Source organism: Schistocerca cancellata, chromosome 12 (assembly GCF_023864275.1).
Source record: "Schistocerca cancellata isolate TAMUIC-IGC-003103 chromosome 12, iqSchCanc2.1, whole genome shotgun sequence".
Classification (NCBI taxonomy): Eukaryota; Metazoa; Arthropoda; class Insecta; order Orthoptera; family Acrididae; genus Schistocerca; species Schistocerca cancellata.
The window spans coordinates 149,104,923-149,177,011 of NC_064637.1; the positions used below are offsets into that span (position 1 = coordinate 149,104,923).

Here is a 72,089-nt window from a genome sequence, read left to right on the forward strand (position 1 = left end):
TTGTGTACATTGAGATTCAATTGTCATTCCATGCACCATGCGTCAATTCGTTGCTGATCTTCCTACATTTCAGTACAATTTTCCACTGTTACAAACTTTCGATATATTTCAGTATCATCCGCGAGAAGCCTCAGTGAACTTCCCATGTTATCCACAAGGTCATTTATATATATTATGAACAGAAACGGTTTTACGATACTACCTTGCGGCACACCTGAAATCACTCTTACTTCGGAAGACTTCTCTTCATTGAGAATGACATGCTGCGTTCTGTTATCTAGGAACTCTTCAATCCAATAACACAATTGGTCTGATAGTCCGTATGCTCTTACTTTGTTCGTTAAGCGACTGTGGAATACTGTATCGAACGCTTTGCGGAAGTCAAGAAACACGGCATCTACCTGGGAACCCGTGTCCATGGCCCTCTGAGTCTCGTGGACGAATAGCGCGGCGCTGGGTTTCACACGATCGTCTTTTTCGAAACCCATGCTGATTCCTACAGAGCAGATTCCTAGTCTCCAGAAAAGGCATTATACTCTAAAATAATACGTGTTCCAAAATTCTACAACTGATCGACGTTAGAGATATAGGTCTACAGTTCTGCACATCTGTTTGACGTCCCTTCTTGAAAATGGGGATGACCTGTGCTCTTTTCCAATCCTTTGGAACACTACGCTATTCTAGAGGCCTACGGTACACCGCTGCAAGAAGGGTGGCAAGTTACTTCATGTACTCTGTGTAAAATCGAACTGGTATCCCATCAGGTCCAGCGGCCTTTCCTCTTTTGAGCGGTTTTAATAGTTTTTCTATCCCTCTGTCATCTATTTCGATATCTAACATTTTGTCACCTGTGCGACAATCTAGAGAATAAAATGTGAAACAGATCCGTATCCACTGTCGTGACTTACCCCTGTGAATCGTAGCAGTCAACCGTGCCCCCGGCGGCGGGCTGAGCTACTAAACAGGCAGCAGTGACGACGACGACGTAGACTACCAGCGGTGACATGACGGCGACTGGAGAAGAAGCAGCGGTCTGCGGCGATTGTCTGCCCGTGACAATGGGACCAATCTCGGTATATTTTATAGAGCTCGAAAGCGTTACATAAGGCTGGTTGCGAGTGCTGTTGCGGATACCGCAGATAAACGTTTCTATCCGCAGAGCCCGCCTTTCCTGTCTGTGTTCGCTTCCGCAGGTCGCGGCGAAGGAGAGGAAGTTCCGCGTAGATTCGCTGGGTAATCAACCTTGGCGGTTTTGGAATGACATATTGGAATGGGTAGTCGATTCGGCGGAGGAGGTGCTAACGAGACACGGTGCGTCTTCCTTCTTGGAAGCACACCCTCAGAAATGAAAGTATCTTGGTGTACACTCTAAGACAGAAAAGAAAGGACTCACCACCAAGGAATTATCCGAATGGGGCAGAAAGTAACGTTCATGTACGGGACAAGCAATGCACATGTACGTGTACAGGACAAGCAGTGTACATGTACGGGACAAGCAGTGCACGTGTACGTGTACGTACAAGCATAGCACAATTACATGTACGGGACAAGCAGTGCACGTGTACGTGTACGGGACAAGCAGTGCACGTGTACGTGTACGGGACAAGCAGTGCACGTGTACGTGTACGGGACAAGCAGTGCACGTGCACGTGTACGGGACTAGCAGTGCACGTGTACGTGTACGGGACAAACAATGCACATGTACGTGTACAGGACAAGCAGTGTACATGTACGGGACAAGCAGTGCACGTGTACGTGTACGTACAAGCATAGCACGTGTACATGTACGGGACAAGCAGTGCACGTGTACGTGTACGGGACAAGCAGTGCACGTGCACGTGTACGGGACAAGCAGTGCACGTGTACGTGTACGGAACAAGCAATGCACATGTACATGTACAGGACAAGCAGTGTACATGTACGGGATAAGCAGTGCACATGTACGTGTACGTACAAGCATAGCACGTGTACATGTACGGGACAAGCAGTGCACGTGTACGTGTACGGGACAAGCAGTGCACGTGCACGTGTACGTACAAGCATAGCACGTGTACATGTACGGAACAAGCAGTGCACGTGTACGTGTACGGGACAAGCAGTGCGCGTGCACGTGTACGGGACAAGCAGTGCACGTGTACGTGTACGTACAAGCATAGCACGTGTACATGTACGGGACAAGCAGTGCACGTGTACGTGTACGGGACAAGCAGTGCACGTGCACGTGTACGGGACAAGCAGTGCACGTGTACGTGTACGGGACAAGCAATGCACATGTACGTGTACAGGACAAGCAGTGTACATGTACGGGACAAGCAGTGCACGTGCACGTGTACGGGACAAGCAGTGCACGTGTACGTGTACGGGACAAGCAGTGCACGTGTACGTGTACGTACAAGCATAGCATGTGTACATGTACGGGACAAGCAGTGCACATGTACGTGTACGGGACACGCAGTGCACGGGTACGTGTACGTACAAGCATAGCACGTGTACGTGTACGTGTACGTGTACGTGTACATCTACATCTACATCTATACCCCGCAAGCCACCAACGGTGTATGGCGGAGGGCACTTTACGTGCCACTGTCATTACCTCCCTTTTCTGTTCCAGTCGCGTACGGTTCGCGGTATGAACGACTGTCTGAAAGCCTCCGTGCGCGCTCGAATCTCTCTAATTTTACATTCGTGATCTCCTCGGGTGGTATAAGCAGGGGGGAAGCAATATATTCGATACCTCATCCAGAAACGCACCCTCTCGAAACCTGGCGAGCAAGCTACACCGCGATGCAGGGCGCTTCTCTTGCAGAGTCTGCCACTTGAGTTTGCTAAACATCTCCGTAACGCTATCACACTTACCAAATAACCTTGTGACGAAACGCGCAGCTCTTCTTTGGGTCTTCTCTATCTCTTCCGTCAACCCGATCTGGTACGGATCCCACACAGATGAGCAATACTCAAGTATAGGTCGAACGAGTGTTTTGTAAGCCACCTCCTTTGTTGATGGACTACATTTTCTAAGGACTCTCCCAATGAATCTCAACCTGGTACCCGCCTTACCAACAATTAATTTTATATGATCATTCCACTTCAAATCGTTCCGCAGGCATACTCCCAGATATTTTACAGAAGTAACTGCTACCAGCGTTTATTCCGCTATCGATTAATCATACAATAAAGGATCCTTCTTTCTATGTATTCGCAATACATTACATTTGTCTATGTTAAGGGTCAGTTGCCATTCCCTGCACCAAGTGCCTATCCGCTGCAGATCTTCCTGCATTTCGCTACAATTTTCTAATGCTGCAACTTCTCTGTATACTACAGCATCATCCGCGAAAAGCCGCATTGAACTTCCGACACTATCTACTAGGTCATTTATATATATTGTGAAAAGCAATGGTCCCATAACACTCCCCTGTGGCACGCCAGAGGTTACTTTAACGTCTGTAGACGTCTCTCCGTTGATAACAACATGCTGTGTTCTGTTTGCTAAAAACTCTTCAATCCAGCCACACAGCTGGTCTGATATTCCGTAGGCTCTTACTTTGTTTATCAGGCGACAGTGCGGAACTGTATCGAACGCCTTCCGGAAGTCAAGAAAAATAGCATCTACCTGGGAGCCTGTATCTAATATTTTCTGGCTCTCATGAACAAATAGAGCGAGTTGGGTCTCACACGATCGCTGTTTCCGGAATCCATGTTGATTCCTACATAGTAGATTCTGAGTTTCCAAAAACGACATGATACTCGAGCAAAAAACATGTTCTAAAATTCTACAACAGATCGACGTCAGAGATATAGGTCTATAGTTTTGCGCATCTGCTCGATGACGCTTCTTGAAGACTGGGATTACCTGTGCTCTTTTCCAATCATTTGGAACCTTCCGTTCCTCTAGAGACTTGCGGTACACGGCTGTTAGAAGGGGGGCAAGTTCTTTCGCGTACTCTGTGTAGAATCGAATTTGTATCCCGTCAGCTCCAGTGGACTTTCCTCTGTTGAGTGATTCAAGTTGCTTTTCTATTCCTTGGACACTTATTTCGATGTCAGCCATTTTTTCGTTTGTGCGAGGATTTAGAGATATGAGCTGTACAGCGTACAGCGCCATCTGTTAGCAGCTTTTGTAACTATTATTTCAAACTGCTGTATAAACTTCTTACAGCTTTCACAATTAACATACCGTTTACTGTATTCCTCTATCGATCTTTGTTTTCGAGATATTTAATTTTGAAATCAGGGAGCCCTTTTCTGGACACCCTGTAGCTACTGACTTAGCTGAAGGCGATGCTAACTAGAGTCTCTGCAAATGAGATCTCTGAAGCTATAACAAGTGAACCATTCCTACTAAGTCGACGGTAGAACTGGGCAGTGATCAAGCTTGTCTCTGAAGACCAGCCGAGTGGCGGCGCTCGGTCTGCTAGCATCGGCAGTGGCGACTCGCGGGTCCGATGTGTACTGACGGACCGCGGCCGATTTGAAGCCTACAACCTAAGAAGTGTGGTGCCTTGCTGTGACACCACACATTAACTCGTTCGTAAAGTAATTAGCAACAGCAATTGAGAGATTCGTACCTCATAAATTGGTAAGAGATGGAACTGATCACCCCTGGCACGAAAAGCAGGTCCGAACGCTGTTGCAGAGGCAACGGAAAAAGCATGCAAAGTTCAGAAGAACGCGAAATCCCGAAGATTGGCTAAAATTTACAGACGCGCGAAATTTGGCACAGACTTCAATGCGAGATGCCTTTAATAGGTTCCACAACAAAACATTGTCTCGAAATTTGGTAGAAAATCCGAAGAAATTCTGGTCGTATGTAAAGTACACAAGCGGCAAGACGCAGTCAATACCTTCGCTGCCCAGTGCCGATGGTACTGTTACCGACGACTGTGCCACTAAAGCGGAGTTATTGAACACTTAGCTTTAATTCAGCATCAGCGATGAACGTCGATCTTGACTTCGTACAATAATATTTACAAGTGCAATTATAGACTGAGCTGCGAATATTGCTTTACAATTCTGATTGCTTCACACATATAGATCAGTTGTCAGTGCATAAACTGTATGTGGCGCCTGGCTAGGTGGTACAGGGTGTCCAGAAAAGGACTCCCTGATTTCAAAATTAAATATCTCGAAAACAAAGATCGATAGAGGAATGCAGTAAACGGTATGTTTACTGTGAAAGCTGTAAGAAGTTTATACAGCAGTTTGAAATAATAGTTACAAAAGCTGCTAACAGATGGCGCTGTAATCGCCATCCGTAATGCCTAGTATAAATAGTGATCCGAAGCCCAGAGCGATCAGTTCCACTATTGAAACGTGAAAGGAGGTTAGCGTACCGAAGGAAGAGATTAAAACCATGTACTCCATTGAACAACACGTTTTTCTGGTGCTAGAGTACCACAGGTTAGAAGAAAGTCCTACGGTAACAAGGTGAAGTTTACAAGCACGATTTAATGTTCCAAAAGGACCCGATGCGAAAACCATTCGTACCTCCCTTTTCTGTTCCAGTCGCGTACGGTTCGCGGTATGAACGACTGTCTGAAAGCCTCCGTGCGCGCTCTAATCTCTCTAATTTTACATTCGTGATCTCCTCGGGAGGTATAAGTATGGGGAAGCAATATATTTGATACCTCATCCAGAAACGCACCCTCTCGAAACCTGGCGAGCAAGCTACACCGCGATGCAGAGCGCCTCTCTTGCAGAGTCTGCCACTTGAGTTTGTTAAACATCTCCGTAACGCTATCACGGTTACCAAATAACCCTGTGACGAAACGCGCCGCTCTTCTTTGGATCTTCTCTATCTCCTCCGTCAACCCGATCTGGTACGGATCCCACACTGATGAGCAATACTCAAGTATAGGTCGAACGAGTGTTTTGTAAGCCACCTCCTTTGTCGATGGACTACATTTTCTAAGGACTCTCCCAATGAATCTCAACCTGGTACCCGCCTTACCAACAATTAATTTTATATGATCATTCCACTTCAAATCGTTCCGCACGCATACTCCCAGATATTTTACAGAAGTAACTGCTACCAGTGTTTCTTCCGCTATCATATAATCATACAATAAAGGATCCTTCTTTCTATGTATTCTCAATACATTACATTTGTCTATGTTAAGGGTCAGTTGCCACTCCCTGCACCAAGTGCCTATCCACTGCAGATCTTCCTGCATTTCGCTACAATTTTCTAATGCTGCAACTTCTCTGTATACTACAGCATCATCCGCGAAAAGCCGCATTGAACTTCCGACACTATCTACTAGGTCATTTATATATATATATTGTGAAAAGCAATGGTCCCATAACACTCCCCTGTGGCACGCCAGAGGTTACATTAACGTCTGTAAACGTCTCTCCATTGATAACAACATGCTGTGTTCTGTTTGCTAAAAACTCTTCAATCCAGGCACACAGCTGGTCTGATATTCCGTAGGCTCTTACTTTGTTTATCAGGCTACAGTGCGGAACTGTATCAAACGCCTTCCGGAAGTCAAGGAAAATAGCATCTACCTGGGAGCCTGTATCTAATATTTTCTGGGTCTCATGAACAAATAAAGCGAGTTGGGTCTCACACGATCGCTGTTTCCGGAATCCATGTTGATTCCTACAGAGTAGATTCTGGGTTTCCAAAAACGACATGATACGCCAGCAAAAAACATGTTCTAAAATTCTACAACAGATCGACGTCAGAGATATAGGTCTATAGTTTTGCGCATCTGCTTGACGACCCTTCTTGAAGACTGGGACTACCTGTGCTCTTTTCCAAGCATTTGGAATCTTCCGTTCCTCTAGAGACTTGTGGTACACGGCTGTTAGAAGGGACATGAGAGACAATAGTCAATGTAGTTAAGGAATGAAAAACTACCGGAAAGAAAGAAAACAGAAATAGAAGACATACATTATTCCATATGGTCGTCAACAGGGAAAACCAATAATATATACACTAAAGCGCGAAAGAAATTGGTACAAGCATGCGTATTGAAATAAAAAGATATTTAAACAGGCAGAATACGACGCTGCTGTCGGCAGCGCCTATATAAGACAACAAGTGTCTGGCGTAATTGGTAGGTCGGTTACTACTGGCAGGTTACCGCGATTTCAATGAGTTTGAACGTGGTGGTACAGTCTACGCACGAGCATTGGGACACACCATCTCCAAGTTGGCGATGAAGTGGGTATTTTCGGTACTACCGTGTCACGAGTGTACCGTAAATATCAGGATTCGGTATAACATCGAATCTCCGATATCGCCGCAGCTAGAAATGATCCGGAAAGAACGGGACCAACGACGACTGAAGAGAATAGTTCCACGTGACAGAAATGCAACCGTTCCGCAAACTGCTGCAGATTTCAAAGCTGATCCATCAACAATTGTAGTCTGCGAACCATTCAACGAAACATGATCGACATGGGCTTTCGGAATCGGAGGCCCACTCGTGTACCCTCGATGACTGAACGAAAAAGCTTTACGTCTCGCCTGCGCCCGTCAACATCGACATTGGGCTGTTGATGACTGGAAATATGTTGCCTGGTCGGACGTGTGTCTTTTCAAATTATATCGTGCGGATAGATGTTATGGGCATGGAGACAACCTTATGGATCCATGGACCCTGTATGTCAACAGGGAACTATTCAAGTTAATGGTGGCTCTTTAATGGTGTGGGAAGCGTGCAGTTGGAGTGCCATGAGAATCCTGATTTGTCTAGATACGACTCTTACAGGTGACACGTACGTAAGCATCCTGTCTGATCACCTGCATCCATTCTTGTCCATTGTATATTCCGATGGACTGGAGCAATTCCAGCAGGACAGTGCGACACCCGATAGGTCCAGAATTGGTACAGAGTGCCTCCAGGAACATAGCTCTGAGTTTAAATAATACCCCTGGCCGCGAAACTCCCAAGACATAAACATCATCGAGCATAACTGGGAAGCCTTGCAATGTGCTGTTCAGAAGAGCCGGCCTTGGTGGCCGAGCGGTTCTAGGCGCTACAGTCTTGAAACGTGCGACTGCTACGGTCGCAGGTTCGTATCCTGCCCCGGGCGTGGATGTGCGTGATGTCGTTAGGTTAGTTAGGTTTAAGTAGTTCTAAGTTCTAGGGGACTGATGACCTCAGATGTTAAGTCCCTTAGTGCTCAGAGCCATTTGCTGTTCAGAAGGGATCTCCTCATACTCTTACGGATTTATGGACCGCCCTGCAGGGTTCATGGTGTCTGTTCCCTCCAACAATACTTCGGACGTTAGTCGAGTCCATGCCATGTCGTGTTGCGGCTCTTCTGTGTGCTGGGAGGGGGGTGGGGTGTACCAGTTTCTTTGGGTCTTCGGTGTTTACATGTAGATATATACACATATCTGGATAGAAATAGGGTGTGGAAATGGCTGTGGTAACGCACAAAGTGTTCACTGTGCTGTTGGCCAGTGTGTTGTGCGGGTTGCATCGGGATGCATCCAAGGAGGTATACAATTGGCCGGACACAGCTGAAAAGTTTCCTCAGGACTCAGATGAAAGCACAGGGTGAGTTTCACTTCTGATACCACTGAAATGCGTGCGAAAAGCTGCGGGCATAAAGCTATTATATATATATATATATATATATATATATATATATATATATATATATAACTGTTTTGAATATTCAGAGAATTTCTACGTTTTGTACCTCTATAGCAGCACTACAAAGGTTTATTCATACATACACACATATTGATACCACTATATACACACATTTATAAATTCAGTTGGCATACTTTATGGCCATCACCCATGGTAACAAAACTACTGATATGGGGTTATATATATATGAGCCAGATCGCCTCCTTGATTTCTATCTCACCATCTATGGCCGTCCTATCGCCCTCACTCCCACCCTTAAGTACCTTGGCGTCACCCTCGACCGTCGCCTCTCCTGGACTCCCCACCTCCGGACACTCCAAGCCAAAGCACGCTCCCGACTCAGTCTCCTCAAGCTCCTCTCCGGCCGCACGTGGGGTCTGGACCCCTCCACCATCCTCCACACCTATAAGTCCCTCATCCGCCCTATCCTTTGTTATGCCCATCCAGCTTGGATCTCCGCCCCCCCCCTTCCTTTTATAAATCCCTCCAAATCCTTGAACGTCATGCTCTCCGCCTCGCCTATCGCATCCGTCTCCCCTCCCCCACGCGGATCCTGTATGATCTCATCCCCTTCCCCCACCTCCTCCTTTTCCTTGAAAGGATACGGATCCTGTACACCTCCCGCAAACTCGATCCTCCTCACCCGCTCGTCTCCCCGCTCCTCTCCCACCCCCGCCCGCTGCCGCGCCTGTATTCCCACGTCCCACCTGGTCTCCATCTCTCCACCCTCCTCACCCTCTCCCAAGGTGGCTTCCGCCAGCTTCCCCTCCCTGATGATGGCCTCCTCCCCTCCATCTATCCCTCCTACCAACTTCGATCCTCCCTCCCTCCCTCTTCCTGTATCTGTTCCTTTGGGCACCCTCCATCCCTCCCCCCCTCCTCCCCACTCCTCCCCCGGGCCTCCCCTCCCCTGTCCTCCTACTCCTCCTCCCCTCTCCTCAGCCATTGGCATCTCTGTTCTCCCCTCTTCACCCTCTCCACCCACCCTCACCCTGCTTCCCCTCTTGGCAGGTCCCCGGACTCGCACACGCTACGTGGACTTTCGCGCGCCGGAGATCTTCGCCATCTGTGTCTCGTGTGTGTGACGTCGCTTAGTGTTTTTAGTGTCCGCCGTCACGCTTCTCCGTTCACTTGTGCCATCGGATTCATCAGTGTTCTGTGCGCCGTGTCAACATGTTTTCAGTGTCTTTCTCGTCGAGTGTGAACGTCTCCGTGTTTTTTGTGCGACTGTGACTACTATTTTTTGCCCGTCACAATGTTCATTTTCATTCTCCATTTTTTGTACTGTGTTTGTCAACTCTCTGGCTGAAGAGCGGCGTAGCATGCCGCTGCCAGCCTGCCTGTTTGCTCAGATGCTAAAATAACAATAAAGTAAAAAAAAAAGCCATATCGCTGGTCGATCATCGGCGATCGGCTTGTTATCTTTGGCGCGTCCCCGGGCATGAGCATCTTTGAGTTTTCGGCTGGGGCGCGCGGGACGGCGAGAGGCAGTCGGTTTGGGGCGGCCGGTGAGACCGGCGGAGTTGTGGGTCGGGCGTAAGCACACGTGTGATGTCTGTTACGCTGGGGCTGTTTGCTAATCTTGAAACTCCTGCGGCGGTTACTGGTTGTCTGGAAGGCATTTCGTATAAACTGTGCCAAGCCTCGCAGTGAGAGGGGAGTCCGGAGATGGTGTTGGCCTAGATGTTTGTACAAATTGAGGTGCCTGTGTGAGAAGCACGGCGTGGGCCTGTCGGTTGCTTCGTCCTTCTGGCAGCCACCGCAAGCGGATGTTCGGCCGGAATGTCTACAGTTTGTGGTGAGCATAGTGTGAACAATTTCTCGTAGGATGTGTTCCCAGCTAGACTTTTAGCCTGTGTTATTGTGGGTGCTGACCCCTTGTTCGTTACTGCTTCCGGGTGTCCTGTAAGGTTTCACAGCAAAACTGTGTTTTTGTGGCATTCTGTGTTTCTGGCTCAGCCTCCGCCTAGAAAGGGGAAGGATTTGTGCCTCAAATGAAAAAGGGGGAGGGGGGTTTCGATTGGACATCTTTTGGAATTCCTTAATGCTGTAATTTAAACATATATAAAAAAAATGTTCTTTCAGAATGAGCGCCTGTTTCTTTGGGACGCTGCAGTTCAAACAGGAGCGGCGTAATGTTAATGAGTATTTGTTATTCGTCAAATGAAGTGTATTTAATGTCTTGCTGTTTTCTCGGGCACGAAGCTGTGTTATTGACTCATTTTGAAGTGTTCTGTCGGGTGAATGACTGCTCCCCACTTCAGTATATTCTTTTGAGTAGTATTGTAAGGTTTTTTGGATATTCGTCAGTGGGGTGTATTGATTCAATTTTGTTTTTCTATTTCTTTTGAATTACGGAGAATTGTTTAGTTTATCTGGTTATTGGCTTAACTCGCGCTTCAAGCACTAAATAAGCTGATATTGAAATTTTTTTTTTTTTAAATTCCTGTTTAATGTCAGATTCAAATGTAACTTCATTTCTGTTATTTGAAATAAATGTGTTGGATTGACCTTAATGAATTATGTGCAATCGAAGTAAGGGATCGAGTCCTTCATTAGTGCTTAACAGTGGCGTGTGGTTCAGATTGTGAGCCCCGTTCTCAGGGATTATGTATATATTGTTGTTGTGGTCTTCAAAGCAGAGACTGGTTTGATGCAGCTCTCCATGCTACTCTATCCTGTGCAAGCTTCCTCATCTCCCAGTACGTACTGCAGCCTTCTGAATCTGCTTAGTGTATTCATCTCTTGGTCTCCCTCTACGATTTTTACCCTCCACGCTGCCCTCCAATACTAAATTGCTGATCCCTTGATGCCTCAGAACATGTCCCACAGACGATCCCTTCTTCTGGTCAAGTTGTGCCACAAACTTCTCTTCTCCCCAATCCTATTCAATACTTCCTCATTAGTTATGTGATCTACCCAGCCCGCATCTCGTGGTCGTGCGGTAGCGTTCTCGCTTCCCATGCCCGGGTTCCCGGGTTCGATTCCCGGCGGGGTCAGGGATTTTCTCTGCCTCGTGATGGGTGGGTGTTGTGTGCTGTCCTTAGGTTAGTTAGGTTTAAGTAGTTCTAAGTTCTAGGGGACTTATGACCACAGCAGTTTAGTCCCATAGTGCTCAGAGCCATTCGAACCATTTTTTTTTTTTTGATCTACCCATCTAATCTTCAGAATTCTTCTGTATCACCACATTTCGAAAGCTTCTATTCTCTTCTTGTCCAAACTATTTACCATCCATGTTTCACTTCCATACATGGCTACACTCCATACAAATACTTTCAGAAATGACTTCCTGACACTTAAATCTATACTCGATGTTAACAAAATGGTTCAAATGGCTCTGAGCACTATGGGACTCAACATCTTAGGTCATAAGTCCCCTAGAACTTAGAACTACTTAAACCTAACTAACCTAAGGACATCACACACATCCATGCCCGAGGCGTGATTCGAACCTGCGACTGTAGCAGTCCCGCGGTTCCGGACTGCAGCGCCAGAACCGCTAGACCACCGCGGCCGGCCGATGTTAACAAATTTCTCTTCTTCAGAAACGCTTTCCTTGCCATTGCCAGTCTACATTTTATATCTTCTCTACTTCGATCATCATCAGTTATTTTGCTCCCCAAATAGCACACCTCCTTTACTACTTCAAGTGTCTCATTTCCTAATCTAATACCCTCAACATCACCCGACTTAATTCGACTACATTCCATTATCCTCGTTTTGCTTTTGTTTATGTTCATCTTATATCCTCCTTTCAAGACTCTGTCCATTCCCTTCAACTGCTCTTCCAAGTCCCTTGCTGTCTCTGAGGTTTGCCGATGACATTGTAATTCTGTCAAAGTTTTTATTTCTTCTCCATGGATTTTAATACCTACTCCGAACTTTTCTTTTGTTTCCTTTACTGCTTGCTCAATATACAGATTGAATAACATAGGGGAGATGCTACAACCCTGTCTTACTCCCTTTCCAACCACTGCTTCCCTTTCATATCCCTCGACTCTTATAACTGCCATCTGGTTTCTGTACAAATTGTAAATAGCCTTTCACTCCCTGTATTTTATCCCTGCCACCTTCAAAATTTGAAAGAGTATTCCAGTCAACATTGTCAAAAGCTTTCTCTAAGTCTACAAATGCTAGAAACGTAGGTTTTCCTTTCCTTAATCTTTCTTCTAAGATAAGTGGTAGGGTCAGTATTGCCTCACGTGTTCCAACATTTCTACGGAATCCAAACTGATCTTCCCCGAGGTCAGTTTTTCCATTCGCCTGAAAGAATTCGCGTTAGTATTTTGAAGCTGTGACTTATTAAACTGAAAGTTCGGTAATTTTCACATCTGTCAACACCTTCTTTCTTTGGGATTGGAATTATTATATTCTTCTTGAAGTCTGAGGGAATTTCGCCTGACTCATACATCTTGCTCACCAGGTGGTAGAGTTTTGTTAGGCCTGGCTCTCCCAAGGCTGTCAGTAGTTCTAATGGAATGTTGTCTACTCCCGGGGCCTTTTTTCGACTCAGGTCTTTCAGTGCTCTGTCAAACTCTTCACGCAGTACTCCCATTGCATCTTCATCTACATCCTCTTCCATTTCCATAATATTGTCCTCAAGAACATCGCCCTTGTATAGACCCTCTATATCAGGCTGTTCCAGCTGGTCGGCTCCGGTGTGAGCCGCGGAGCGCTCCCTGCTCCAGGGAGCCGCGTCGCTCGCTGTGGCCACTCGAGTGGGCCGGCACGCCGGCGCGTGGCACGGCTGCCTGAGGCAGGCGGCAAGGCAGGCGTTTTGATGTGCCAGCTGCGTCTTACAAGATCGACAACCTCATACTCTTAGCTGATAAGACGTGATGACATGCTACACCAGGAAATACGATGTTCGGGAAATAAATAAGAAACAACTGTTTTATAAGAAATTGCATACTAAATTTATTGGGCCTCTGTAGCTTGATACTTTCTTTTCATTACAAGATCGGAAATGTCAGGCGTCAAAGTGTTCGCAGCGTTAATGCGGAGGATGAGCTTCATTGTTACATCCTGAAGAAACGATCGTTCCTTACTATTTACTCTTTTCATTGCTGAGTAAAGCTGCTCACAACAATACGTGCCAACATGCACATGATTTGAGTGGCATTGTTGTGAAGCTTGGGAAATGTTTTTTGCTGTAATGAACGATACCATCGTGACAGATCCGACGTGTTGTAGTACCTCTCTTTCAACAAAGTTTGCAAATCAATAATCTCTAATTGAAGTGACAATGACAAGCATGGGGGGAAACTGAAAAACGAGTGCTGAACACCTTAAGTTCCATTTCCAAACTAGTGAGGTCTCGGAATCGTGTTTCAAACGACGTGATGAGCTGCTTTAACTTTGCTTGGTAATCGCCGAAAGTAGTACCTTCAGGTATTTTTAAAGAAGCAAGACGATTGAAGAACGTTAAATGTTCATTACTCATCTGCCTCTCAAATAAACGTAACTTTTCCATGAACGCTTCGATCTCGTCGTGCATGTCAACGATTAGCTGCCCTTTGCCCTGCAATGACATATTTAATTTATTCAGATGCGTAGTTATGTCAGATAGGAACGCCAGGTCAGATATCCATTTTATATCTTTCAGACAACGCATTTCTTCCCCTTTCATTTCGAGAAAATGGGATATTTCCTCACGAATGGCAAAGAAAACATCAAGAACTTTTCCCCGACTTAGCCAACGAACTGCACTGTGGTAAGGTATATCCTCATACTCCGCTTCCATATCTTTCAGGAATAATTTGAATTGGTGATGGTTCATACCGTGACGCCGCACAAAATTCACGCATTTCACGACATCTTTCATTACGCCACCTAGCTCTACTGTTGCAGCACACAGTGCCTCTTGGTGAATAAAACAATGAAGAGTCAAAATGTCTTTCCCGAATTCATCCCTGAGTTTATTTTTCAAACGAGAAGCAAATCCTTGGTGACGCCCAATCATTTGTGGTGCACCGTATGTCGCTACAGAATGGAGCTTATCCCACGGCAAATTCATATTGTCCAGTGATTCACAAACAGCTTCAAAAATGTCACGTCCTGTTGCGGTGTCATCGAGTGGTACCACATCCAAGAGTTCTTCAGTTACTTTCAGCTCCATGTCGACACCACGCACAAAGACTGCAAGCTGAGCACAGTTCGATATGTCGGTGCTTTCGTCAAGCGCTAGCGAAAATTCAACAAAGCTCTCCGACTTTTTCCTGATCTGTGTTTCATAATCCGCTGCCATGTCCAGGATCCGACGAGACATTGTCTGCTTCGACAGGCAAACCCCATCGATTGCCTGCACCTCCCTTGGAAACAAACATTCTGCAACTGCTACCATGCACGATTTTACGAGCTGTCCCACCGAAAACGGCTTGCCGCTCGTCGCAATGATGTGAGCGACCCTGCAGCTTGCTCGAACTACAGATTCAGTAGTGTTTTCTCCGCTCTCATTCACCTGAAAATTATACACGCATTACAGAACACGAACTATGTTGCATATTTTGATACTTTCCGTATTACGAAACCGTTTTTAAACTTACGTCTCCTGGTATGTCGTTATTAAGCCTGGCTACAAGTTCTCTGCGTGAAACGCCTTCTACCTGATCGTAGTGCGCTGCGTGAAGACGCGTATAATGTCGTTGTATATTGTACCTCTTCGCAGAATCAAATACTTTATGTCATAAAAGACACTGCCGACGACCATCCCTCTCAATGAATAGAAAGGTATCCTCCAATGGAAGTACAGGGCTCCCGCGGCTAGTCATAGCTGTCATTGAACACGGATTATTGCGTCAGTTGCGGCTGTATGCGGCCAGGGGGCAATGAGTTCGCTTTCCCCCTCCACGCGGGCTCCGAGCTGCCGCAGTGAGCGCTCCGGAGCGCTCCGGCTCCCTGGAGCTCGGTTGGAACAGCCTGCTCTATATACTCCTTCCACCTTTCTGCTTTCCCTTCTTTGCTTAGAGCTGGGTTTCCATCTGAGCTCTTGATATTCATACAAGTGGTCCTCTTTTCTCCAAAGGACTCTCTAAAATTTCCTGTAGGCAGTATCTATCTTACCACTAGTCAGATAAGCTCATAATCCTTACATTTGTCCTCTAGCCATCCCTGCTTAGATATTTTGCACTTCCTGTCGATCTCATTTTTGAGACGTTTGTATTCCTTTTTGCCTGCTTCATTTACTGCATTTTTGTATTTTCTCCTTTCATGAATTAAATTCAGTATCTCTTCTGTTACCCAAGGATTTCTACTAGCCCTCGTCTTTTTACCTACTTGATCCTCTGCTGCCTTCACTGTTTCATTCCTCAAAGCTACCCATTCTTGTTCTACTGTATTTCTTTCCCCCACTCCTGTCAATTGTTCTCTTATGCTCTCCCTGAAACTCTGTACAACCGCTGGTTCTTTCAGTTTATCCAGGTCCCATCTCCAAAAATTCCCACCTTTTTGCAGTTTCTTCAGTTTTAATCTACAGTTCATAACCAATAGATTGTGGTCAGAGTCTACATCTGCCCCTGGAAATGTCTTACAATTTAAAACCTGGTTCCTAAATCTCTGTCTTACCATTATATAATCTGTCTGAAACCTTTTAGTATCTCCAGGCTTCTTCCATGTATACAACCTTCTTTCATGGTTCTTGAACCAAGTGTTAGCTATGATTAAGTTGTACTCTGTGCAAAATTCTACCAGGCGGCTTCCTCTTTCATTTCTTAGCCCCAATCCATATTCACCTACTACGTTTCCTTCTCTCCCTTTTCCTACACTCGAATTCCAGTCACCCATAACTATTAAATTTTCGTCTCCCTTCACTCCCTGAATAATTTCTTTTATTTCATCACACATTTCTTCAATTTCTTCGTCGTCTGCAGAGCTAGTTGGCATATAAACTTTTACTACTGAAAATTAGCTGTTACCCGTGGCTGCACCCCCATATCAGTAGTTCTGTCACCATGAGTGATGGCCAGGAAGTATGCCAACTAAATTATAAATATCTGGGTATATGGTGGTATAAATGTGTATGTATGAATAAACCTTTGTAGTGCTGCTATACAGGTGGATAATTGCGAAATTCTCTGAATATACAAAACCGTTTCTTTTTCCATGCTTGGTGTGTTGTTACACCTGCAGTCTGATTCGCTGGTGATGATTAGCTAGTGGAATGATAAAGTCATTTCTATGGTATATTTGACCTTGAGCTGTACAACTGGACAAAAAAAAACTGACATTTTGACTTCTGTATCCTCACCAGATGAAGTCATCTGAAAGCACACGTTGTATTTTCTAATTATATTAAAAAACACCTGAGTTCATACATTCGTGCAGAAGTAGTCTTTGCTTAAGTTCTTCTGGCTCACCTGGTACTGGAAGTGCGATTGTAGCCACCAGGGATATAAACAGCAACTGTGTTTTGCTTCCATTTCCACGCATTACAATGCCTACATTTCTCATCTATTCTCCGTAAGATGACTAGTCGATGAGTAACATAGTCAATTAATAGATATTAACCAAATGCGGCTTCACCAAAAGCCACTTTCCATATGTGAAGGCAAGAATCTCTGTTGTACAGCCTTTAAATGATGCCGTCGTTGGGAGTGTTCAAACAACTTGGAGCGTGTAAGAGACACGTGAGGCTCCGCGTCTAACATGCGACGGGCTTGTGGCTGTCGTAATGCCTCTGTAGCTCTTAACGCGGCCTGACGTACTGCAACCAAGTTCCGGAGGTCATGAGACTGCATTTTTTGCTGGATTCGAGTAACTTCCGCAGCTTGAGCTCTCTTAGAACTATGCCGTAAATGAAACTTACATTTGCGAGGCTTGTAGTATGTTTTAAATACGGTTCTCGGGCTTAACGCCCGATTTTGTTATCGTATGTCGACATTCTCCAGCTGTGCCAGGTGGGGTAAAAAGCAAATCATAAGCCGCGCGGACAATAGCATTGGATTCGCACTGTCACGGAATCAAATATAAACACTAAGAATCGCCGACCATCGTGCAAGTGTCGCCTGCATACCACTCACCTATATCATATTTAAAAAGTTAATAATAGTAATAAAGATAACACAACTTCCTGAAGTAGTGTATGATCCACACCACATTTGATCGGAATTGTTCAGCGGTAGATTCAGGAAAACACAACTGTCTGTTATTTTCGCATTTAATAATATTGGTATGAAAGTTTAGATTAAGCACGGTATTATTGTGTAAGCATTGTTCTGATTACGCTGAATCATATTAACGTTTTACACATTAACCAATAAAAGGATTTTCGCAAGTATGATAAATTTCAAAAGTGGAATACAGTACTGGCCATTAAAATTGCTACACCACGAAGATGACGTGCTACAGACGCGAAATTTAACCGACAGGAAGAAGATGCTGTGATATGCTGAGCAACTGACTCGTCACAATACGCCAGTCACTTCTGCTGATGAATTGTGGTATCATGTTGAAGCTGCATGGACAGCTGTACCTGTACACGCCAGCGAAGCTCTGTTTGACTCAATGCCCATGCGTATCAAGGCCGTTATTACGGCCAGAGGTGATTGTTCTGGGTACTGATTTCTGAGGATCTATGCACCCAAACTGCGTGAAAATCACATGTCAGTTCTAGTATACTATATTTGTCCAATGAATACCCGTTTATCATGTACATTTCTTCTTGGTGTACCAATTTTAATGGCCTGTAGTGTAGTAAATAGTTTTATCAAAGACTAAATATTTTTCCCTAGGTCGCGTAATAGCCTTCAGTCAATAAATGCATTACACACTTTGTGAAGCAGCGTACGTTCTTCGTAAGGGCACGAACTGTCTCATACCAAATTTCAACGAAATCGTTTCAGCGGGTTAGTGGCAAAAACGTAACAGACGGAGTTAATTCGCGTTTATAACATTAGTATGGAAGTATAGAAATGTGTAGATTGAGCACGTTTAGGACTGTAGAAGCATTGTATTTCAGCTGTCAACCGCGGCTGCGCTTACAGGTCAGAAAAATGAATGAGATGTGCGTATGGCTTTATTGGCCAGCAGAACCTGGTCGGTATGGTAGGATGCTTGGTGCATTTATTTCCATTTCACACCACTTCGGCCACTTAGGCGTCGATCGTGATAAAATAATGATACACGCACACGCACAGAGAGAGAGAGAGAGAGAGAGAGAGAGAGAGAGAGAGAGAGAGAGAGAAGGGGGGGGGGCTGAGGTGAGCAGAAAAAATCCGGTGTAGCCGGGAATGGAACTAGGGACCACACGACCAACAAACGTTGACGCAAAATTGCATGTGTGTCAGAAGTAATAAGGGATGTGTGATACTGAGCGGCTAAAATACAACAGGCTTGTTGCTGATATTACTATGGAAGTATGGATTAAACACTTAGAACATTGTGTATGCCTTGTATTCGTTACGTTATTTTTATTTTCATAAAGTACAAAAGTCAAAGAGTAAATAACTTTATCAAAGAGTCATTTGTTCCATACTTCGCGTTATATTCTACAAATCAACAAAAATATTGTCCTACAGAGTTTATAAAGTACCCTGCGTTCTTCCTCAGAGTTAAGCTATCTCCATACCAAGTTTCATCAATATGGGATCACCGGTTTAGTCGTGAAAGCGTAACAGAGCTACATTCGCATTTGTAATATTGTGTACTAGTACATTAGTGTTAGTATTGATGTATGTAAGTATGGCGTGTGTATGTGTCAGAGAAATCATTTGACTGTGTCTGTCACGATAACCTAATTTATCAGCTAGGTCAGATAGGGTGCCCAGTACGCAAAATGTAGATCACTGACTCCTTCCTTACAGGACGACAGTTATTCACAAAGAGCGGAGAAAAGTCCAACCAGGGACGGCAGATTGCGGCAAGAGTACCTCAAGGCTCGGTTTTAGGTCCCATCCTTTATACCATATACATGAATGACATTTCTAGACAGATCGGCAGAGAGACTATGCCGATGCTGCCGCCACATACAGAAATAGTCACAGCCTCCTCGATATGGGCAACCGCGTATAACAACACCTCGACAGGATTACAGAGTGCTGTAATCGGTGGAAGATAAAAATCAACCCCACGAAATGCCAGGCATCTATTTCTACTTCACCACCAAAATCGAGCTCCCTGATCGTCAACTCACCATTCACTGCAGAGAACTGACCTGGAGAAACTCGGTAATTTACTTGCGCCTTGAAATAGATCGACACCTAATGCAGAACGGGCATCTCACCACAGTAGCAAACAAAGGCTGTGTACTCCTCTGCAGGCTATATCATCTGCTGAAAGGTGACAGATTAACCATACAGTGCAGACTTGTCCTCTGGCGCCAGCTCATACTTCTGGTCATCTGGTATGGCTCGGAGGTATGGTCGATGGTGTCAGACACAGCACTAACCCGATTGCAACGTCTCCAGAACAAAGTTTTCTGTGTCATCTCTGGCACACCGAAGAGACTTTTTAGGTCAACCCACCATTTACATACTTATGCATGAGAAATCCAGAAATTTGACGAAACAACACGAACTTCACCCCACATTCTCATTCAGAATTTGGGACACGAACCACCAGAAGTTTCTCACAAACCCCCAAAATTAACCCTTCTACATCACTTTATGGACGAATAACACACAAACAAAACACCACACATGTTACAGCGTAAAGTCAACCGCCGGCACGTCAGTCGGGAACCACAAAGAGGAGGCTGTGAGAAGGTCAGCCAATCCTATGCTGACAGAACCCTCTTCAGGACGACAACGCGACAGCAGGGGCCCCTATGTGAGGAGGACATGAGTGCCACGATCGAGTGGTGACGGCCCAGTTCAATAGCAGCTTCAGGACTGGTGATTTGCATAGCAGCGTCAACGCTGGATCACTTCGCTTATACTCTCTATGTAGCACAGATTTGGGACTGTTTATACTGAAGATTATTTTGTATGTCGCCCTTTGTTTGCGACACATATGCATAATTTTCAAAGTATTGTAAATTTCCTTTTGTAATAAAACTCATTAATACTACTGGTTTGATTGTCTTGCGATCCGAGTGAGTAGCCTTCCTAGACACCAAAAAACACATGTTTACACACTGAAAACAAACACAACCCCAATCCCTCATGTTCACCAAATTTCCTAGCGCATTCTGAAGTCAGACGGCCACAGCCAAGTGGACCCTCATACACAACATAAACAATCATAGCCTTCTGAGACGCCCTCCTTAATTGCGCAGGACAGAACAGGTAGCTGGATTTGTGGAAAGGCCAAAAGGGGGCTGTCAGTTACACCCAAACACATATAACTTTATTTAGTTGTCCAAACAACACAGCAAAAATTTTTGAACGTAGTTATCGACTGAATAGGCCACACTACTTTATTACTTCAGGGCACAACCACTCAAATTTAAAAACGGCTGAAAACCATTAAGTTAAAATTCAGACTGTAAACAGAATATTTAGAAGGAAGAAAGCATCACGTAAGTAAATTCTGTAACTTGGCTGAAGGCCCAAAAAATCTAACACTTGGAAGGCGAACAAGTTCAATTTAAAGACGGCTGAAGGCCCATGACTTTAGACTGCAGGTAGAATTAATTAAAACACACACACACACACACACACACACACACACACACACACACACACACACACACACACACGGCAGAAGGCCTTATCTTCAATTAGCCTGAGGGCCCCACACAGTCTGATACTTGAAAGACAAGAACTTTAATTTAAAAACGGCTGAAGGCCTATGACGTAAAAGAACTAAAATAATTTTTAGTAGGTAGAAGGCCCAAATATTTATCCTTAAGCAATATTTTATACACGCTGAAATCCCAAAAAATGCAAGGCTTGACAAGTAAGGAACTTTCAATTTTAAAGCGGCTGAAGCGCCATTATTTAAAACCCAACTAAGAGAATACAAATTCAAACCATCGGGTATGAGCCATTAAAATACACAATCAAACGCCAATAAGAAAAGGCAGTACAGCCAGCGGCACTCAGAAGTTTCCAGGAGTCGTTCTGCACTTGAAATATTAACGTTCTTTTAGGGGAGACAGGTAGACGGCCCAACTATGTATATTCGATCCGCCGGCAATCCAACCAAGAGACAGTCACCGGACCGACGACTTGCTTTCCACCCGACCAGTACACAAGGAACTCCAAAGACAAATCGTAAAAGGCATAGCCGCCCGCAACCGAGTATGCATAAGCTGTCAAAACTACACACACGTGTTGGGCAGCGAGGACACGGTGAAGAAAGGACACTGAATTTTATGTCAGCGGCCAGGGCAGGTAACCGTGTAAGTAGGCTGTTTAGGTTTTCTTATTGGCAACGTTACGTAGCGCTCTGTACGAAAATCACTGGCTGTGCTGTGTGCAGTCTGTGGCTAGTTTGCATTCTTGTCTGCCATTGTAGTGTTGGGCAGCGGCAGCTGGATGTGAACAGCGCGTAGCGTTGCGCAGTTGGAGGTGAGCCGCCAGCAGTGGTGGATGTGAGGAGAGAAATGGCGGAGTTTTGAAATTTGTAAAAATGGATGTCATGAACTGCTGTATATATTATGACTTTTGATGAATATTAAGGTAAATACATTGTTTGTTCTTTATTAAAATCTTTCATTTGCTAACTATGCCTACTAGTAGTTAGTGCCTTCCGTAGTTTGAATCTGTTATTTAGCTGGCAGTAGTGGCGCTCGCTGTAGCTTGAGTAACGAAGATTTTTGTGAGGTAAGTGATTTGTGAAAGGTATAGGAATTTTTTGTCCTTGTGGTTTGTGTTAATTTGTTATGTGCTGCTGCATTGCCTCGTCCCTTGGTATATATATCTGAGCTCAGTAGATTTAAGTTAGCTTAAGAGGGGTAGACTGTATAAGAAACTGACTATGGAGAATAGGTAAAGAGTGCATTGCGAAGTTATATGAAAAAGATTTGGGCCAAAATGAGTATTGTACAATCAGAAATAATTATTTTGAAGGAAATATGAATATAATACAGGAAGGAGGTATAGATAGGACTTTTTGCGAATAATGATGAATGAAGGGAGATCTCCAAGAAGCAAAGAAAGTTTTGTTTGCAAAATACTACAATAAAACAAAACCTGTCCTTTCCTTGTGTTATCCCACTATGTGTTTATGTACCCTTGTTTATTTGTCTTTTTCCTGCCTTTATGTGTTTAGCTAATAAGAGTTATATAGTAGAACTTTTCTGATAAATTGTTATTTTCTTTGTAAAGATGTTAGACATTATTAATTCTGTTCTGTTTTAATGCTCATGTGTAAAGTTGATGTTTCAAAAGTTATTCTGATCTTTTATGTATTTACTTATGTCATAATTCCTGTAACACTGATGTATATGTTTATTTCTATTCTGTTGTAAAGCCTGTACTACAAATGTTATCTGTATTGTTATGTTTTTAATGATGTATTTTGTACTTTGTAATTGTATTCTTATGTTATAAAATTGTAATTGACACCAGTTCATCATATTATTAACTTGTAAGTTCCATTTCACTGAACACGTTTCTGTTGGTCATAGTATATGGACAATATGTGAGAAGTAGGGGTTGTTAGTGTTTGCACATGTGTTAATAATTCAGCAAGGGACTGGATAACAGCATTGCTGGTTCAAAGGACATTTCAAAAAAAAAATTTTGTGAGTGCACAAGTGGTGGTTTATGGACTTGCTATATTCTCCGCAAGACTCTTCGATGGTGAATGTGCACCTGCACAGTCGCAACAGATGGCTGCTGGCCGTCTCTACAAGGACTGCAGTGGGTCTACATCTTTGATGACTCACCAATACCATTATTTCTACTAGGACTACAGTGGGTCTGCTCTGTGACGACCTACCTACCAATATTCTTCAAAACGTCGAATGACTCTGCTGTGGGTTTGCTCTGTTGTGGCCCATTACCTGTCAGCATGTCACGAGTCAGCACTGTCTTTCCGTTGGAAGGACAACACTACTTCTTCAAGACTGCATGGACATCCACTACTTCCGTGTGCATTGTCTTTTACTGCTCAGACTTTGATAAAAGAAACGGCAGTTTTACTGTGATGAATGATCAGGACTGTCTTTATGGACTGTGAGAAAATTTTAGCTTTTGACCAACATTGTATTAATAAGTGTGTGCATTGGATATCTTTGTTATTGTAATTATGAAAAATTTTATTAAATTATTGGCCACTGCCCAAAACAATTTGTAAAATTTTATGTGGGGAGCATGGGGGCTATGTAAGTAGGCTGTTTAGCTTTTCTTATTGGCAACGTTACGTAGCGCTCTGTATGAAAATCACTGGCTGTGCTGTGTGCAGTCTGTGGCTAGTTTGCATTGTTGTCTGCCATTGTAGTGTTGGGCAGCGGCAGCTGGATGTGAACAGCGCGTAGCGTTGTGCAGTTGGAGGTGAGCCGCCAGCAGTGGTCGATGTGGGGAGAGAAATGGCGGAGTTTTGAAATTTGTAAAAATGGATGTCATGAACTGCTGTATATATGACTTGATGAATATTAAGGTAAATACATTGATTGTTCTCTATTAAAATCTTTCATTTGCTAACTATGCCTACTAGTAGTTAGTGCCTTCCGTAGTTTGAATCTGTTATTTAGCTGGCAGTAGTGGCGCTCGCTGTAGCTTGAGTAACGAAGATTTTTGTGAGGTAAGTGATTTGTGAAAGGTATAGGTTAATGTTAGTCAGGGCCATTCTTTTGTAGGTATTTTTGAAAGTCAGATTGCGTTGCGCTAAAAATATTGTATGTCAGTTTAAGCACAGTCATGTATAAATGTTCTAATGGGACGTTTCAACCGGAACGCTAACAGCCACAAGGCAGAAAATACCGCTTGTGCACTTGGGCTTGAAATAACCAAAATACAGTTAAACTCCAGCGGATGGTGGCCAAACTTTCGCCATCTCGAACACTCGCTGTTACTCGCGGGAATATCCCCAACAGCCAATCATGAAAACCAACGGCACAATGTGAACAGACTGGCTTCGGTAATTAAATCACCACTCAACTTTGATGTCCTGGGTCGGTGAGCCACGAATGTTGTAGCAATCTGAACAGCTCCCACACACTCCGATACTGCGTAGAGACCGCAAGTAGACCCGGCCCACTGCGCCGCGTGGATATTTCCTGGCTGATCCACACCAACCGACCGACTGCCGCACACCGGCTAGCCGGGAACTATAACCACCAGGTGCGAATATCGACACACACCGCTGCTGCCACACGTAGAAAGATGAAGAACTACGGCATAACCGCAATAACCGCGGGAAACCAAACGCAGAGTAACAAAGTTGAAACCAACAGGTAAGCCGGGGCCACCGTCATGCATGTTCCACAGGTCGTAAACCTCTCGAGCGGTTTCGACCAAACTTGGCACAGACAATCCTTATTGCCGGGGAAGAAGTGCCGTGTGGATAAGAATCAGGTAGTTCCAGTTGGGATGAGGGTGCTACAGAGGTGGACAGAGAGGAGATCTGCAGTGTGAGGGGGATGAGGAGATGGTGGGAGAGGGAGGAGGGAGGGGGAGACGTGCGGGCTGGTGAAGCTGTGGGTAAAAGGCTAGTGAATAAACAAAAACAATGTGAGTAGTCAGTAAACTTTAATTATTCATTTACACTGAATTTCAGAGGTTTTGTTTTGTCACGCAGTAAAGCCTTTGTGTTTAACGGTGATTTGAGCTATTGTTATGAAATGAAGCACATAAGCACACATGTCAGACCCTTGTACTCTGTTGTTTTCACCGTCTTTGTCGTCAGGTGCCGTAAGGCGAGAAGCCAGTGGCGAATTGGTTCACATTCCCCGTTCAGTCCCCGCCGCCCGTCACACCCCAGAAGCACTTGTTGCTGATGCCCATCATCATGCCGTACCCCGGCCAGCAGCGACACATCTCGGGAGCCACGCAGTCCGCGTTGATGCAGCCGTTGGTGCACACCGGCTTGCAGCGGATGGGGGCCTTGGACCTTACCTCAAGGTACGTCCTCTCGTCCCTGCAAAAAGAAAACAGTGGGTTCACGTACTAAAGAGACGGACACACGTTCTCAGCATATAGCAATCTTATGCACAGGTTTCCATGAATGAGGAAAAAAAAGACAAAGAACTGGACGCAGTTAGGAACCAACTACCATTCTTCAGATTTCTGGTTCTCTGCTGCAACCTGTGATGGAATATGTGGACTACAGTCACTTCCACAAGAAAGTGTACGCCGTTATCTGTATGAAAAAAAAAAATACACTATTACACTGAAGCGACAAAGAAACTTGTATAGGCATGCGTATTCAAATACAGAGGTATGTAAGCAGGCAGAATGCGGCGCTGTGGTCGGCAACTCCTATATAAACAAGTGTCTGGCGCAGTTGTTAGATCGGTTACTGCTGCTACAATGGCAAGTTATCAAGATTTAAGTGAGTTTGAACGTGATGTTATAGACAGTACACGAGCGATAGGGCACAGTATCCTCCAGGCAGCGATAAAGTTGGGATTTCCCCATTTCACGACTACACCGTGAATATCAGGAATCCGGTAAAACATAAAATCTCCAAAATCCCTGAGGCCGGGAAAAATCCTGCGAGAACGGTACCAACAACGACTGAAGAGAATCGTTTAACGTGACAGAAGGGCAACCCTTCCGCAAATTGTTGCAGATATCAATGCTAGGCCATCAAAAAGTGTCAGCCTGTGAAACATTCAACGAAACATTCAACGAAACATTCAACGAAACATTCAACGAAACATTCAACGAAACATTCAACGAAACATTCAACGAAACATTCAACGAAACATTCAACGAAACATTCAACGAAACATTCAACGAAACATTCAACGAAACATTCAACGATAAGGGCTTTCGAGCTGAAGGCCCACCCGCGTACCCTTGATGACTCCATGATACAATTTATGCTTCGCCTGGGCCCTTCAGAACCGACATTGGAGTGTTGATTGGAAATGTGTTGCCTTGTGCAAAGGTATGGAGAAAACATCATGAATCCAATGCATGTCAGCAGGGAACTTTTGAAGCTGGTGGAGGCTCTGTAATGGTGTGAGGCGTGCGCAGTTGAAGTGATATGGGACCCCTGATACGTCTAGATACGACTCTGGCAGGTGACACATACGTAAGCATCCTCTCTGAACACCTGCATCCATTCATATCCATTGTGCATTCCGACGGACTTGGTTAATTGTAGCAGGACAATGCAACACACCACACGTCCAGAATTGCTACGGAATGGCTCCAGACACACTCTTCTGAGTTTAAACATTTTCTTGGCCACCAACCTACCCAGACATTAACATTACTGAGCATATCTGGGATGCCTTGCAACGTGCCGTTTAGAAGAGATCTCCATCCCCTCATACTCTTACGGATTTATGGACAGCCCTGCAGGATGCATAGTGTCAATTTCCTACAGCACTACTTCAGACATTAGTCGAGTCCATGCCACGTCGTATTGCGGTACTTATGCGTGCTCGCGGCGGAGATGTACCAGTTTCTTTGGCTCTTCAGTTTATACGCATATGCTTATATGAAAATACATGCTATTACCAACTGTACAATTACTAATAGTTAATCAAATCGCCAACATTTATTATTACAGCTTGGCATGCTTTTCACGAGATTGTCAGCATATTTTCTCGGTTCCGATCTCCATATCGCCCTGACTTCATATGACTGCTGCTTCAGAGTAAATATTGGCTTTCCCTTACCCTGCATTTTAACATACGACCAAACATTTTCGATGGATTTGCATCCGGAGAAATTTCAATCCATAGTGGACTCCCCACTGTCTTGTTACCACGATGTACAGAGATGGCTGCTATGTTTCGGATTATTATCCTCTTGAAGGACATAGTTTGCCTCGTTCGGACCAAATAGCTTCTTAAGGGACCTCAGAAGGCATTTTTGATAAATACTGCACATGTTTTCTGCATTTAAATTGGCTGCAAGCAAGTGCAAATAGCCTAAACTGCAACTGACAAATTCGAAATATTCAGCTCTCACACTATTTATATATACACTGTGCAAAAGCGCATTGAGTACAGATTCTTGACCACTACCAGAGATGTCTCCGCGGACGTTACATTTGAAATATGGCTACACGTTCTTGTGGAACTGACTATACGTCTTTGACAATAGAATCCACTCCATTCCGTAACGTATTGTTGTCTAGAGAGGTCTGAACCAGCTACCAGTTACTGTATCCATGTGGCAATGATTTGCAGTATGGAACCAAATCCATATAAGAATGTCACATATTCTGCTTGTTTTCGTACTGGAGCTGAAACATATGTAATTAAGTGGCAACTGCGAGGAGTGCATTTTCTTGTATGTTATTATTTAAAAAGACATGCTGTTGTCATAGAGATGGTATCCAGAGGAACGTCCTTGGTGTTTGTGTGTATGGCAGGAAATACTGAAAGCAGTCATTTTGAGGTTAATATAACAATGTTGTACTTTAAGCATATAATAATTCCTAGTGGATGTATTATATAATATTAATCATGAAGTTGTATTAACAACTGTAAGCCACAGAATATTGTAGAATATAGGCCTGTGTCATTAAACACATCACTGTCATCCAACAGGTCAGAATGAAAAACATCCTCTTCAAACCCATAGATAAATTTGGAGTACATCGCCGTTAGAGAAAGAACATAGTTAACATAAAGCATGATGTACTCAACAACATAGGTAATTCGCTGGAACTTCGTTAGATAAGAACAACGAAGGCGAAACCTTATTCAGTATTTAGGAACAAGAACTTCGACTAGAATTTTGTTGAAGAAAATGTTCAGCGAAAGTCTGCAGGCCGCCCAGAATCTTCGCCAGGCCTAACAGTATTCTTGATAACTTTATGTTCAAATGTTAAATCAAAATAATGATAATTAATTGAAACCTTCAGCTGGCGACAGGTGTTGTTGATATACCTAGATGGGGACAGCTGAAAATGTGTGTTCTGACCGGGACTCGAACCTGGGATCTCATGCTTACATGGCAGACGCGCTATCCATCTGAGCCACCGAGGACACAGATGAATAACGCGACTGCAGGGACTTAACCCTCGCACGCTTACCATGAGACCCACATTCCCAACTGTCCACAATCTACATTCGTAATTTTCCTAACAGATATTTGCCCATCCACTCATGACTCGCGCCAACTAGGTGTGTTCTTTAGAAAACAGTTACTATCTTCATATATAGTTAAATCATTATCACTGCCAAAAATTACAGGACATAAAATAGATAATGCATCTCATTCCAGGGTATGTCAAACAGTTTTATGAAAACAGCTTCAGACCCTGGCATTATGAATGCTGTTGACGGCGTTGATGGTACAATTTATTTCACTTTGGAGTAGTTTTCAATCATGTCAGCGTGCAAAAGAATCGCATGGGCATATTGTTGTTTCTTCAGTCTGAAGACTGGCTTGATACAGCTCTTCATGCTACTCTATACTGGACAAGCCTCCTCATCTCCGAATAACTACTGAAATCTACATCCCTATGAATCTGCTTATTGTATTCATCACTTGGTCTCCCTCTGCTAGGTTTACCTCCCACAGTTCCCTCAAATACTGAACTGGTGATCCCTTGATGCCTCAGAATGTGTTCTACTAACAGATTCCTTGTTTTGGTCAGGTTGTGCCACAAATCTCTTGTCCCCCAAATCTATTCAGTACCTCCTCATTGCCCGCCGGGTTGGCCGTGCGGCCTAACGCACGGCTTTCTTGGCGGGAAGGAGCGCCTGGTCCCCGGCACGAACCCCCCCCGGCGGATTTGTGTCGAGGTCCGGTGAGCCGGCCAGTCTGTGGATGGTTTTTAGGCGGTTTTCCATCTGCCTCGGCAACTGCGGGCTGGTTCCCCTTATTCCGCCTCAGCTGTGTCGGCGATTGCTGCACAAACAAGTTCTCCACGTACGCGTACACCACAATTACTCTACCACGCAAAGATAGGGGTTACACTCGTGTGGTGTGAGACGTTCCGCGGGGGGTCCACCGGGGGCCGAACCGCAGAATAACCCTGGGTTCGGTGTGGGGCGGCGGAGGGGTGAAGTGGACTACGGTAGTCGTCGTGGGGTTGTGGACCACTGTGGCTACGGCGGGGATGGAGCCTCTCCGTCGTTTGTAGGTCTCTGGTTAACATAACGTAACCTCCTCATTAGTGACTTGATCGACCCAGCTAATATTTAACACTTTCTGCAGGAACACATTTCGAAAGCTTCTATTCTCTTTTTGTCTAAACTGTTAATTGCCGTCGTTTCTCTTCCACACATGGCAACACTCCAGAAAAATATCTTCGGAAAAGACATACTAACACTTAAATTTATATTCGATGTTAACAAATTTCTCTTCTTCAGAAACACTTTCCTTGCCATTCTCTGTCTACAATTGATATCCTCTCTACTTCGGTCATCGTCAGCTATTTTACTGCCGAAATAGCAAAACTTAATCTACTACTATCAGTGTCTCATTTCCTAATGTAATTCCCACAGCATCACACGATCACCTGATTTAGTTAGAGTACATTTCAGTACCCTCGTTTTGCTGTCGTTAATGTTCACATTCTTCTTTCACAAACTATCATTACTGTACTATCCATTCCGTTTAACTGATCTTCTAAGTCCTTTATAGTCTGACAGAATTATACTGTCATTGGCAAAACTCAAAGTTTTTATTTCATCTCCCTGAACATCAATTTCTTCTCAAAATTTTCATTCCGATTTCTTTACCGCTTGTTCAGTGTATAGACTGAATAACATCGGCGATAAATTACAACTCTATCCCACACTCTTCTCAACCACTGCTTCCCTTTCAAGCCTCTTGACTCTCTTAACTACCGTCTGGCCTCCATACAAGTTGTAAATAACCTTTTGCTTCCTCTGTTTTAGCCATACTACCTTAAGAAATTTGAAGAGTTCATTCCAGTCAACACTGTCAAAAGCTTTTCCCAAATCTACAAATGCTATGACCATAGGTTTTCCTCCCCTTAACCTATCTTCTAATGTAATTCGTGTAGTCAGTATTTACTCACGTGTTTTAACATTCCCCGTAATTCGAAGTGATTTTTCCCCGTGGTGTTACGTTATGTGTATAAACTAAAGTGTCAATGTTCGTTTGTTCAAAATCGTGCATCTCTGAAAATTTTGGACCGACTGCTTTGGAATTTTCACACTAATTTGCATCCTAATACAGTCGTGTTTCTAGTTTTGTTTGTAACAAAAATTCCGTATTATTAAATTTATAAAAATTATGTATTACGTATATTAAAAATAGATATACAAAAACAGGTAGCATGGAGAGCTGCATCAAACCAGTTTCTGGACTGAAGACCACAACAACAACAACAACAACAACAAAAACAGATGCGTATTCCAATGCAATGCTCTTTCAAAATTTCAAAGCATTCATTCGGAATCCTTCGGAGACTTGGGATTAGAAACATTTACAATTTTTATATGTATATGTTTTGTACATGTATAAGATTTTTTATACGTGTACAAGTTTTCATACAAGTACAGTCATAGATATATTGAGACTCTGAAGAAACGATCTCCGAAAGTTCTTTATGTATTGCTTTGAAATTCTGACACAGAATTGCATTCGAATACTCTAGTGTTTTTATATACATACTGGATCGGCGACTGGATGAATGTCAAAAAACGTGAATAATGGTTTGTTCAAAATCGTTAATTTCCGAAAGCTGTACGCAGATTGCTTTGAAACTTTGATGCGAAGTAGAATTATCGTACGGACGTGTTTTTAGGTTCCTAATTCTTTAATAAACGTGCAAATAATATCTGTATACATATAGTATATAAAGACAAAACATTGCTACCTATCCGATTTCCCTCAAATTTTTACACGTTATTGTAACAAACGTGTAGACATATTTAGACTATATATACAGGGTGGTTCATGAAGATATGCAAATATCTTAATATGTTATTCTGAAAGTAAAACTAAAGAAAAATGTTCATATAAACATAGGTCCGCAAATGTTTAGTTACGAAGTTAAGGTTACTAAAAGACTTTGCCTGGAATTTAGCAACTTCGTGAATATGAAGCCGTCGCAAAACTGTACCAGGTTAAAGTAAAGCACGATTTCCATTTATTTTGTTGTTGTGGTTGGTCTACGTAGAACAGCATCGATAATATCCTCGTCATCGTCTTCATGTATCGAGTGCTCGTACTGATGACGCTAGATAGAGAACCTCTCTCCCGGAAGATTCGAAATACTCCACTAATGGTTCGTGCATTCGGAATCCTCCGAGATGGATAACGTAAGCGATATTCGTTAACTGCAGCCCTAGCATTAACATCACATTTGCCATAAATAAACACCATATCGGCGTATTCCCCTGTCGTAAATTTGAAAGGCATCCACATTTCATAAATAATCTGCAAACCACGAGAGTTACTACGTGGTATCACTTAAATGCACTGTTGCTATTGAGTTCTTTCACTGAATACAGAAAACTAACTCGTTTCAAGGTTAGGAAACAACAGAAACAACTCACTAGCGGTTGCCAACAATGACATATACGTTTCTATATTCTTAATGGAAAGTAAACAAACTTACTCGTATAATAATGTTTGCTTCTCTGGATGTTCTGGTAAAATATTGCAGATACACTTCTGGTACATTTTTTATTAGATTCACCAGACAAATTGGAACAAAATAAATGGAAATCGTGCTTTACTTTAACCTCGTATAGTTTTGCGATGGCTTCCTATTAGCGAAGTTGCTAAATTTCAGGCAAAATCTTTTGTTAGCCGTAATTCCGTAACTAAACATTTGCGAACCTATGTTTATATGAACTTTTTTTTTTAGTTTTTCTTGTAGAATAACATATTAAAGTATTTGCATATCTTCGTGAATGACCCTGTATGTAATATACAGTTGCGTAACGTTGTTACCAAACAGGAAACTTGTATTTACGGCTTATTGGTTTACGACTAGAAAAATACTGCAGAATATGAATTTGCAATAATAGTAAGCATGGTTTACGTTCAGAGAGAGGAGGAAGACGAGGTGGACATAAGGGTGGGGGAAAATAGGCATTGAAAACGGCAAGGAGGAGATGGACAGAGAGAAGGGACAGTAGGACATAGAGAGAGAGGGGGAGAAGATGGAGAGAGAAAGAGGGAGAAGGTGATGGACTGAGAGAAGGGGAGAGAAAGGGACCAGGAGGAGACGGAGAGTTGGTTGGTTGGTTGGTATAAAGAGAGAGAAGGGACCAAACTACAATGTCATCGGTCTCTTGTTCCTAATTAAAACAATGATACAAGGGTGAGAATAAAAGGGATGAAACATATTACACAAAACGGAAAGAAAGGAAAAGCCACAAGAACGAAGGGAAGGCAATGAATACTAAAGGGAACAAAAGAGAACAAGAGAGAGACGCTAGAAACAGAAGGTAGTAAAACATGGAAGCAGATTACAGTGGCTGGCCAACCACGAGAATAGAAAGGGAAAGCCAGCCACTCTGCAACACATCAAAACCTCCACCCTAAAAGCACTAGGGTGGAGGGCACAGATGGACAAAGGACATGCGCTAAAACCTACAGGGTTATTAAAAATGATTGAAGCGATTTCACAGCTCTACAATAACTTTATTATTTGAGATATTTTCAAAATGCTTTGCACACACATACAAAAACTCAAAAAGTTTTTTTAGGCATTCACAAATGTTCGATATGTGCCCCTTTAGTGATTTGGCAGACATCAAGCCGATAATCAAGTTCCTCCCACACTCGGCGCAGCATGTCCCCATCAATGAGTTCGAAAGCATCGTTGATGTGAGCTCGCAGTTCTGGCACGTTTCTTGGTAGAGGAGGTTTAAACACTGTATCTTTCACATAACCCCACAGAAAGAAATCGCATGGGGTTACGTCGGGAGAGCGTGGAGGCCATGACATGAATTGCTGATCATGATCTCCACCACGACCGATCCATCGGTTTTCCAATCTCCTGTTTAAGAAATGCCGAACATCATGATGGAAGTGCGGTGGAGCACCATCCTGTTGAAAGATGAAGTCGGTGCTGTCGGTCTCCAGTTGTGGCATGAGCCAATTTTCTGCGGGCTACGCGTGAAACTTGCCCGCACGCGTTCAACCGTTTCTTCGCTCACAGCAGGCCGACCCGTTGATTTCCCCTTACAGAGGCATCCAGAAGCTTTAAACTGCGCATAGCATCGCCGAATGGAGTTAGCAGTTGGTGGATCTTTGTTGAACTTCGTCCTGAAGTGTCGTTGCACTGTTATGACTGACTGATGTGAGTGCATTTCAAGCACGACATACGCTTTCTCGGCTCCTGTCGCCGTTTTGTCTCACTGCGCTCTCGAGCGCTCTGACGGCAGAAACCTGAAGTGCGGCTTCAGCCGAACAAAACTTTATGATTTTTTTCTACGTATCTGTAGTGTGTCGTGACCATATGTCAATGAATGGAGCTACTGTGAATTTATGAAATCGCTTCAATCATTTGTAATAGCCCTGTACATAGAAAACCCACTCTCACGGATAAAACGTAAAACTAAAGCTGTTGTGGAGGCATTTTCGCCCAACACCGAAGGCAGGGAGCTTGGAAAGTTTAAAAGTCTGCCGCAGAGCGACTGAAAGTGGGCAGTCCAGCAAGAGGTGGACGATTGTCGTTTGGCAGCCACAGCGACACCGAGGAGGGTCCTCGTGATGGAGGAGTTAACCGTTCGTTAGCCACGTGCGACCAATGCGGAGCCAGCAGTGGACAACTGATTCCCTAAGAGAGGCTTGCATAGAAGGCTTCCACACATTCATAGTCTCCCTAATGACACGCAGTTTGTTGTGCGTGCTGTTATGCCATTTCGTCTCCCAAAGTCGGAAAACCCTGCGGTGTCAGACAGAGCTCCGGAAACGCCCATCTCCGGAAACAGTTTCCGCGTCGCCTCTTTGGCCAGCCTGTCGGCAAGTTCGTTGCCGGGGATTCCGACGTGTCCTGGGGTCCACACAAACACCACGGAACGGCGGGACTGTTCCAGGGCATAGATGGACTCCTGATGGACGCTACCAGAGGGTGGCGAGGGTAGCACTGGTCGATAGCTTGTAGCCTGCTCAATGAGTCAGCACACAGGAGAAATGACTCGCCAGGGAATGAGCGGATGTACTCAAGAGCACGAGATATGACCACCAGCTCTGCAGTCAAAACACTGCAGCCAACTGGCAAGCAGTGCTGCTCAGCATATCCTCTATGGAAATACACTCCTGGAAATGGAAAAAGGAACACATTGACACCGGTGTGTCAGACCCACCATACTTGCTCCGGACACTGCGAGAGGGCTGTACAAGCAATGATCACACGCACGGCACAGCGGACACACCAGGAACCGCGGTGTTGGCCGTCGAATGGCGCTAGCTGCGCAGCATTTGTGCACCGCCGCCGTCAGTGTCAGCCAGTTTGCCGTGGCATACGGAGCTCCATCGCAGTCTTTAACACTGGTAGCATGCCGCGACAGCGTGGACGTGAACCGTATGTGCAGTTGACGGACTTTGAGCGAGGGCGTATAGTGGGCATGCGGGAGGCCGGGTGGACGTACCGCCGAATTGCTCAACACGTGGGGCGTGAGGTCTCCACAGTACATCGATGTTGTCGCCAGTGGTCGGCGGAAGGTGCACGTGCCCGTCGACCTGGGACCGGACCGCAGCGACGCACGGATGCACGCCGAGACCGTAGGATCCTACGCAGTGCCGTAGGGGACCGCACCGCCACTTCCCAGCAAATTAGGGACACTGTTGCTCCTGGGGTATCGATGAGGACCATTCGCAACCGTCTCCATGAAGCTGGGCTACGGTCCCGCACACCGTTAGGCCGTCTTCCGCTCACGCCCCAACATCGTGCAGCCCGCCTCCAGCGGTGTCGCGACAGGCGTGAATGGAGGGACGAATGGAGACGTGTCGTCTTCAGCGATGAGAGTCGCTTCTGCCTTGGTGCCAATGATGGTCGTATGCGTGTTTGGCGCCGTGCAGGTGAGCGCCACAATCAGGACTGCATACGACCGAGGCACACAGGGCCAACACCCGGCATCATGGTGTGGGGAGCGATCTCCTACACTGGCCGTACACCACTGGTGATCGTCGAGGGGACACTGAATAGTGCACGGTACATCCAAACCGTCATCGAACCCATCGTTCTACCATTCGTAGACCGGCAAGGGAACTTGCTTTTCCAACAGGACAATGCACGTCCGCATGTATCCCGTGCCACCCAACGTGCTCTAGAAGGTGTAAGTCAACTACCCTGGCCAGAAAGATCTCCGGATCTGTCCCCCATTGAGCATGTTTGGGACTGGATGAAGCGTCGTCTCACGCGGTCTGCACGTCCAGCACGAACGCTGGTCCAACTGAGGCGCTAGGTGGAAATGGCGTGGCAAGCCGTTCCACAGGACTACATCCAGCATCTCTACGATCGTCTCCATGGGAGAATAGCAGCCTGCATTGCTGCGAAAGGAGGATATACACTGTACTAGTGCCGACATTGTGCATGCTCTGTTGCCTGTGTCTATGTGCCTGTGGTTCTGTCAGTGTGATCATGTGATGTATCTGACCCCAGGAATGTGTCAATAAAGTTTCCCCTTCCTGGGACAATGAATTCACGGTGTTCTTATTTCAATTTCCAGGAGTGTATGAGAACCCTATGTGACCGTCAGCCATTTAGCCGTCGCTGTAAACCACTTCAGAGCTCCGGAACACGTCAAGAATCCTTAGAGACAATCTCCATTCCTTCCGAACTGACTATGCAAATGTGGCTCAAATGCAAAGATGTAGTAGCAACAGCAATTTAGAGATTCATACCTCATAAACTGGTAAGAGATGGAACTGATTCCCATGGTACACAAAACAGGTACGAACGCTGTTGCAGAGGCAACGGAAAAAGCATGCAAAGTTCAGAAGAACGCGAAATCCCGAAGATAGGCTAAAATTTACAGACGCGCGAAATTTGGCACGGACTTCAATGCGAGATGCCTTTAATAGGTTCCACAACGAAACATTGTCTCGAAATTTGGTAGAAAATCCGAAGAAATTCTGGTCGTATGTAAAGTACACAAGCGGCAAGACGCAGTCAATACCTTCGCTGCGCAGTGCCGACGGTACTGTTACCGGTTCAAAAATGGTTCAAATGGCTCTGAGCACTATGGGACTCAACATCTATGGTCATCAGTCCCCTAGAACTTAGAACTACTTAAACCTAACTAACCTAAGGACAGCACACAACACCCAGCCATCACGAGGCAGAGAAAATCCCTGACCCCGCCGGGAATCGAACCCGCGAACCCGGGCGTGGGAAGCGAGAACGCTACCGCACGACCACGAGATGCGGGCACTGTTACCGACGACTGTGCCACTAAAGCGGAGTTATTGAACGCAGTTTTCCGTAATTCCTTCACCAGGGAAGACGAATGGAATATTCCAGAATTTGAAACACGAACAGCTGCTAGCATGAGTTTCTTAGGGGTTGCGAAGCAACTCAAATCGCTTGATACGGGCAAGTTTTCAGGTCCAGATAGTATACCGATTAGGTTCCTTTCAGATTACGCTGATACAATAGCTCTCTACTTAGCAATCATATACCACCGCTCGCTCACCGATAGATCTGTACCTACAGATTGGAAAATTGCGCAGGTCGCGCCAGTGTTTAAGAAGGGTAGTAGGAGTAATCCATTGAACTACAGACCTGTATCATTGACGTCGGTTTGCAGTAGGTTTTTGGAGCATATACTGTATTCAAACATTATGAATCACCTCGAAGGGAACGATCTATTGATACGTAATCAGCATGGTTTCAGAAAATATCGTTCTTGTGCAACGCAGCTAGCTCTTTATTCGCACGAAGTAATGGCCGCTATCGACAGGGGATCTCAAGTTGATTCCGTATTTCTAGATTTCCGGAAAGCTTTTGACACTGTTCCTCACAAGCGACTTTTAATCAAGCTGCGGGCCTATGGGGTATCGTCTCAGTTGTGCGACTGGATTAGTGATTTCCTGTCAGGAAGGTCGCAGTTCGTAGTAATAGACGGCAAATCATCGAGTAAAACTGAAGTGATATCAGGTGTTCCCCAGGGAAGCGTCCTGGGACCTCTGCTGTTCCTGATCTATATAAATGACCTGGGTGACAATCTGAGCAGTTCTCTTAGGTTGTTCGCAGATGATGCTGTACTTTATCGTCTAGTAAGGTCATCCGAAGACCAGTATCAGCTTCTAAGCGATTTAGAAAAGATTGCTCTATGGTGTGGCAGGTGGCAGTTGACGCTAAATAACGAAAAGTGTGAGGTGACCGACATGAGTTCCAAAAGAAATCCGTTGGAATTCGATTACCCGATAAATAGTACAATTCTCGAGGCTGTCAATTCAACTAAGCACCTGGGTCTTCAAATTACGAACAACTTCAGTTGGAAAGACCACATAGATAATATTGTGGGGAAGGCGAGCCAAAGATTGCGTTTCATTGGCAGGACACTTAGAAGATGCAACAAGTCCACTAAAGAGACAGCTTACAGTACACTCGTTCGTTCTCTGTTAGAATATTGCTGCGCGGTGTGGGATCCTTACCAGGTGGGATTGACCGAGGACATCGAAAGGGTGCAAAAAAGGGCAGCTCCTTTTGTATTATCACGTAATAGGGGAGTGAGTGTGGCATATATGATACGCGATTTGGGATGGAAGTCATTAAAGCAAAGTCGTTTTTCGTCGCGGCGAGATCTATTTACGAAATATCAGTCACCAACTTTCTCTTCCGAATGCGAAAATATTTTGTTGAGCCCAACCTACACAGGTAGGAGTGATCATCAAAATAAAATAAGAGAAATCGGAGCTCGAACAGAAAGGTTTAGGTGTTCGTTTTTCCCGCGCGCTGTTCGGGAGTCGAATGGTAGAGAGATAGTATGATTGTGGTTCGATCAACCCTCTGCCAAGCACTTAAATGCGAATTGCAGGGTAATCATGTAGATGTCGATGAAGTGACAGCGGAGAGCGGCGGGGTTAACGGAGTCCTCAGGGCCGTGCAAAGGTCCAGGAGAAACTGCGGCCGAGGCGTACACCATGGAGGCGTACGTGAACGGACCGCAAGTAGAGGTGGTAGTGGGAAGGACTCCAGTTCGGAGAGAAGGGAGATGGAGAGAGATAGAGTGGTGAAGAAGCTGACCAGAGAGAGGGAGGTAGGAGCAGGACAGAGACAGGGGAAGAAGGAGACTAGGACGTATATCTGATCCCCATACATACTGAAGCTTGTGCTTTCCCTTTTGTTTCTTTTGCATTTGTGCAGTCCGAGTCACACCAAAGCGTGGCTGGGTACAGCTAGTGGCTAAATAAGTAGGTAATTATTGAGACGGAAAACATTATTTTAACTCGTGTAGTATGTAGTAGCAGTAGTGTCCCAATGGTACTCACTTGAAACCGCGGCCGCAGTTGCACGTGTTGTGGCGAACGCACCCTCCTCGTGGACAACCAGGTGGGCACCAGGGCTTACACTTCAGCAGGTCTTTCGTTGGCGGCGGCTGCCTCAGCTGCCTGTGGTGGACAAGTAGACAACACAGTCAGAGTCACGCCTCGATGCTGCTGCTGTACTCCATGTACAACTTATCGTAAGGGTCTACGTCTACATCTCCATACATACTCCGCAATCCACCATACGGTGCGTGGCGGAGGGTACCTCGTACCACAACTAGCATCTCCTCCCCCTGTTCCACTCCCAAACAGAACGAGGGAAAAATGACTGCCTATCTGCCTCTGTACGAGCCGTAATCTCCCTTATCTTTGTGGTCTTTCCGCGAAATGTACACTGGCGGCAAACACTGGAGATTTTAGCCTCATCATGCGAGTACATCTACCTTAGATGTTGGCTGAAACCAGACGTAAACAGTAATGAAATCCTAAACTCAGATTGGAATGCATACCGCAGAGACAGGCTGGACAGTGAAGGGCGAGGCGTGTTTATAGCGATAAGAAGTGCAATAGTATGTAAGGAAATTGACGGAGATCCGAAATGTGAAATAATTTGGGTGAAGGTCACGGTTAAGGCAGGCTCAGACATGGTAATTGGGTGTCTCTAGAGGCCCCGTGGCTCAGCAGCTGTTGTGGCTGAGCACCTGAAGGATAATTTGGAAAATATTTCGAGTAGATTTCCCCACCATGTTATAGTTCTGGGTGGAGATTTTAATTTGCCGGATATAGACTGGGAGACTCAAACGTTCATAACGGGTTCAAATGGTTCAAATGGCTCTGAGCACTATGGGACTTAACATCTATGGTCATCAGTCCCCTAGAACTTAGAAATACTTAAACCTAACTAACCTAAGGACATCACACAACACCCAGTCATCACGAGGCAGAGAAAATTCCTGACCCGCCGGGAATCGAACCCGGGAACGGGAAGCGAGAACGCTACCTCACGACCACGAGCTGCGGACGTTCATAACGGGTGGCAGGGACAAAGAATCCAGTGAAATTTTTTTTAAGACTGAAGACTATCGTGAGCACTTAAACAGAGAACCGACTCGTGGCGATAACATATTAGACCTTCCGGTGACAAACAGACCCGAACTATTTGAAACAGTTAACGCAGAACAGGGAATCAGCGATCATAAAGCGGTTACTGCATCGATGATTTAAGCCGTAAATGGAAATATTAAAAAAGGTAGGAAGATTTTTCTGTTTAGCAAAAGTGACAAAAAGCAGATTTGAGAGTACCTGACGGCTCAACACAAAAGTTTTGTCTCAAGTACAGATAGTGTTGAGGATCAGTGGACAAAGTTCAAAACCATCTTACAATATGCGTTAGACGAGTATGTGCCAAGCAAGATCGTAAGAGATGGGAAAGAGCCACCGTGGTACAACAACCGAGTTAGAAAACTGCTGCGGAAGCAAAGGGAACTTCACAGCAAACAAACATAGCCAAAGCCTTGTAGACAAACAAAAATTACGCGAAGCGAAATGTAGTGTGAGGAGGGCTATGCGAGAGGCGTTCAATGAATTCGAAAGTAAAGTTCTGTGTACTGACTTGGCAGAAAATCCTAAGAAATTTTGGTTTTATGTCAAAGCGGTAGGTGGATCAAAACAAAATGTGCAGACACACTGTGACCAAAATAGTACTGAAACAGAGGATGACAGACTAAAGGCTGAAATACTAAGTGTCTTTTTCCAAAGGTGTTTCACAGAGGAAGACTGCACTGTAGTTCCTTCTCTAGATTGTCGCACAGATGACAAAATGGTAGATATCGAAATAGACGACCGAGGGATAGAGAAACAATTAAAATCGCTCAAAAGTAGAAAGGCCGCTGGACCTGATGGGAAACCAGTTGGATTTTACAAAGTACGCGAAGGAATTTGCCCCCCTTCTTGTAGCGGTGTACCGTAGGTCTCTACAAGAGCGTAGCGTTCCAAAGGACTGGAAAAGGGCACAGGTCATCCCCGTTTTCAAGAAGGGACGTCGAACAGATGTGCAGAACTATAGACCTATATCTCTAACGTCGATCAGTTGTAGAATTTTGGAACACGTGTTATGTTCGAGTATAATGACTTTTCTGGAGACTAGAAATCTACTCTGAAGCAATCAGCATGGGTTTCGAAAAAGACGGTCATGTGAAACCCAGCTTGCACCATTCGTACACGAGACTCAGAGGGCCATAGACACGGGTTTACAGGTAGATATCGTGTTTCTTGACTTCCGCAAGGCGTTCGGTACAGTTTCCCACAGTCTTTTGATTAACAAAGTAAGAGCATATGGACTATCAGACCAACTGTGTGATTGGATTGAAGAGTTCCTAGATAACAGCATATCATTCTCAATGGAGAGAAGTCTTCCGAAATAAGTATGATTTCAGGTGTGCCGCAGGGGAGTGTCGTAGGACCGTTGCTATTCACAAAATACATAAATGACCTTGTGGATGACATCGGAAGTTCACTGAGGCTTTTTGCGGATGATGCTGTGGTATATCGAGAGGTTGTAACAATGGAAAATTGTACTGAAATGCAGGAGCATCTGCAGAGAATTGACGCATGGTGCAGGGAATGGCAATTGAAGCTCAATGTAGACAAGTGTAATGTGCTGCGAATACATAGAAAGAAAGATCCCTTATCATTTAGCTACAATATAGCAGGTCAGCAACTGGAAGCAGTTAATTCCATAAATTATCTGGGAGTACGCATTAGGAGTGATTTAAAATGGAATGATCATATGAAGTTGATCGTCGGTAAAGCAGATACCAGACAGATTCATTGGAAGAATCCTAAGGAAATGCAATCCGAAAACAAACTAAGTCGGTTACAGTACGCTTGTTCGCCCACTGCTTGAATACTGCTCAGCAGTGTGGGATCCGTACCAGACAGGGTTGATAGGAGAGAGAGAGAGAGAGAGAGAGAGAGAGAGAGAGAGAGAAGATACAACGAAGAACAGCGCGCTTCGTTATAGGAATATTTAGTAACCACGAAAGCGTTACGGAGATGGTAGATAAACTCCAGTGGAAGACTCTGCAGGAGAGACGCTCAGTAGCTCGGTACGGGCTTTTGTTGAAGTTTCGAGAACATACCTTCACCGAGGAGTCAAGCAGTATATTGCTCCCTCCTAAGTATATCTCGCGAAGAGACCATGAGGACAAAATCAGAAAGATTAGAACCCACACAGAGGCATACCGACAATCCTCCTTTCCACGAACAATACGAGACTAGAATAGAAGGGAGAACCGATAGAGGTACTCAAGGTACCCTCCGCCACACACCGTCAGGCGGCTTGCGGAGTATGGATGTAGATGTAGATCTTTCTAGGGACTCTGACATAGTCGACCATACAGTGAGGCGACAAAAGTTACGGGATACTTCCTAATATCCTCTCGGACATCGTTTTTCCCGGCATAGTGCAACAGATCGGCGTGGCATGGACTCAGCAAGTCGTTGGAACGTCCCTGCAAAAAATACTGAGCAACGCTGCATGTTTAGCCATCTTCAACTGCCAAAGTGTTGCCGGTGCAAGATTTTGTGTACGAACTGATTTCTCGATTACGTCCCATAAATGAAACTACCTGACAGATTAAAACTGTGTGCAGGACTGAGATTCGAACACGGGACCTTTGGCTTTCGCGAGAAAGCGCTCTACAATCTAAACTACCCAAGCACGACTCCGGCCCAGTCCTCACAGTTGCCAGTACCTCGTCTCCTACCTTCCAAACCTTGCAGAAGCTCTCCTGCGAACCTTGCAGAACTAGCACTCCTGAAGGAAAGGATATTGCGAAGACATGGCTTAGCCACAGCCTGCGGGATGTTTCCAGAATGAGATTTTCACTCTGCAGCGGAGTGTGCGCTGATATATTTCCCAGTAGATTTAAACTGTGCCCCGGATCGAGATTCGAACTCGGGACCTTTGCCTTTCGAGGGCAAGTGCTCTACAATCTGAGCTACCCAAGCATGACTCACGCCCCGTCCTCACAGCCATGTCCCATAAATGTTAGATGGGATTCATGTCGGTCGATATAAGTGGCCAGATCATTCGCTCGAATTGTCCTGTATATTCTTCGAACCATTGACTAACAACTGAGGCCCGATGGCATGTCGAATTGTCTCCAGAACATGAAGTCCATGAATGGCTTCAAATGATCTCCAAATAGCCAAACATAACATTTCCAGTCAATGGCCGTATCAGTTGGACCACAAGACCTAGTTCAGTCCATCGATACTCTGGCGTTAGGAACTTGCTTATTAATAATAGTGATGCTGTAACTGTTGCTTGGTAATATTTACTGACAAAATGCAACCTAACGCTAGATTGCGTACTTACTGCTATCCTGTGTGGCCGTTTTCTAGAACGACTTTAAAAGAGAGAGAGATTATTAACTGATCACCGATGCGTCAGTTCTCGATTGTGTTCAGGAGACGTACGCAATCAGAATCTTCCATGAAATTACCTAAGAGACCTATTTGAATATACAAATGGAAATGAAAGCAAATTAGTGGAATTTCGTAAGAGAATGATTAACAGATCGGAAGTTGAACACATTAGTGGTTTCCCAAGTACAATCGAGACACCGCGATAAAGAGCGAACCTGTAATAAAGCTCATATACACTCCTGGAAATGGAAAAAAGAACACATTGACACCGGTGTGTCAGACCCACCATACTTGCTCCGGACACTGCGAGAGGGCTGTACAAGCAATGATCACACGCACGGCACAGCGGACACACCAGGAACCGCGGTGTTGGCCGTCGAATGGCGCTAGATGCGCAGCATTTGTGCACCGCCGCCGTCAGTGTCAGCCAGTTTGCCGTGGCATACGGAGCTCCATCGCAGTCTTTAACACTGGTAGCATGCCGCGACAGCGTGGACGTGAACCGTATGTGCAGTTGACGGACTTCGAGCGAGGGCGTATAGTGGGCATGCGGGAGGCCGGGTGGACGTACCGCCGAATTGCTCAACACGTGGGGCGTGAGGTCTCCACAGTACATCGATGTTGTCGCCAGTGGTCGGCGGAAGGTGCACGTGCCCGTCGACCTGGGACCAGACCGCAGCGACGCACGGATGCACGCCAAGACCGTAGGATCCTACGCAGTGCCGTAGGGGACCGCACCGTCACTTCCCAGCAAATTAGGGACACTGTTGCTCCTGGGGTATCGATGAGGACCATTCGCAACCGTCTCCATGAAGCTGGGCTACGGTCCCGCACACCGTTAGGCCGTCTTCCGCTCACGCCCCAACATCGTGCAGCCCGCCTCCAGCGGTGTCGCGACAGGCGTGAATGGAGGGACGAATGGAGACGTGTCGTCTTCAGCGATGAGAGTCGCTTCTGCCTTGGTGGCAATGATGGTCGTATGCGTGTTTGGCGCCGTGCAGGTGAGCGCCACAATCAGGACTGCATACGACCGAGGCACACAGGGTCAACACCCGGCATCATGGTGTGGGGAGCGATCTCCTACACTGGCCGTACACCACTGGTGATCGTCGAGGGGACACTGAATAGTACACGGTACATCCAAACCGTCATCGAACCCATCGTTCTACCATTCCTAGACCGGCAAGGGAACTTGCTGTTCCAACAGGACAATGCACGTCCGCATGTATCCCGTGCCACCCAACGTGTTCTAGAAGGTGTAAGTCAACTACCCTGGCCAGCAAGATCTCCGGATCTGTCCCCCATTGAGCATGTTTGGGACTGGATGAAGCGTCGTCTCACGCGGTCTGCACGTCCAGCACGAACGCTGGTCCAACTGAAGAGCCAGGTGGAAATGGCATGGCAAGCCGTTCCACAGGACTACATCCAGCATCTCTACGATCGTCTCCATGGGAGAATAGCAGCCTGCATTGCTGCGAAAGGTGGATATACACTGTACTAGTGCCGACATTGTGCATGCTCTGTTGCCTGTGTCTATGTGCCTGTGGTTCTGTCAGTGTGATCATGTGATGTATCTGACCCCAGGAATGTGTCAATAAAGTTTCCCCTTCCTGGGACAATGAATTCACGGTGTTCTTATTTCAATTTCCAGGAGTGTACAATTTGAACCTCATTTTTGGTTACTGAAAGAAAAGAATAAGAAGAAAATTGCTGCATCGTAAAATATTAATATATCTTGAACAAATTGGCATTAAACTTGTAGACATAGACAAATACACAATAAATGCATGGCTTACATCTGATATTTCTTTTGTACATGGCGCACTCCAATAATCGCTGCTTTGTCAGTTCGTTCCTTCTTAAAATTAAATGTCCTTGTGTGCGCGTAAGTACATTATATCTTCACCCCAGTTACCGAAACGTTTGTTCCTCGTTTCACATAGTTTTTACACAAAATAAAAATACAACTTATAGCAATGTAGTACGTCTTAACATGTCGGAGACAAAAGAAGTACAAGGGATAATGGAATCTCTAGGATATTTCTTAACAAAAGATAGATTGTTCTTTCTTCTGTTTCGCAGCTTCTTGCTATCAAGCGCTGTGGCAATGATTTTAAATATCTGCGCCCAACGGGTCATATAGTTTATTTAGAGTATTTAGACGCTAGACGCGCGTCTTGGTACAGGCGCACATTAAAAAAAATTCTTCTCTTTACTCTCGAGCTGTGATACTTACAAGGGAACCTCCCCATCGCACCCCCCTCAGATTTAGTTATAAGTTGGCACAGTGGATAGGCCTTGAAAAACTGAACACAGATCAATCGAGGAAACAGGAAGAAGTTGTGTGCAACTATAAAAAAAAAAATAAGCAAAATATACAAACTGAGTAGTCCATGTGAAAGATAAGCAACATCATCAAGGTTGCTCTAAGCACACGAGCGCCGTGGTCTCGTGGTTAGCGTGAGCGGCTGCGGAACGAGAGGTCCTTGGTTCAAGTCTTCCCTCGAGTGAAAAATTTACTTTTTTAATTTTCGCAAAGTTATTATCTGTCTGTTCGTTCGTTGACGTCTCTGTCCACTGTAATAAGTTTAGTGTCTGTGTTTTGCGACCGCACCGCAAAACCGTGAGATTAGTAGACGAAAGGACGTGCCTCTCCAATGGGAACCGAAAACATTCGATCGCAAGGTCATAGGTCAACCGATTCATCCACAGGAAAACACGTCTGATATATTCTATACGACACTGGTGACGGCATGTGCGTCACATGACAGGAATATGTTGTCGACCCATCTAACTTCTACACTTTGCGAATGGGTAAAACGATTCTTCTACCTTGCCCCATTTAGGTTTTCTTGTAGATGTGATAATCACTCCCAAAAAAGTGATGAAAACATAAGAGTTTGTCCCATAAACTGCAACAGATGTATGCAGCAGTTTCACAGTCACACAGTTTTGCCTGTGCTCTGTCAAAACATATGTTTTTAACGTTTTCAAATTTTTCCGTGTATAGACCGTGAAATCCTGTTTATGTCCAAGCAAATCTGAACATGTCCTGGAAATTTGGAGAGCGAAGTTGATTATGTGTGAGTGCCTGAACTTTGATAATTGCCTGAAAATAAAAAAATTAAATTTTCCACTCGAGGGAAGACTTGAACCAAGGACCTCTCGTTCCGTAGCTGCTCACGCTACCCACGGGAGGGAGGAGATTAGTGTTTAACGTCCCGTCGACAACGAGGTCATTAGAGACGGAGCGCAATCTCGGGTGAGGAAAGGATGGGGAAGGAAATCGGCCGTGCCCCTTCACAGGAACCATCCCGGCATTTGCCTGAAGCGCTTTAGGGAAATCACGGACAACCTAAATCAGGATGGCCGGAGACGGGATTGAACCGTCGTCCTCCCGAATGCGAGTCCAGCTACCCACGGGACCACGGCGCTCCTGGGCTCAGATCATGCTATATGTTGCTTATCTTGCCCATGGACTACTCAGTTTGTATATTTTGCTTATTTTTTCATAGTTCCACACAACTTATTCCTGTTTTCTCGATTGATCTGTGTTCAGTTTTTCAAGGGCTATCCACTGTGCCAATGTATAACTAAATCTGAAGGGGGTGCGATGGGGAGGTTCCCTTGTTAGCATCTTTACGAACTATAGCTCGTTGGCTGTCCTTTTCTTTTATGACAGATACCTCATATGCAAAGCATGTGAAATCCCATAATATTACAATACACATCCCATACCATTATAAGCCATCACCATGTTCAAAAATGTTCAAATATGTGTGGATTCTTATGGGACTTAACTGCTAAGGTCATCAGTCCCTAAGCTTACGCACTACCTAACCTAAATTATCGTAGGGACAAACACACACACACACACACACACACACACACACACACACACACACACACACACACACACACACACCTATGCCCGCGGGAGGACTCTAAACTCCGCCGGGACCAGCCGCACAGTCCATGAATGCAGCGCCTGAGACCGCTCGGCTATTCGCGCGCGGCTAACCAGGTTCCACAGTGCCTCGTTGACAATTTAGGTCAATAACTTTGTTGGTCTGCCAGACACTAGAATCCTACCACCAGCTCTTCACAATTGAATTCGAGACCGACCTGACCAGACTACGGCTTTCCAGTCGTCTGGGTCCAGGCGATATGGTCAAGAGCCCAGGAAAGGCGCTGAAATCGATGCCGTGATGTTAGCAAAAAGCACTAGCTCCGGTCGTCTGCTGCCATGGCCCATTAACGCCAAATTTCGCAGCAGTGTCCTAACGGTTACGTTCGTCGTTCACCTCAATTTGATTTGTGCGGTTAAATGGCTCTGAGCACTATGGGACTTAACATCTGACGTCATCAATCCCCAAGATCCTAACCAACCTAATGATACAGAGATTAAAATTCTTCTGGGAATTATGCGGCGTCATTGCTACACAACAATAATAAACTAGAATGAGATTTTCACTCTGCAGCGGAGTGTGCGCTGATATGAAACTTCCTGGCAGATTAAAACTGTGTGCCGGACCGAGATTCGAACTCGGAGCCTTTGCCTTTCGCGGGCAAGTGCTCTACCAACTGAGCTACCCAAGCACGACTCACGCCCCGTTCGCACAACTTTACTTCTGCCAGTACCTCGACTCCTACCTTTCAAACTTTACAGAAGCTCTCCTGCGAACCTTGCAGAACTAGCACTCATTGAAGAAAGGATATTGCGGAGACATGGCTTAGCCACACCCTGGGTGATGTTTCCAGAATGAGATTTTCACTCTGCAGCGGAGTGTGCGCTGATATGAAACTTCGCAGGAAAGGGGGAGACGAGATACTGGCAAAGTAAAGCTATGAGGAGGCCGCGTGAGTGGTGCTAGGGTAGCTCAGTTGGTAGAGCACTTGCCCGCGGAAGGCAAAGGTCCCGAGTTCGAGTCTCGGCCCGGCACACAGTTTTAATCTGCCAGGAAGTTTATTATTAAACTAAAACCGGCGTTTCGGCCGAATTTCAAAAGGCGTTCCTCAGGGCACGAACAAGGCCTTTGCAATTCGGCCGAAACGTCGGTTTTAGTGTATCATTGTTGTTAGTGTATAGCAGTGACGCTTAAACTAAAACCGGCGTTTCGGCCGAATTTCAAAAGGCGTTCCTCAGGGCACGAACAAGGCCTTTGCAATTCGGCCGAAACGTCGGTTTTAGTGTATCATTGTTGTTAGTGTATAGCAGTGACGCGGCGTAACACCCAGAAGAATTTTAATCACTATGACGCCGGCCACGGAAGCCTACGTTCTTACAACCTAAGGACATCCCACACATCCATGCCCGAGGCAGAATTCGAACCTGCGTCCGTAGCCGTCGCGCGGTTCCGGACTGAAGCGCCTAGAACCGCTCTGCCACCACGGCGGGCTTTGTGCTGTTATTTCACGTGGCATTGCTTGTCTGTTAGCACTGACAACTGCGCGCAAACGCCGCTGCTCTCGGTCGTTACGTGAAGGCCACTGTGTTGTCCGTGGCGAGAGATGGTGCCTGTAATTTGATATTTTCTGCAGATTCTTGACACTGTGGATCTAGGAATATTGAATTCACTGACGATTTCGAAAGTGGAATGTTCCACGAGTGTAGCTCCAACTACTATTCCTCGTTCAAAGCCTGTTCCTTCCCGTCGTGCGGCGAGAGTCACGTCGGAAACCTCTTCACATGAATCACCTGAGTACAAATGACAACTCCGCTAACGCTCTGCCCTTTTACACTTTGTGTACGCGCCACCACCGCCATCTGTATACGTGAGTGTCGCTATACCGTGAGTTGTCACCTGAGCGCAGATGAGATGATTAATAAAATGTGAAACAGATCCGTATCCACTGTCGTGACTTACCCACGTGAATCGTAGCAGTCAACCGCGCCCCCGGCGGCGGGCTGAGCTACTAAGCAGGCAGCAGTGACGGCGACGACGTAGACTACCAGCGGCGACATGACGGCGACTGGAGAAGAAGCAGCGGTCTGCGGCGATTGTCTGACCGTGACAGTGGGAACAATCTCGGTATATTTTATAGAGCTCGAAAGCGTTACATAAGGCTGGTTGCGAGTGCTGTTGCGGATACCGCAGTTACACGTTTCTATCCGCAGAGCCCGCCTTTCCTGTCTGTGTTCGCTTCCGCAGGTCGCGGCCAAGGAGAGGAAGTTCCGCGTAGTTTCGCTGGGTAAACAAGCTTGGCGGTTTTTGAATGAAATGTTGGAATGGGTAGTCGATTCGGCGGAGGAGGTGCTAAGGAGACATGGTGCGTCTTCCTTTTTGGAAGCACACCCTCAGAAATTAAAGTATCTCGGTGTACACTCTAAGACAGAAAAGTAAGGACTCACCACCAAGGAATTATCCGAATGGTGCAGAAAGTAACGTTCGTGTACGGGCCAAGCAGTGCACGTGCACGTGTACGGGCCAAGCAGTGCACGTGCACGTGTACGGGCCAAGCAGTGCACGTGCACGTGTACGGGCCAAGCAGTGCACGTGCACGTGTACGGGCCAAGCAGTGCACGTGCACGTGTACGGGCCAAGCAGTGCACGTGCACGTGTACGGGCCAAGCAGTGCACGTGCACGTGTACGGGCCAAGCAGTGCACGTGCACGTGTACGGGCCAAGCAGTGCACGTGCACGTGTACGGGCCAAGCAGTGCACGTGCACGTGTACGGGCCAAGCCGTGCACGTGCACGTGTACGGGCCAAGCCGTGCACGTGCACGTGTACGGGCCAAGCCGTGCACGTGCACGTGTACGGGCCAAGCAGTGCACGTGTACGGGCCAAGCAGTGCACGTGTACGGGCCAAGCAGTGCACGTGTACGGGCCAAGCAGTGCACGTGTACGGGCCAAGCAGTGCACGTGTACGGGCCAAGCAGTGCACGTGTACGGGCCAAGCAGTGCACGTGTACGGGCCAAGCAGTGCACGTGTACGGGCCAAGCAGTGCACGTGTACGGGCCAAGCAGTGCACGTGTACGGGCCAAGCAGTGCACGTGTACGGGCCAAGCAGTGCACGTGTACGGGCCAAGCAGTGCACGTGTACGGGCCAAGCAGTGCACGTGTACGAGCCAAGCAGTGCACGTGTACGGGCCAAGCAGTGCACGTGTACGGGCCAAGCAGTGCACGTGTATGGGCCAAGCAGTGCACGTGTACATTTATACCCCACAAGCTACCAATGGTGTGTGGCGGAAGCCACTTTACGTGCCACTGTCATTACCTCCCTTTCCTGTTCCAGTCGCGTATGATTCGCGGGAAGAACGACTGACGGAAAGCAGCCGTGCGCGCTCGAATTTTACATTCGTCATCTCCTCGGGAGGTATAAGTAGGGGGAAGCAATATATTCGATACCTCATCCACAAACGCACCCTCTCGAAACCTGGACAGCAAGCTACACAGCGGTGCAGGGCGCCTCTCCTGCAGTGTCTACCTCTTGAATTTGCTAAACATCTCCGTAACGCTATCACGCTTACCAAATAAACCTGTGACGAAATGCGCCGTTCTTCTTTGGATCTCCTCTGCCAACCCGACCTGGTACGGATCCCACACTGATGAGCAATACTCAAGTATAGGTGGAACGAGTGTTTTGTAAGCCACCTCCTTTGTTGATGGACTACATTTTCTAAGTACTCTCCCAATGAATCTCAACCTGACACCCGCCTTACCAACAATTAATGTTATATTATCATTCCACTTCAAATCGTTCCGCACTCATACTCCCAGATATTTTACAGAAGTAACTGCTACCAGTGTTTGTTCCGCTATCATATAAACATACAATAAAGGATCCTTCTTTCTATGTATTCGCAATACATTACATTTGTCTGTGTTAAGGGTCAGTTGCCACTCCCTGCACCAAGTGCCTATCCGCTGCAGATCTTCCTGCATTTGGCTGCAATTTTCTAATGCTGCAACTTCTCTGTATTCTACAGCATCATCCGCGAAAAGCCGCATGGAACTTCCGACACTACCTACTGTACAGACAAGCAGTGTACATGTACAGACAAGCAGTAATGAAGAGTAGGTTGAAGTTCAAGACATTGTTCACGAAGAATCAATACGCAAAGAAGTGGGATGCGAAAGTACTAAAGAATCGCGAGATACGCTTGAGGTTCTCTACGGCTCAGTAGTCAGTACAGTTGAAGAGGAATGGACACCTCTAAAAAGGGCAATCACGGAAGTTGGAAAGAAAAACATAGGTACAAAGAAGGTAACTGCGACGAGGGTAAGAGAAGCAATACTTCATTTGATCGATGAAAGGAGGAAGTACAGAAATGTTCCGGGAAACTCAGGAATACAGAAATACAAGTCGCTGAGTAATCAAATAAGTAGGAAGTGCAGGGAAGCTAAGACAGAATTGGCTGCAGGAGAAATGTGAAAGCATTGAAAAAGAAATGATTGTCGGAAGGAGAGACTCAACATACAGGAAGGTCAAAACAACCTTTGGTGACATTAAAAGCAGGGGTTGTAACATTAAGAGTGCAACGGGAATTTCACTGTTAAATGCAGAGGAGAGAGCGGATAGATGGGAAGAATACATTGAAAGTCTCTATGAAGGGGAAGGTTTGTCTGATGTGATAGAAGAAGAACCAGGAGTCGATTTAGAAGACATAGGGTATACAGTATTAGAATCGGAATTTAAAAGAGCTTTGGAGGGCTTATGATCAAATACGGCAGAAGGGATCAATAACATTCTATCAGAATGTCTAAAATCATTTGGGGAAGTGGCAACAAAACGATTATTCACGTTGGTGTGTAGAATATATGAGAATGGTGACGTATCATCTGACTTTCGGAAAAATATCATCCACCCAATTCTGAAGACTGCAAGAGCTGACAAGTGCGAGAATTACCGCACAATCAGCTTAACAGCAACTTGCTGACACGAATAATACACAGAAGAATGGAAAACAAAACTGAGGATGTGCTAGATGACTATCAGTTTGGCTTTAGGAAACGTAAAAGCATCAGACAGGCAATTCTTAGTTGCACTGACAATGGAAGCAAGAATAAAGACAAATCAAGACACGTTCATAGAATTTTTTGGCCTCGAAAATTCGTTCGTCAATGTAAAATGATGCAAGATGTTCGAAAATCTGAGAAAAATAGGGGTAATATACAATATATACAAGAGGGAATAATAAGAGTGGACGACCAAGAACGAAGTGCTCGTATTAAGAAGGGTGTAAGACAGGGATGTAGTTTTTCGGTCTACTGTTCAATCTGTTCATTGAAGAAGCAACGATGGAAATAAAAGAAAGGTTCAGGAGTGGAATTAAAGGCGAAAGGATACCAACGATACAATTCGCTGATGACATTGCTATCCTGGGTGAAAATTAAGAATTACATGCTGCATGGAATGAACAAGCTAATGAGTACAGTATAACGATTGAGAGTAACTCGAAGGAAGACGAAGGTAATGAGAAGTAGCAGAAATGAGAAGTAGCAGAAATGAGAAGTAGCAGAAATGAGAAGTAGCAGAAATGAGAAGTAGCAGAAATGAGAAGTAGCAGAAATGAGAAGTAGCAGAAATGAGAAGTAGCAGAAATGAGAAGTAGCAGAAATGAGAAGTAGCAGAAATGAGAAGTAGCAGAAATGAGAAGTAGCAGAAATGAGAAGTAGCAGAAATGAGAAGTAGCAGAAATGAGAAGTAGCAGAAATGAGAAGTAGCAGAAATGAGAAGTAGCAGAAATGAGAAGTAGCAGAAATGAGAAGTAGCAGAAATGAGAAGTAGCAGAAATGAGAAGTAGCAGAAACAGAACGAGGAACCGAACATCAGGATTGATGTTCACGAAGTAGATGAAGTTAAGGAATTCTGCTACCTAGACAGCAAAATAACCAATGACGGATTGTAGCCTATCGCGACTGGGGTTTATCGTATCGCCACATTGCTGCTCGCGTTGGTCGAGATGCAATGAGTGTTAGCAGAATATGGAATCAGTGGGTTCCGGAGGGTAATACGGAACGCCGTACTGGATCCCAACGGCCTCGTATCACTAGCAGTCGAGAAGACAGGCATCTTAACCGCATGGCTGTAACGGATCGTGCAGCCACGTCTCGATCCCTGAGTCAACAGATGGGGACGTTTGCAAGACAAACCGCAATCGCGATAGACTACAATCCGACCTTTATCAAATTCGGAAACGTGATGATACGCATTTCTCCTCCTTACGCGAGGCATCACAACAACGTTTCACTAGGCAACGCCGGTCAACTGCTGTTTGTGTATGAGAAATCGGTTGGAAACTTTCCTCATGTCAGCACGTTGTAGGTGTCGCCACCGGCGCCAACCTTGTGTGAATGGTCTGAAAAGCTAATCATTTGCATATCACAGCATCTTCTTCCTGTCGGTTAAATTTCGCGTCTGTAGCACGTCATATTCGTGGTGTAGCAATTTTAATAGCCAGTAGTGTATATCCAAGCAAATTGATACACGTACTGGATCCGGTCATCAACGAATGCCTTCAGCTGGATATCAAATATTCAAAGACACACGGGGATTGTTCATCTCGCCGAAGCCACGCCATCACCGACGCTACTGCAATGTTCAACGAAATTAGCTGGTACCTTCCGGGTGTAAATAATTTTGTCCTCTGCGACTAATAATAGTGCACTGTGCGGTAGCTTCGTGGAAACAGGACTGTGCTGTTCGATGACGTTTGCAGCAGCATGGACTATCAGCTCGGAGACCGTGGCTGCGGTAACCCTTGACGCTGCATCACAGACAGGGGCGCCTGCGATGGTGTACTCAACGACGAACCTGGGTGCACGAATGGCAAAACGTCATTTTTCGGATGAATCCAGGTTCTGTTTACAGCAACAGAATGGTCGCATCCGTGTTTGGCGACATCGCAGTGAACGCTCATTGGAAGCGTGTATTCGTCATCGCCATACTGGCGTATCACCGGGCGTGGTGGTATGGGGTGCCATTGGTTACACGTCTCGGTCACTTCTTGTTCTCAATGACGACACTTTGAACAGTGGACGTTACATTTCAGATGTGTTACGACCCGTGCCTCTACCCTTCATTCGATCCCTGCGAAACCCTATGTTTCAGTAGGATAATGCATGACCGCATGTTGGAGGTTCTGTACGGGCCTTTCTGGATATGGAAAATGTTCGACTGCTGTCCTGGGCAGCATATTGTCCAGATCTCCCACCAATTGAAAACGTCTGGTCAATGGTGGCCGAGCAACGGACTCATCACAATACGCCAGTCACTACTCTGGATGAACTGTGGTATCATGTTGAAGCTGCATGGGCACCTGTACCTGTACACGCCATCCGAGCTCTGACTCGATGTCCAGGCGTATCAAGGCCGTTATTACGCCCAGATGTGGTTGTTCTGGGCACTGATTTCTGAGGATCTATGCACCCAAATTGCGTGAAAATGTAATCGCATCTCAGTTGTAGTATAATATATTTGTCCCATGAATACCCGTTTATCATCTGCAATTCTTCTAGGTGTAGCAATTTTAATGGCCAGCAGTGTAGTATGGAATGGCATGCGATGACCACACCGTTCTCCCGGCCGTTTTGCAGACTTTCCACACCGTGGAGACGCTACTATAAGATCCAGTAATCTCTCAGTTAGTCTCTTGAGACTGAGTACATACCGTAACAGTCCTCCTACCAAGGAAAAATGCTTGGCAGTACTGGGAATTGAATCTGGGTCCTTCGTATGGCAACCATGTATACTGACCACTCAGCTACGCAGAAAGACTGGTAGGACACAAACTGAGGCATTAGGAAATAGTTAACAGTTTTGGAATATCAGTGATGATAAGAGACCTACAGTTGTAACATATAGAAAATATAAATTAGATGGCTACAGTAAAAGAAATTAAAATTAGCTACGAAGTTACAATACGTAAATCTACCCATATTGCTGGATAATGGCTGTGCATGGAGCAGGAACCGCTAAATGACTCTAGTCAACCGCTGGAGCGAGCAGTACAGCTATTTCTCAAACACTGAAGGTGCCACCTACAGCTGACAGCATAAATCAGCGTTAGCTAATCAGGTATAAGGTAGTAATAAAACGTCAAAATTACGTAGAATAGTTTTACAGTAAAGAAGAAACGACTTGATACCTCAGCTATTGTCGAATATACCGAGAGTTTTAAAGAAGGAAACAAATAAATATCGCATTCGTTTTGTATAGGTTGTCCTCTAGCTGCATACTGGAAAATAATTACGATGTTTTTGGTTTCTACGGACATGATTGAAGCCATACCAAATATGTAGCGCCAGGGCGATTTCCAAAGTGATGTGTGTGAATATCGATAGTCGATGTTCGGCATACGACCTTCCATAGATGTACGAAGCAGTTACTTACTATGGAGATGGACGACGCTAATCTTGGGCGGTTTCCATTGCAGGAGCTACAAACATCGATAAATGAAGTAGATATCGCTCCATAGATGACGTCCCAGGCTGTAAATAAGCAGTGTCCATTAATGTACGTATCGATCTATAGTAATAGTTATAGATCACAATATTATAGCATACAGTAACAAAAGTTGTATGAGGGGTCACCAGTATTAAAGGAAAATACGTATCTGTATGTACAGGGCTATTACAAATGATTGAAGCGATTTCATAAATTCACTGTAGCTCCATTCATTGACATATGGTCACGACACACTACAGATACATAGAAAAACTCAAAGTTTTGTTCGGCTGAAGCCGCACTTGAGGTTTCTGCCGCCAGAGCGCTCGAGAGCGCAGTGAGACAAAATTGTGACAGGAGCCGAGAAAGCGTATGTCGTGTTTGAAATGCACTCACATCAGTCAGTCATAACAGTGCAACGACACTTCAGGACGAAGTTCAACAAAGATCCAGCAACTACTAACTCCATTCGGCAATGGTATGCGCAGTTTAAAGCTTCTGGATGCCTCTGTAAGGGGAAATCAACGGGTCGGCCTGCAGTGAGCGAAGAAACGGTTGAACGCGTGCGGGCAAGTTTCACGCGTAGCCCGCGGAAGTCGACGAATAAAGCAAGCAGGGAGCTAAACGTACCACAGCCGACGGTTTGGAAAATCTTACGGAAAAGGTTAAAGCAGAAGCCTTACCGTTTACAATTGCTACAAACCGATGGATCGGTCGTGGTGGAGATCATGATCAGCAATTCATGTCATGGCCTCCACGCTCTCCAGACTTAACCCCATGCGATTTCTTTCTGTGGGATTATGTGAAAGATTCAGTGTTTAAACCTCCTCTACCGAGAAACGTGCCAGAACTGCGAGCTCGCATCAACGATGCTTTCCAACTCATTGATAGGGGCATGCTGCGCCGAGTTTGGGAGGAACTTGATTATCGGCTTGATGTCTGCCGAATCAGTAAAGGGGCACATATCGAACATTTGTGAATGCCTAAAAAAACTTTGAGTTTTTGTATGTGTGTGCAAAGCATTGTGAAAATATCTCAAATAATAAAGTTATTGTAGAGCTGTGAAATCGCTTCAATCATTTGTAATAACCCTGTATTTTAAACTGCTGAAATTGAGTAATGTCGAAAAGCATTAAATTAAAATGATTACATGAACACATACATAAATTAAAAATGTAGCACTATGATCTAATGTGGCAACCATTTGCAAATGTAATAACACCATACACAGATGTATGAAAATAATTTGAAATTAAAGAAAAATGTCGTGAGTCATATTTCAATAAAATAACAGACACATAATAAATAATTAATCTGCTAATGAGGGGAAGTGTGGGTGATAATAGAGTGCAGAAGCAGATTCAAATGGATGTACATTGCAGTCAATATGCAGCGATGAAGATGTATGGACAGTGAAGACTAGTGTGAAGGAATCCACCGAACTAGGCTCCAGACCAGCGACTACATTATCACACACACATTCAAAAGATTTAAAGTGTGAAGAAATAATTTTCCTAACTGAGGCTGCTGTACGGTCAGTTCCCCAGACACGCTGGAGAGAGAAAAACAGTGCGACTGGAGAAGGGGGGCGGGAGTTTTGAGTTATGTCCTGACAGGGGTCACCAATCGCTGTGACGCATGGCCGCGCTGCTGCTCCTGTTGCTGTGATCGCCTTCTGTTCTGACGCCAGGCTATAAATCGTTGCGCTGCCTGAGCGACAATCTGCAAAACTGGGGAGCTGCAGACAGAGAGAAGGAAAAAAGAAGGCAGACAATCTCTCCTGTTTTGCGCCCCTTCTGACACCAATCATATCCCTTTTGACTGAAGACTGCTCAGCGATGGAAGTAAGCACACAAATGGTAGTTATTTTTGAAAGGACCTTACTCCAAATTTCAACAAAATGAGTTAAGAACAGTATCAGATTCTATACAAATAGGTACACCTGTGTGCATGAAAAGGGCTTTATTGCAGGCGTTGTACATGCGTTTTTCCACCTTGTTATAGCTACGTTGTTTTTGAAAGGGCTTAAGGGGCTCCGGAACGCCCTATACTTGCAATGTTAAAATAACGCTTATAAATTACATCTTTCCTCACAAAGTATTTGAGGTAGGAAGTTGAACTTTTTACAGATTATTTATTGGAATATGGGCTACAACATAACACAGGGATTTTACAAAATTTTAGTTCAGTTATTAAAGATGATTTTTTTTCAATTGTAATGAAAATTCACATTTTTTTGCAATTTTTTATTTATATATTCAAAAATATACAGTTTTTTGGAAAAAGGCTGTGTTAAATTATGCAGAAGGTACTGTGTAACATTTACTGAAAGTTTGAAACAAATATGTTTGGAAGATCCTTAGAAAACATGTAATTAGTATGAGAAAAGTTTTGGGAATCGAGCGACAAAGATTGGATTAACTTTTTAGTGCATTCCAGGTCCATAGGATGGATTATCTTCATCCTCTGCAAACTCCTCCTCCAGCTTCCTCTTGTTCCTCCTCCTGTTTACTCTTGCTTGTATTTCTAGACTCTTTACAGCCCTGTCTGCAGCCCGAAGGCGTTCCTTGTCTAAAACAAGCATCGCTCGTACCATGTTAGAACCTATCTTCATTCCCATATTTCTAAATACCTTGCACCTTACAATGTTGCCATCATTGAAAGTCGCAACAGCAACTTTACTTTTACTCATTATTATACTTCAACAAAACAGACTCAAGAAACAGAATTAATTACGAATATTTTCGAGATAACGACAGAGTAAATAAACATGAAACAAGCGACAATCACACCAGCGATATATATTGAACCATCACAGGTTAGCCACAACACATACTTTATCTCACATCACTAAAATGTACCTGATGAACACGGACGTTAATAATAACACCATTTGACAGCAGTTTAACAGCGCCACAGTGGGTCACGCCCATGTAGAACACATTTCAAAAAAAATTTAAAAATAGTTGTAGTCTTCGGAATTGAATAAATTATATATCTATTAAAAGGTAATAGTCTGCAGATTCAGAAAACGCAAAAAAGTAAAAATTGAACTTTTCATGATTTTGAGCCTTTCCGGAGCCCTTTAACTCCTCGAATAATGCCCTATAAATGGCAGAAATCTTCCCGTGCTATCTGTTGAATACTTCATGCAAAACGCGTTACGTTGCAGTTTTCATACATGAAGTCATATGTTGAACGATGCTGCTAAATTGTGTGCATAACATGAACAATAATGAGTCTGTAATGCATGATTACCATGAAGGAGTTGAGAGAATAGGAGCAAATAAAAACTGTGCTACTCCCGATTCAACTGCATACGAGAGTAATCGCAAAAGTAATGTCTATTTTTTTTATAAGTACATAGACCTGTTTATTTCTACAATGGTTTACATCAGTTTACAGCTTGAACATTTAAGTATTTTTCGACATAATCACCATTTCTGTCGATGCATTTTTGTAGACGCTGTGGCAGTTTTTGTATGCCATGTCATACCAGCTCGCTGCCATGCTGTTCAGAAAGTTATGAACCTCTTCTTTCACCTCGTCGTCGGAGCTGAATCTCTTTCCGGCCAAATGTTATTTTAACCTAGGGAACAGGTGATAGTCACTGGGCGCCAAGCCAGGACTACAGGGTGCGTTGGTGATTATGTTCCACTGAAACTGTTGCAGGAGAGCAACGGTTTGCCGAGAGATGTGTGGGCGAGTGTTGTCATGGAGAATGTGTACGCCCTTGCTCAAAATTCCTCTTCTCCGGTTCTGAATTGCGCGTTTGAGTTTTTTCAGACTCTCACAGTACCTGTCAGTGTTAATTGTGGTTCCAAAGATCCAGCTCCGACGACGAGGTGAAAGAAGAGGTTCATAACTTTCTGAACAGCATGGCGGCGAGCTGGTATGACACGGGCATACAAAAACTGCCACAGCGTCTACAAAAATGCGTAGACAGAAATGTTGATTATGTCGAAAAATAGCTAAATGTTCAAGCTGTAAACTGATGTAAACCATTGTAGTAATAAACAGATCTATGTACTTATAAAAAAATAGGCCTTATTTTTGGGATTACTCTCGTAAAAGAACATATACCAGAAAATGTCGATCAACTACGACTGTTTTCTAACTCTTGGCAAAATAAGAGTCATTGTAAGATACTAATACATGCATCTTTGGTGAACACTGAACTTTTTTATGAAGTGGAACAGTTTTTTCCTATTCGTGGGTATTTGTATAAAGTGACATGTTCCGTGCCGAAACTGGTAACCAGAAGCTATCATGGTGTGTATACGGTGAAAGAATACTGTGCAATCATTTCAGGTACTTCCAAATATTGTAGGCTCGGCATAAAGCTTCTAGAAACTGATGATATCTGTAACTTCTCTGAGCGGTGGCCAACATACTACAGGAAAGGGCAATTGTCGAACGAATCTCAAAATGCAGATATATTCCAAAATACCAAAAAGTTAGGTTTCAACCACGTTTCTTCATGCCTTTTGAGCATAGTGACATTGAAAGGGTACAGTACCGCCCGACATTGAAAATAGGTACAACATACTTCATTATTTTTGTCAGAACAACACATTTTTTTTGTAAAATAACTCAGTTTCAGTTAATACAGCGAAGCCGGATACCAGTGTAGGAATGAATGACAATTTATTTATTTAATTTATCATATGTGCACTCCCACAAAATAAATCCTTACATCCAGTTTGGTGAGATCTTTTGAAATGAATGAATGTATGGTCGTCTGCTAACCACAGATAGTGAATGTGAATATATGATCATCTTTGAGTCGATCCTTTGGCCACCTTTGGTGGAACCAAAGAGATGAAATTTACCAGAGCTTTGAGCGCCTGAAATGTAGCTGGCCAATAGGGTAGTAAGGTGCTCCCCCACTTCAGCAGAGGTGGAGAGGACCTCGAGAACGGCCATGTTTTAGGCACTCTGCCGCTGGATCCTGTGCTGTTAACACCTGTTTTAGTTGTGCTACGTAATGACGAAAGAATGGAGGCATGGTATGCATGTGGAATATTTAAGAGTAGTTTGAAATAATAATTTCTCTATTTCAGGAACTTTTGTGGGGAGAATTAAATGTCAGGCAGGTAATATTAATGGGATTGTAGTAATCTTCGGAAGTGACCAACGGTCACAAAGAAACCACGTGTAGCAATAAGTTGAAATACTTCCGTGTGCTTAAGCTAAGCTGAATTACTAGCGTGTGTACAATAAGTTGAAATATTTAAGAAATAGCGTGTGTACGATAAGTTGAAATATTTAAGAAATGGCGTGTGCAGGACTTGAAATTAGAGACGAGTACTTCCACGTGGTGAGTACTGTGTGAGTCTCAATCTGTGTATGAGACAAAGGATAAAGAGAAGTACTCGTCCATGGCATCAGTTCGCGTGTGTGATGAATACCTTAATACTACATTGCGTGTGACGCTAGATTCAAACTCTGAGAGAGAAGTAAGGTGAGTCGGCCGTCTATCCAGCAACCCCACATGGCTTGCATTGCACAGGAAGACGTGCATTTATCTCCAGAGTTCACAGTAGGAAAGTAGAATTACAAAGTGGGGCAGTGTCGTGTGAAACTGGGATCAATATTAATTGAAGTGGGAAAGCTGAAAGTGATAATGTTGTAACCATTCTCTGTGTAGTATTTCATATTGTGTAGTGTATGTCATGTAATTTGGGTATGTGTGGTTTCCATGGGTGTGTAGCGAAGTAGTTTCAAAAGATTAGTGGGTTATGCTTGTTCCTTCTGTACCGCTCGGTCTGGAGGAAAGTTTCGTGATGATGATTGTGAGAGTCGAAGTGTGAGGTATAATAAAAGATCCACCATCCTATCCAGAAAGTGCACTGTAGCGTTAAATAAATTACGAGACCATAATATAGAGATTCACTAATGTAAAGCCATGCCCACTGGGCGGAATTTCTCATATGTTATTCTTGTAGGTTATAGAATTTGTGTGTTTAGGTTAGGGAATTTATCAGAATAAATCAGATAGTGAAAATAAAGAGATTGGTAGACTATTCCTTCAAATTGTATGTTGTCATAATGTCCCGAATTTATAATGTGTGCGCCATTCATATTCAGTGGGATGGCCACGTGTTAATAAAAGCCGTCAAATAAAAGACAAAAAGAAAATGTGGTACTGCCAGTGCGTAGTGTACAGTCAGAGTTCTGTAAATCACTGATAGTCAGATATGCGTTTCCGTTGCGTAGTTATCATATAGGAGGATAACTTGTAACTTAAGTGTGAGTACTAGAGTTCATGTTACTCGTTAAATTAAGAAAGAATCCACTCGCTTGGCAGACCACTCATCTTGCAGGCCTGACTGCTTGATGCCACAGTATGAGCAAGGCATGTGGGTGCCTCTCAACATATGGCCAGGCGCTGTGGATTCTGAATACATAGGATTACAGAAGCAAAATTAGATCTTTTATTTCTGGGGTGTCTGTGCTTTGTAATTCTTAAAAGGCTTACACTGGGTGTCTATTGACAAGAACAGAATGCGAGAACTTCAGCGTTTACCTGATTATATTCCGCATGAATAATGGTATTTCTACACTCCTGGAAATGAAAAAAAAGAACACATTGACACCGATGTGTCAGACCCACCATACCTGCTCCGGACACTGCGAGAGGGCTGTACAAACAATGATCACACGCACGGCACAGCGGACACACCAGGAACCGCGGTGTTGGCCGTCGAATGGCGCTAGCTGCGCAGCATTTGTGCACCGCCGCCGTCAGTGTCAGCCAGTTTGCCGTGGCATACGGAGCTCCATCGCAGTCTTTAACACTGGTAGCATGCCGCGACAGCGTGGACGTGAACCGTATGTGCAGTTGACGGACTTTGAGCGAGGGCGTATAGTGGCCATGCGGGAGGCCGGGTGGACGTACCGCCGAATTGCTCAACACGTGGGGCGTGAGGTCTCCACAGTACATCGATGTTGTCGCCAGTGGTCGGCGGAAGGTGCACGTGCCCGTCGACCTGGGACCGGACCGCAGCGACGCACGGATGCACGCCAAGACCGTAGGATCCTACGCAGTGCCGTAGGGGACCGCACCGCCACTTCCCAGCAAATTAGGGACACTGTTGCTCCTGGGGTATCGGCGAGGACCATTCGCAACCGTCTCCATGAAGCTGGGCTACGGTCCCGCACACCGTTAGGCCGTCTTCCGCTCACGCCCCAACATCGTGCAGCCCGCCTCCAGTGGTGTCGCGACAGGCGTGAATGGAGGGACGAATGGAGACGTGTCGTCTTCAGCGATGAGAGTCGCTTCTGCCTTGGTGCTAATGATGGTCGTATGCGTGTTTGGCGCCGTGCAGGTGAGCGCCACAATCGGGACTGCATACGACCGAGGCACACAGGGCCAACACCCGGCATCATGGTGTGGGGAGCGATCTCCTACACTGGCCGTACACCACTGGTGATCGTCGAGGGGACACTGAATAGTGCACGGTACATCCAAACCGTCATCGAACCCATCGTTCTACCATTCCTAGACCGGCAAGGGAACTTGCTGTTCCAACAGGACAATGCACGTCCGCATGTATCCCGTGCCACCCAACGTGCTCTAGAAGGTGTAAGTCAACTACCCTGGCCAGCAAGATCTCCGGATCTGTCCCCCATTGAGCATGTTTGGGACTGGATGAAGCGTCGTCTCACGCGGTCTGCACGTCCAGCACGAACGCTGGTCCAACTGAGGCGCCAGGTGGAAATGGCATGGCAAGCCGTTCCACAGGACTACATCCAGCATCTCTACGATCGTCTCCATGGGAGAATAGCAGCCTGCATTGCTGCGAAAGGTGGATATACACTGTACTAGTGCCGACATTGTGCATGCTCTGTTGCCTGTGTCTATGTGCCTGTGGTTCTGTCAGCGTGATCATGTGATGTATCTGACCCCAGGAATGTGTCAATAAAGTTTCCCCTTCCTGGGACAATGAATTCACGGTGTTCTTATTTCAATTTCCAGGAGTGTATGAGGACATGGCCTTTATGTCATACTGCTGCTGTTACTACTGCAGATGAATGAAACCATTTTATACGTACTTTGATTAGAGTTAAAATGCAGTGAAAATGCATGTGAAAAAAAGCAGCATAAAACATTACTGAAAACATAACTTGACCATGGCTGTGAATTATACACTCAAGGAAAGGACCTTATTCCAAGATCTTTGACCTATTTTTCACAAAGAGACTGCAAAACCTCGCAACTGTAATAATGACAAATATCCGTTTTATTACGTTCTTTAAACAATGGAGAGCCTATCCTTTTACATTCGATATACTCACAGATGTTTTCCTTTGTTCCTGAGAATTTAATATTTCGGAGTAAGTTCCTTTCAAAAGTGACAGTACCAAATGTTGCTACAAAATCATTCCAACTGGGTGACGAATCGTCATTGAAGGAATGGAAGGAAGATTAGGGGTTATCGTCCAGTCGATATCGTGTCATTAGAGGGGGAGCAAAAGCTCATATTAAGGGAGGATGGAGAAGAAAATGGACCGCACCTTTTCACTGTGTGCGTTTACGTAGGCTTGTTGTGAGTTGTTTGTGTTTACTGTTTGTAGATATTAAACTGTTTATGAATAGTAAATATACTGAAATGGGAGCAGGCAAAATTCTTTTACTGTAGTAGTTGATACAGATAACTGGTGTATGACAGTACGAACTTACACCTGGTTTCTAGTGTCTGTAAATGATTATCTTTGCTAGTATTTATTTTTGTTTCGCTGAAGCAGTTTGTTGCCTAAGCCTACATATATTTGTGAAAGTACATATCCTTTAGTGTGCAATAAATACGACTTCTGCCACGCAACAAGAAATTCAATAAAAGGAAATTCCGTGGTAACCAATTCACAAACAAAGCAAGCTACAGTGTTGAAAGCAACCTATGTATCAGTTCTTCAGGGAAGAAACTCCCACATGGCATGCCTCCTGATGATTCAAATTGTGTGTTAACAATGACGCTATTTGTAGTGGATTTGTTGATGTTGGTGTGGGCATCTTCTTTGATAAAGGAAGTGGCGAAATGTAAACAATGTGATGGTGTAGGCTGTCTGGAAATAACTGAGCAACAAAGTAGCAGGAAGGGTTTAGCATCAAAATTAGTAGTTGTGTGTAGATCCTGCAGCAAATCTACCTCGAAAACGAGTTCGAACATTGTGCTTAATTCATATGATGTGAATTTGAAGTTAGTGTATGCAATGTGTGCAATAGGAAAAGGAAAAAAGGCTGCTCAAACGTGAGGTTTGATGAACCTTTCTCCTCCTCCTTCCAATAGGTTCAGCAAGTACATAAAAATACTTTTAGGTGCCTTGACGGTTGTTTCAGAAACATCCATGAAACTTGCAGTAGAAGAAACTGTAAATATTAGTGGAACCAGGGACATCGGTGTTGCACTTGATGGGACATGGCAACGTCCAGGACATCGTTCCTTGAATGGTGTTGTAGGTGCTACTTCTCTGGAAAACGGAAAAGTTGTTGATGTTGGGTGCTTATCTAAGTACTGCCACACCTACCATGGTACCACTCAAGGACATGTTGCACATCAGTGTTATAATAATTATGATGGTTACAGTGGAGGTATGGACTGTGATGGAGCTCTAAAAATATTTCAGAGGTCGGTACCCGTTTACAACGTTAGATATACAAAGTACCTAGGCGATGGGGACTCTAAAGCTTTCAATAAAATTAATGATTTCGATGTTTATTGTGATACCTTGGTAATACAACTGGAGTGTTTTGGGCATGTGCAAAAGAGGATGGGCGCTAGATTGAGGAAGCTACGAAGAGAAATGAAAGTTGCTATACAATAGAAAACCTCTGTCTGGCCGAGGCAGATTGACAGAAACTGAAATAGACCTCCTTCAGAGTTACACTCCTGGAAATGGAAAAAAGAACACATTGACACCGGTGTGTCAGACCCACCATACTTGCTCCGGACACTGCGAGGGGGCTGTACAAGCAATGATCACACGCACGGCACAGCGGACACACCAGGAACCGCGGTGTTGGCCGTCGAATGGCGCTAGCTGCGCAGCATTTGTGCACCGCCGCCGTCAGTGTCAGCCAGTTTGCCGTGGCATACGGAGCTCCATCGCGGTCTTTAACACTGGTAGCATGCCGCGACAGCGTGGACGTGAACCGTATGTGCAGTTGACGGACTTTGAGCGAGGGCGTATAGTGGGCATGCGGGAGGCCGGGTGGACGTACCGCCGAATTGCTCAACACGTGGGGCGTGAGGTCTCCACAGTACATCGATGTTGTCGCCAGTGGTCGGCGGAAGGTGCACGTGCCCGTCGACCTGGGACCGGACCGCAGCGACGCACGGATGCACGCCAAGACCGTAGGATCCTACGCAGTGCCGTAGGGGACCGCACCGCCACTTCCCAGCAAATTAGGGACACTGTTGCTCCTGGGGTATCGGCGAGGACCATTCGTAACCGTCTCCATGAAGCTGGGCTACGGTCCCGCACACCGTTAGGCCGTCTTCCGCTCACGCCCCAACATCGTGCAGCCCGCCTCCAGTAGTGTCGCGACAGGCGTGAATGGAGGGACGAATGGAGACGTGTCGTCTTCAGCGATGAGAGACGCTTCTGCCTTGGTGCCAACGATGGTCGTATGCGTGTTTGGCGCCGTGCAGGTGAGCACCACAATCAGGACTGCATACGACCGAGGCACACAGGGCCAACACCCGGCATCATGGTGTGGGGAGCGATCTCCTACACTGGCCGTACACCACTGGTGATCGTCGAGGGGACACTGAATAGTGCACGGTACATCCAAACCGTCATCGAACCCATCGTTCTACCATTCCTAGACCGGCAAGGGAACTTGCTGTTCCAACAGGACAATGCACGTCCGCATGTATCCCGTGCCACCCAACGTGCTCTAGAAGGTGTAAGTCAACTACCCTGGCCAGCAAGATCTCCGGATCTGTCCCCCATTGAGCATGTTTGGGACTGGATGAAGCGTCGTCTCACGCGGTCTGCACGTCCAGCACGAACGCTGGTCCAACTGAGGCGCCAGGTGGAAATGGCATGGCAAGCCGTTCCACAGGACTACATCCAGCATCTCTACGATCGTCTCCATGGGAGAATAGCAGCCTGCATTGCTGCGAAAGGTGGATATACACTGTACTAGTGCCGACATTGTGCATGCTCTGTTGCCTGTGTCTATGTGCCTGTGGTTCTGTCAGTGTGATCATGTGATGTATATGACCGCAGGAATGTTTCCCCTTCCTGGGACAATGAATTCACGGTGTTCTTATTTCAATTTCCAGGAGTGTATTTTAATTTTTTCCCTCGGGCTGCGTTGTAGATGAACACGTGGCGTTGAATCCCCTGTGCTGTGTCCTTAGGCGCAGTGCAAGTTTGTTTACAAAGTAGTCACCAGGTCTGTAAAACACGGGTTCGGCAAATTGTGCCCAGGAGCCTGTGTTAATTAGGCGAGAACAGGCCCGTGTCTGACTAACTGCAGCCAGTAGTCAAAACCTAACATCCTACCACCTCCCGTTCTCCTCTAATTGGCGCTGTTTTCGGCCGAAGCTTTTCTCCGCGCTTGTGTTGTCTCGTTAGCAAAACAGCTGCCGACAGTACCTCGCTATCTACTGTAATCGCGACACCCACTGCTGTGAAAGCTGCTACCGTCTGATAGCTAAATATGCACTAGCGCCCCTAGTGGCAAGGAGGTCATTCGTTAGCTGTGTCACATATGCCACAAGATTGTTTTAAACTTTTTTTTTCTACCTAGTTTGCGAAATATAGGCTACGTGCCGAAATGTATAGAGACTTCCATACTGTGTGTTTCGTCTATAGTCTTCTCAGTCACTGCACTCCATCTGAAGCGCCAAAGAAACTGTTATAGGCATGCGTGTCCAAATACAGAGAGATGTAAACATGCAGAATACGTCGCTGCAGTCGACAACGCCTATCTAAGATAAATGTCTGGCGCAGTTAGATCTGTCACTGCTGCTACAATGCCACATTATCAAGATTTAAGTGGGACTGAACGTGGTGTTGCAGTCCCAGATAGCAATGAAATGGAGATTTTCCCGTACGATCATTTCACGAGCGTGCCGTGAATATCAGGAATCCGGTAAAACACCAAATATTCGACATTGCTGCGACCGGAAGATCCTGCAAGAACGCGACCAACGGCGACTGAAAAGAATCGTTGAAAGTAAGAAGTGGAACCATTCCGAAAACTGCTACAGATTTCAATTCTGGGCCATCAATAAGTGTCAGCGTGCAAACTATTCAACGAAACGTCATCGATATGGGCTTTCCGAGCCGAATGCCCACTCGTGTATCCTAGACGACTGCACGACACGGAAGCTTTACGCCTCATCCCCGCCTGTCAACACCGACATTGGACTGTTGATGACTGGAAGCATTTTGCCTGGTCGGGCGAGTCTCGTTTCAAATTGTATCGAGCGGATGGGCGTGTACTAGTATGAAGACAACCTCACGAACCCATGGACCCTGCTTGTCAGCAGGAGACTACTCAAGCTGGTGGAGGCTGTAATGGCGTGGGGTGTGTGCAGTTGGAGTGATATGGGACTCGTGATACGTCTAGATACGACTGTCAGCTGATACGTACGTAAGCATCGTGTCTGGTAACCTGCATCCATGTCCATTGAGCATTCCGAAGGTCAAAATTCCAGCAGGACAATGCGTCACCCCACACGCCCAGAATTGCTACAGAGTGGCTCCACGAACACACTTCTATGTTTAAACACTTCCGCTGGCCACCAAACTCCCCAGACGTGAACATCAGTCAGCATATATGGTATGCCCTGCAACGTGAGATTCAAAAGATCTCCACTCCCTCGTACTCTTACAGATTTATGGATTTTCTCAAGGATGGTACCCCTACACTTGTTTATCGTCGGGCATTTGCTGCTCTATGTGCAGAAATGACGGACGCCACATTTATTTACACCGACGGCTCGAAAACATCGTTAGGTGTAGGGAGTGCCTATATTGTTGGCGACATCCCAAATCGCTTTCGGCTTCCCGACCAGTGTTCGGTTTATACTGCGGAGCTTTACGCTGTTCTCCAGGCTGTCCACTACATCCGCCGCCATCAGCGGATACAGTACGTTATCTGCTCAGATTCTCTCAGCTCTCTCCTCAGTCTCCAAGCTCTTTACCCTGTGCACCCTCTGGTCCACCGGATTCAGGACTGTCTGCGCTTGCTCCACCTGGGGGGCGTCTCGGTGGCGTTCCTCTGGCTCCCGGGACACGCTGGTATCTGTGGGAATGAGGCGGCCGATATAGCGGCCAAGACTGCAGTCTCTCTTCCTCGGCCAGCTATTCAGTCGCTTCCCTTCACCGATCTACGGAGCGGTTTATGTCGCCAAGTTGCTCATTTATGGCATGCGCATTGGTCGGCACTTCCCCGTAATAAATTGCGGGAAGTGAAAGCCCTTCCTTGCGCTTGGACCTCTTCCTCCCGAACGCGTCGTCGGGAGGAGGTAATTTTAGCTAGACTCCGGATAGGGCACTGTCGTTTTAGCCATCGACATCTTTTAAGCGGCGATCCTCCCCCACTCTGTCCCCACTGCTCTCAGCTGTGGACGGTAAGACACCTTTTAATTGAATGCCCCTATTTTAATCCGTTACGCTCCCGTCTACAGCTATCGCCTGATCTATCGTCGATTTTAGCAGATGACACGCGCTCAGCCGACCGCGTTCTCCAGTTTATTAGTGACAGTGAAATGACGTCAGTCATTTGAAGCTTTTTTTGGGGACAACCACCCCCTTTCTGTAGCGGATTTTTAAGCATTCTTCTATTTTTAGTTTCTCCAATTTTCTGACTTTGTTCCCATTGCTGCTGGTTTTCAATTTCGGTTTTTTACTGTCTTAAGTCACGGGCTTTGCGCTAATGACCATAGAAGTTTTGCGCCCTAAAACCACAAAAAAAAAAAGATTTATGGATAGCCTTGCAAGATTCATGGTGTCAGTTCCCTCCAGCACTACTTCACACATTATTCGAGTCCATACCACGCCGTTATTATTGTCCGTTATTATTATCAGTATTATTTTTTATTTGCTAATTGACCACTCAGGATCACGCTTCATTTCAGTCTCTCCTTTGAAATCAGCATCATCATGGTTTCTGTAATTATTTGGTATGTATTGTTCCTGATCAGATGGAAGAGGCCCAGAAGGCCTTAATCTGATCAGGCTAAACAAGCAATAAATAACTATTACCAGAAATTTTCAGAATTGATGGCCATGATGGAAATGAAGTTTAGGAATTCTGCTGGTTAGGCAGCAAAATAACCAATTACGGACGGAGAAAGGAGGACATCAAAAGCAGACTAGCAATGGAAGAAACTACTTTCCTGGCCGAGAGAAGTCTACAAGTATCAAACATAGGCCTTAATTTGAGGAAGAAACTTCTGTGAACGTACGTTTGGGGCAGAGCATTCTACTGTAGTGAAACATGGACTGTGGGGAAAACCGAAACAGAACTGAAGCATCTGAAATGTGGTGCTACAGACGAATGTTTTAAATTAGGTGGACCGATAAGGTAAGGAATAAGAAGGTTTTGCACAGAATCGGAGAAGAAAGGAAGATGTGCAAAACACTGACGAGGAGAAGGGACAGGATGATAGCGCATCTGTTAAGACATCAGGGAACGCGTTCCATGGTTGTATAGTGAGCTATAGAGGACAAAAACTGTAGAGGAAGACGGATTGGAATATATGTAGCAAATAATCGAGGACATAGGTTACAAGTTAGATTAGATTAGATTTACTTTCATTCCAATTGATCCGTAGTGAGGAGGTCCTCCAGGATGTGGAACATGTCAGAAAAACAACAATATATGACAAATATTTACAACTAAAACAAATAAGCTAATGTACCATTCCACAGGTCCCAAGTGGAATGATCGTCATTTTTTAATGAACACTAAGAGTCATTTTACAAATACTAATGCACTGAATTTAAAATAAAAAAGTTTTTTATTTATTTATAAGGTAATAAACATGTAATACAACTACTGTAATACTTATTTACAATGAAAACATTACTGCACTGAAATGGTGCAGAAGTTAGATTATACTTACACACAACAGCACACACACACACACACACACACACACACACACACACACACACACACACACACACACACACAAATTTTCAGTGAACACATTACTGCACTGAAATTGTGCAGAAGTTATGTTGTACTTATATACAAATCAGTTGGTTTTACTAAGAAATTCATCAATGGAGTAGAAGGAGTTGACCACCAATAAATCCTTTAGGCTTCTCTTAAACTGAATTTCATTGGTTGTTAAGCTTTTTATGGCTGCTGGCAAATTATTGAAAATGTGTGTTCCTGAATAATGCACACCTTTTTGTACAAGACTAAGTGACTTTAAATCCTTGTGAAGATTATTCTTATTTCTAGTACTGATTCCATGAATTGAGCTGTTGGTTTGAAAAAGTGATATATTTGTAATGACAAATTTCATTAAGGAATAAATATATTGGGAAGCTGTAGTTAGTATCCCTAGTTCCCTAAACAGGCTTCTGCAGGATGTTATTGAGTTCACACCACATATAATCCTTACTGCACGTTTTTGTGCCCAGAAAACTTTAACTTGGCTTGATGAATTACCCCAAAAAATAATCCCATATGACATTACGGAATGAAAGTAAGCATAGTATGCCAGCTACTCTGAGATGAGAAGGTTGCCAGAGGTGAGTTAATGACTCAAAAAAATATTACCAGTACACCTTGTATTCTCCCCCCTGGTTTTTACTTCCATCGATTGTCCACATTAGCCTTTTATCATAAACTTTTCAGGTTTACCCAGACTGTCATGCTGAGATGGCTCCTTGTCTAGGGGTCTGAGTTTTGAAGCTGAAAATCTCACATTTTAGGTCCTCACTGTTGGATTGAATTAAATAAATTTGAAGATCGTTGTTGTGAGAAAATGTATTTACATAAAAAGAAAAATTCTACATGTGTGTTGTATCATACAGTATTTTGATTTTTCATATTAACAAAGCCGAAATTATATTGTTAGCACAAAAATACAAAAATACATCCAATAACATCAGATGAATGCTTATGACTCCCACACTTCGCGGAAATAATCATATTCCAAGAGGATTACAGTTTTTCTTAAACGAATTTCTTCTAGTTTGTTACATTATTAATTTCGATTATTATTTCGCAAAGGAATCAAGAAATAAAGATAGTAAATAGTACAGGATTGTGTAATTAAAAATA

General features: G+C 45.0%; 2 protein-coding genes and 1 non-coding gene across 3 annotated transcripts in view; 1 reads left to right on the plus strand and 2 right to left on the minus strand.

Annotated features, from left to right (window-relative positions):
- LOC126109742 (epidermal growth factor-like protein) overlaps positions 1-1,042 on the minus strand; it is a 16,448-nt gene extending 15,406 nt beyond the window's left edge. Inside the window, exon 1 of the mRNA XM_049914797.1 lies at positions 909-1,042. Coding sequence (XP_049770754.1) covers positions 909-1,006 — 98 coding nt within the window. The 5' untranslated portion in view covers positions 1,007-1,042. The remainder of the gene's footprint in view (positions 1-908) is intronic.
- Positions 1,043-25,225: 24,183 nt separating this feature from the next.
- Positions 25,226-49,430, minus strand: LOC126109741 (epidermal growth factor-like protein). Its single transcript, XM_049914796.1, has 3 exons — positions 49,297-49,430; positions 39,002-39,121; positions 25,226-25,577 (listed from the first exon to the last, which is right to left on the minus strand). Exons 1-3 carry the CDS (start codon positions 49,392-49,394, stop codon positions 25,394-25,396), a joined length of 402 nt encoding a protein of 133 aa, XP_049770753.1. The 5' UTR covers positions 49,395-49,430; the 3' UTR covers positions 25,226-25,393.
- Positions 48,298-48,372, plus strand: Trnap-cgg (transfer RNA proline (anticodon CGG)). Its single transcript has one exon. It is a non-coding gene; the product is annotated as a tRNA-Pro (tRNA).
- Positions 49,431-72,089: the final 22,659 nt, after the last annotated feature.

What these genes read in the sequence shown, in the direction of transcription:
- LOC126109741 (XM_049914796.1), bottom strand. Translation starts at nt 49,394, where the DNA reads ATGTCGCCGCTGGTAGTCTACGTCGTCGCCGTCACTGCTGCCTGCTTA. An exon ending in GACTGCTACGATTCACGTGG is followed by an intron (nt 39,122 to 49,296) that starts GTAAGTCACGAC and finishes TGTCCACCACAG; the next exon opens with GCAGCTGAGGCAGCCGCCGC. An exon ending in AACTGCGGCCGCGGTTTCAA is followed by an intron (nt 25,578 to 39,001) that starts GTGAGTACCATT and finishes TTCTTTTTGCAG; the next exon opens with GGACGAGAGGACGTACCTTG.